This window comes from Sturnus vulgaris, chromosome 2, assembly GCF_052056855.1.
Source record: "Sturnus vulgaris isolate bStuVul1 chromosome 2, bStuVul1.hap1, whole genome shotgun sequence".
Classification (NCBI taxonomy): Eukaryota; Metazoa; Chordata; class Aves; order Passeriformes; family Sturnidae; genus Sturnus; species Sturnus vulgaris.
This window is the reverse complement of record NC_142244.1, coordinates 25,474,549-25,546,637: the sequence shown is the minus strand read 5'-3', so window position 1 is coordinate 25,546,637 and position 72,089 is coordinate 25,474,549. Positions and strand designations below refer to the sequence as shown.

General features: G+C 43.6%; 2 long non-coding RNA genes across 3 annotated transcripts in view; both read left to right on the top strand.

Moving 5' to 3' along the window:
- Window positions 1-6,816, top strand: part of LOC148224687 (uncharacterized) — a 10,584-nt gene extending 3,768 nt beyond the window's left edge. Inside the window, exons 3-4 of the long non-coding RNA XR_015801937.1 lie at window positions 5,589-6,387; window positions 6,668-6,816. This is a non-coding gene — a long non-coding RNA (uncharacterized LOC148224687). The remainder of the gene's footprint in view (window positions 1-5,588; window positions 6,388-6,667) is intronic.
- Window positions 6,817-29,306: 22,490 nt separating this feature from the next.
- LOC148224686 (uncharacterized) lies at window positions 29,307-41,226 on the top strand. Of its 2 annotated transcripts, none has more exons than XR_015801202.1 (6): window positions 29,307-32,223; window positions 32,439-32,559; window positions 36,151-38,563; window positions 38,936-39,025; window positions 39,135-39,375; window positions 40,067-41,226. It is a non-coding gene; the product is annotated as an uncharacterized LOC148224686 (long non-coding RNA). The 2 variants fall into 2 exon arrangements; XR_015801201.1 differs by having other exon boundaries at window positions 39,222-39,375; window positions 40,067-41,225.
- The last annotated feature ends 30,863 nt before the right edge of the window (window positions 41,227-72,089 follow it).

Below are 72,089 nucleotides of genomic sequence, written 5' to 3'. Positions count from 1 at the left end.
TGGTCTTCCCCTTCCATAGCCATGTTGAGCATGATGCATTCTCAAGAAAAATCAGAACATGCCAACCTGCTTGCAACTGCAGGAGTCTGAGTCCTTCCCAAAGCCTTTCATCCTTCCCATTGTCTTGGCTGGACATGTTATAATCACTTCAGAATTTTCTCTTTTGCATCAAGTGTTGTGAGGTTCCAGTGTTTTCTTACTTAGAATGGGAATGGGGATTGAAGCAGAGGTTATGGATGCTTTTCAATTAAAGTATCTTCTATTGTTGTCTGTAGTATTTGGAGGCTGGAACTGATAACCCATACAGTTGCCTTCTGTTCAATATCTGCTCAGTGAATATTTTCTCTCCTCCTTATTTTTGCAACTACCTTTGAATTATTTCAGTTATTTCCATGTGCTTTTATACTTGTTCCCCTTTCTTTTTCCTGCTTTGCTGACCTTCCACTTTTGATTTCTTTACCCATTCCCTCCTGGGTGATCTTGTCTTGTTCTACTGTTCCTACTTCCCTCCTTCTGCCTGTCAGCCCCTTTCTCTAGAGTATTTCTGTTGTAGCTAAACAGCTCCTTACATTCATTAGAAATAAAAAGGCATAAATTTAATTTCCCTTTTTTTTCTCATCCCTATGGAATAAGCCTTTTAATGCACACCAAGTAGGGGCATGCCACAGCACTGCCACATCATTCCTTTGGCCTTCACATCTGTCTGGGCAGTTCAGAAGTGGGGAAACAGGAATCTTTGTGCATGTGTCCTGGTGTCTTGGTTTGAAAGACAGGTATCTGCTAAGAAAAGGCAGGAGCCCCTTCCCTGAGATGGAGAGTGCAACCCTCTCCCTTACAACTATTATAATTTTGGAATCAGAGGCTTTCAGGCAAAAAGATATAGGGATAGGAAACAGTTCTTTACTAATATATCTAACAAGGCAAACAAAAGAAACAACAACAGCTATAAAAATTGCCAACAAAACAGAACAGTATAACTCAGTTCCAGTCCTTTTTGGCCGCAGGCTCCCTCTCCCTGTGCTCAGTTCCCCGTGCTGGGGGCAGGGCAGGTCCCGCTCAGCTAAAGGGGCTGGGTGATGGCGGCAGCGGCCCAGGGGTGAGAGGGATGGAGGAGCGACTCCCCCCTCACGGTGTCGGTCGTGGTGCTTGGCAGAGTGCCCGGAGGATGAAGCGGGAAGGCAGCAGTGCGATGTCTGACAGCAGGGAACGTGACTCCCCTCGTTGGCACGGTGGGGTGGATGCTAGGTAGGAGCATCGGCCATCTTCCTCCGACTCCAGGAGCGAGCGAGAGAGCGAGAGAGCGACAGAGCAGGCAGCTGCCCACACCTCCCTTCCCGGTGTTCCCCCTCTCCCTACCCCCTTGGAGAGAAACTGTTACTAGCTAGGGTGTAGCCACAAATACTTAGCATAACAATGGGAAAAATTCCACAGAAAGAAAAGGGAAAGAATCAACCCCCATTATCCAACACCTGGATAATGACAGGTATCAGACAGAGAAAGCTCTGGATCTTCCGCTTGATGTTCTTATGTCAAGAAGTTCTGCTGACTAAATCATATTTATTCCTCTCACATGCCTGCCAAGGTGGTGAAGCTATGGGCTTAGATATACAGAGCATCTGATGATGCCTGTGGACTCTGTTTTCTATGCTAGCCTTTTATTCCAGAGAATAAATCCTTCTTCTATAATGCTTTCTCTGCAAAGCAGCAGTGAAGACATATCCACAGGACCTGCTGGCTATCTTGGCTAAATACCTTATCAGTAGAAGTGGTTCTGAATGATTCCACAGAAATCTTTCTATTACATTCCATGAGAAGTTTTGAGTTATTAGAAACTAGCTATTTTATTTGTAATGAACAGGTTTCAATGAAACTTCTGTTTAGAAAATTTTCTCAGAAAAGGAAAGAGCTCTGATGCAGAATATGTATTAATCAACTGCTTATTTTATGAGAGAGAGAGACAACTTCAGGTCCCCATTCTTCACATTTGAGACCAAAAAGTCAAATGCTATATGAACTACATCTCACAGAATTTCCTCAGTTACAGCATTATATGTTAGGATCTAAGTTCTTATTCAGATCGACAAAATACATCATACAGCAAGAAATTAAAGATGTTGTACTGCACGGACATCCACTTTAGCTATAGATCTGTATATGTTGTGTCATAAACAGTACTGAGGTAAGAATGAGTGAGATACATACTACTTGGACAAGAGGGAAACAACTTAGGCCTGTTCTGAAGCAGATTGCTATAACTCCTTTCTGCCTGAAACTGAAACTCTCTTAAGTGATGAAGCAGCAGGAAAAATGTCAGGTGAACAGAAAATTCTGACATTCTCTCTCTGCCCAACGACAAAGGAACAAAAGCAATGACAAGAAAAAAAAAAGCCAGACATATAACCCATTCCACCATATTTCTGTCCCTTCATCAGGTCTTTTTCCTGTGTGATGTCATGAATGAGAAGAGAAAATATTCTGGAGGAGCTAGGGCAGAGAAAATCAGAGGAGGATAGGCATCATGACAGGTGAGAGTCAAGACAGATTTTCAGAGATCCTATTTTAGTATTTTTTAAAGACCCTAGCTTGGTTCACCTCTACTCTTTCTGACAATTTCATACCTGTTCTCTCTGTCCTCTAAATTCTGTTGATGACAGGACACCATATTGCATTTCCACTGCAAATCAAGAGCTGAAAGCCCTAGTGAATGAACTTGGGGATTGTTCTCTCAATATAACTTTTCTTCTCTTGCATGGCCTCAGGTGAATTAATTTTTTTTTTTTAAGTCCTAGAAATTGCCTGCTTAGAGACTTGTAGCTTCCAGCCTCCAAAGTCCTGTGTGGCTCTTCTTAATTGTCCATATAAATTGCTTTCTATTTTGGACACCATGAATATCTCAACATCATCTGCTTCTCCCTTCTGGGCACCACCAACTGTGCATAATATTTCCCCCAAAGAGGCCAGGTAGAACTCTTTCCCATTGTTGAAAAAATTAAGAAATAAACGAATTTACGCAAAGGACAAGCTGGTACCCCACCGCACTCAGCAGGTGAAAATGCAATAGGGTCTGGTATTATGCCAAAAGGAGGAAGATGCCAAACAGGACTAAGTCTGTTCATAGACACCTTCCGGACAGAGTGAGAGTCATCATGCTGTTGGAGGTTGAATTAAGCCCTTTTCTTTCAGTGGAATTTTCTCCCATTGTTATGCTAAGTAATTGTGGCTACACCTTAAAACGACAGATAATGTTCTCTCATACGGGGGTGGCTGGAGGGGGAGGGGGAGGGGAACCGGAAAAGGAAAGGTGGGACGGGGGGGGGTCTGGAGCTGGGCTCTCTCTCTCTCGCTTGGCTCGTGGAGTGGGAAGACAACCTGGGCTCTGCTCTGGCATCTTCCCCTGCCATCCCAGCACTGAGATCCACGCTCCCTGCCGTTGGACATTGCTCTGCTGCTCTCCCAGCTCACCCTACTACCTCCGGACACTCTGCTGAGCACCACGACCGACACCGTGAGGGGGGAGTCACTTTCCCCATCCCCTCTCTCCCCTGGGCCGCGGCCGCCATCACCCAGCCCTCTTCAACTGCACGGGACCTGCCCTGCCCCCACAGCACCGGTAACAGCACAGGGAGACGGCCTGCGGCCAGAAGGGACTGGAGCGGAGCTAGACTGTTTCTGTTGCCAATTTTTATAGCTGTTGTTGTTTTTCTGCTTTGTTAGATACCAGTAAAGAACTGTTATTCTTATCCCCATATCTCCTGCCTGAAGGTGTCTGAATTGGACCTAAAATAATTAAAAGGGAGGGGGGTTGCACTCTGCATCGCAGAAAAGGGGCTCCTGCCTTTCCTTAGACCATACCTGTCTTTCAAACCAAGACACATGCTCAACAGAATTTTTCACCAGGAGCTTTTTCAGTGCATTGCTTTCCAGCAGTGACTCTGTACCAGACATAGACAGAAAATAAATGTATGTATAGCTGAAACTGTGAGAGGATTCCGAAGGATGGGTATGGGACACTTATCTTCTTCAACTCTGTTCTAATAACTTCCACTCTGCAATGTCAAAAGCACATTTGCAACAGACATTGGCTAGTCTAGAGTTTGCTGAATGGGAGAATTGGTTATTTTTGACGTTTTTTTTAATGATGAAGAAAATGAAGCAGGGAGGAGATTAAGCAATGGCTTTGGTATCTCATGCAAGTCAACGGCAAAGCCAAGAACACTACTGACACTTGTTAACTTTCAAATTAAGCACAGTACCAACTTTCCTAAAGAAAACTCTGCCAGGCAGTCTTGAATAGAAAAGACTGATTCAAAAGTAGTTGAGAATGTCCTGAGCACACTTGGCACCATCAGAATGCACTATCAAATGCACCCTAGGACTAGATCTGCACTAGTAAAGAACTAACTTATAGTGGGCTCATGTGAACCAGAGTCTTCTGTGAATGATGACAGAACAATTTGGATTAGCAAACACAGAGTCAAAAACATTTATTCTTATTCTCTTTAACAAAGACAGCTCTGTGAGAAAATGCATCTCCTACATCTCATTCTGGGAATGCTGGGCACCTCAGGTGTCCTACTCCAACATCGCATAGCCCCCAGTCCTCCCCTTCTGTATGCCAGCCTGACCTTTTGTTAGGAAATATGGCAAAAGCTTTGCCCAACTGATACGGCTGCAGGCATGAAAAGGAAGAGTGAAAAGCTGCCAGACACAGTGCCAATCTTATTATTATGAGTCAAAGCTGCATTTTCTGCTTGGCATGTAATTGTGCTTTGGACTATATGGGTATAAATTGAAGATTGGCTACAGCATAAATGTTCATTAGCTTGAAACTAAAACAAAGCTAAATTATCAGAGTCAGAGAGGGACTGTTTTCCTAAGCACTGTGTTGGCAGTGCCGTCTGAGTGCCTCTACATTATGCTGTTTCCATGTCCCTCTTTGGAAAGAAAAGATAAAAAAAGATGTGGCATGGAGGAAAGAGATGCTTAGAAGAGTGTGATGATTTTCTTTTCATTGGTCACTCTGTTGTCTCCCTGCACTGTCTCTTGCTGTCTGTTCAGGCTCTGAGTGCTAAAGAAATTGCAGATGCTGAGTTTGGGAGAGGTGGACCACAAGTGCGAGAGAAGGCAAAATCAAGTGATTTGCTGAGAATAACAGACAGTAGTTGTGTTTGCTGTTTTTCTGCTGAGAGCTCTGCAAAATCACTTTTTTTTTCCCCAGTATAGATTGATATTGGCCAAGGAGGTCTTATTTTATTCCCTCACAGCTAGCAGCTACAGCATCGACAGCTTTTCTTTCTCTATTTCTGACCAGACAGCCTTCTCAAAAATACCCAACTTAACTCTCTACATGCAGCATAGATACTCCTGCTCCCTACTTTTGATATATTTCTGGGTTTTCACATGGCACAAGGTACAGTCCTTTGGATCCCTTAACCTTGCTATGTTTGATGTCTATCATGCTGAGAACCTTATTCCTGTTCCTTTTACCCATTCTATCACCCTTCCATTGTCTGGCTTGGATCAATCCAATGGCTGACAATAGGCCACATTTAAAAAAAGGATGTTTCTTTCCTCTATCTCCTTTACAGCTTGAAGGTCCACACCCTGGTGATCTAAGGCTCTTTTGGAGGCAGTGTTTTTGAAAGCATCATGTGCTACAGGTCCTGTGATCAGCCAGGCATGTGACTAAATATTACTTGGGATTGGAAAGAGGCTCTACTTTTTGTCTTTCTTTCTTTTCCTGGATGCTATGAATGAGAGTATCTTTTATGAAGGGTTGGTTATGGTGTGTCATTTCAACTCCTGTATCTGTAAGTATTATTTTATAGCATCTAGTTACTTTTGTTATAGGTATTATGACAAATAAATAAAATACTATGACTTAGTGACTGCAATGCTGATTCTGTTAACAGGATTATTCTCCCTCTGTTACCTGTATTTGTTTAAAGTGGCTTCATTTAACATTTATGTAGGCTTTGGTGCAGAGAAAATATATTGCAAGTGTTTGTCCTAAGGGATCCTTACAGAACTAACAGCTACACCGTCTATGGAAGCAGATAATGCTAAACACTGATATGAAAAAATATCATCTAGGTCACTTAAAATAATTTTTTACACACTTGTTTTGCAATAAAACTCCATGAAATCTAATCTCAGTTTAATAAACTTTTGCCTTTCTGTTGAAGGTGAAGAGGTAAAGGCATTACCTGTGCACAGGGTAGAAGATGAATGACATCACATTGATCTGATACAGCTCCAGCATAGTAAATTGCATTACTCCAGTTGTGGTACATGAAGAAAGTTCACTTTCTTTGCTCAGCTGACTTCTCTGCCCCACTCCATCAGTGGATTCCAGCCTGAACCTGGCCTTAGTCACCTTCTCTTAAGGTGAGAGAAAAAATCAGTGCCAGTCTGCAGAGGTGGGAGAAAATAAAATAAAAAAATCCCAACATAAATCAGGAAATCTTCTTTTCTGTTTATCTTTATGTTTATTTCTCATTATGCGGCTTTGGGCTTCATCTCATTATTTCTTTTTACTGTGCTTTTCCCATCTGATAAGTTGGATGCTAATAATTATCTGCTACATTCTGTGTAATGCTAAGAGTCTGCAACAGGTCCATGTGAAAATGGCAATTCTTATTACTATAAAATATTTATTTTCTTCTAGATGCCTCAGAACAGTTCCCCTTCATGGAAACATGCATTAGTTTGCTGTTACTACTTTCTGTTGGGATCAAACATTTTTTCAAAGATAAAAACATGTATATTCACCTCAAGTTTGGGTGCCAACAGGCTGTTGTGCTCTGGGGATAATAATTCAAGGTAAGGAAGGTCACTTGTTCCTGAAAGTGTGAGATCACTCTCAACTCACTCTGTTTTGGGATCATGCTTCATATTCCACACTAGTAAGTAAATAATGCTTTGGGATATCAAGAAAAATCCAGAAAAAACACAGGCAGCAATAGAAAGAATTAAATGAAAATTAAATGAAAAGAAAGAATAAAATTCATAGGCAGAAATAACCTAGAGAAAAAGACCAGTAAGACAATTGTGGGAGAAATGGTTTAGTTTTATTTTAAAAAGGCAAAACTAAAAAGCAAAAGTCTTCAAGAATATAAAAAGTTATGGAAAAGACAAAGAGTAGAAGAGATTCCCATAGCCATGACGGATAGGACAAAGAGCTAATGTGATTAAATTGCAGTAAGAAAGGTTCAGGTAACAGAAAGATTACTTCAGGAGGTTGTGCAGTCTCTGTCATTGGAGTCTTTTAGAACACATTAGAGAAATAAGTTTCAGTAATGACATAGTTGTATTTGATTCTGATCTGAAGTCAGGAAGGTTGACTAGATAACCTGTCATGGTTCCTTCCAGTCCTCCAAATAAGGCAAAAGAATTTGATACCTCGAGTGTAGTAAGAATGTTGTTGCATCTGTGATGGCCTAAGGATATCAGCAAGACAATGTTTTATCAGATAGACTGAAACAGGTCTTTTATTACACTAGGTTTAGATCTAGAAGAGACATTATAATTTGAAATTTTCTGCTTCCAATCTGAAAAAAACAGGACTATAATGTCTTTTTTTTCATACCATTTTTCTTTCTTAACCTATGAAGAGATGCTACCTTTCCCTGCAATCTTTGCCTTGTTCAGTCCATTCCTTCCAAAGACCTAAGGGTAACTGGGGAAAGATTTAGCATTTCTACTGTGTCTTCGTTCTTCAGAACTGATTGTAGGAATTACTTTTGTATGTGATTTTGAACAACAACTACTGGTCAAAATGGTCTATTCAGAATATTTGGGTTTCATTTCAGCTCTGACTATTTGCAGTTGTTTGAGTGAAGCATGTGATATTTCATCCATTTTCAGTTTGCACAAATCTACAGGTGTGTCTCTCATGATGTGAAAGACTTTGAAAGATATTGAAGTACGTTTGGCCTTTAAAGTGTTCAGAAGACAAAAAAAGAAAGAAAAAAAAATACCAGTGATCATACGAAAGTGTGTTTGAAAAGTACCTATGTTTGAAAACAGAGTTTGTAAGGATAAAGTCAGGTATCTATCAGTGACTATTTTTTTTCCTGCAGTATTATCCAGGTTTTAGGATCTGCTTAACTGTTTCATACCTGTTCTGGGGACATCACTTTGTGCTGAAAGAGGACCTCATTTGTCATTTTTATTTGAGGTCATTTTGTCAGGATATATTCCTTTCCTGCCATGCAAAGATCCATCTCTCTTAGAGTTTCTCAGTGCCCAGCATTGCTGTAAACACTTATTCCCACTCACAGAATATATATCTTTTAGCTCTGCAGAAAGACATTTCATAATACAGGAGTGGAAAGAGAGAATGAGTTGTCATGGGAAGGAGTGAAAGATGGTTTGTTGTTTACCAGTTCTCCAAACTCTAAGACTGGAACATCAGCAGCTTGGACTAAGTTGCATCTACCATAATTGCATAACTAGTTCCAAAAACACAGAGAATTTGTGGGTTTGAAACAACTTTATATGCCTGGAAACCTGGTACTAGGTTGACAAAATTCAGAAGAGTCAGAAAAAGTAGGTAGGACCAGTAAAAGAAGACTAAGACAAGAGACAATTCACACTGCTCAGAAAGACAAATTCCTTCAGCCAAGTTCATCTCATTCCCCTCACAATTAGAACTTCTTTCAATTTTAAGAGAAGGACAGGACATTTTACTGAAAAAGTGGGATAAAAGCATCCTTCATGTAGAATCCTAAAAATAACTTTGGGCCTGAGCAAACCCTAGGTGTTACGAGAAGGGGCTGTATGTGAAGCTGCAGTTGGGTGTGGACTTCCCTAGGAAATCTCAAGACATTGGCTTAACCAGTTGTGCTCATGAATTGAATCAAAATAACTATCTGTGTTTTCTGATGTACAGCACGTGCCAGGTAAGGCACAAGCCTATGGGTCTCTGTCAAAGTGGACTGAGAGAATGTGTTTTCATTGCAACAGTGAGCTTCCAGTCAAGAAGAGAAACTGTGGAAACACAGATGGGCATCTGAGCACTTACACAAATATCAGCCTAATATCCAAGCATCTGCTCCATACTGGTTGTCTGCTTTCATCCTTATTGCAGGATTTAGGCATTTTCCAGAAGAGTACACTCCGGCACTAGCAAGGTATTACTTATTCCCATGGGCAGAACAGCACATTCCATCTGATTTTAGGATTTTAATATTCTCTAACAAAATATTATTTTCACTTTGCTTTTTTTTCATCCTCTTTTTGAATACATGTAGACAGAAAATCCACATTTATACCCAAGATTAGCAGTGCTGAAGAAATAAACCTGGTACCAGGAATGAAATTCATAAGGCTTGGGACCATCTGTGGAAGAACCACCCCTAGAAGTAGCAATATTTTTCACATTATTATCCCTTGGCACCAAGAAAATTCTATCCCTTGACCAGTGAAATATTCCTGTATTGAAAGACCCTGAGCATGGCAAAGAACAGCATCTGCAACTGGGAGCCTTCTGCAGCGTTTATAGTATCTTGGGCTCAGTCTTTGAGGATAAAGAACAAGATCAAGAAAGTTGCTGTAAGCTCTGAGGCGAGTCAGTATAGGCAGCAGAGGACAAGAAAGACATGTTCAGAGTTGTTCATATTGCTGCAGGGAGCTGTATCAGCTGAACTCTCCAAAGGGTCATTACAGTCCTGTAATCCAAACAGAAGGTGACAAAACCCTGGCTACCCAAGGCCAGAACATGTTGTGCCAGGATGGAAAGGAGTCTTCTAGCCAAATGGAAATGGCATAGATCTCAGCCTCAGTGTGCTCTGTCCATGCACGATACTCTGGGACTTTTCTTAGAGCACTGCCTGAACAGACGGTTTGTGGCTGTTCACAGTATGCAAAGGCTGACACAGAGGATCTATAAACTATTCATAGTGCTTTCTCTTGCCTGCCAGCATAATCTCCATCTTCCTTGGGTTCAGCTTGCACAATCTCTTCTTCATCCACAAAGCCCATCATTTCCAAGAGGTGAGCCACCCTGATCTACTGGGCTCAGCATAAGCAAGGAATTAAAGAAGATTTACCTAGGTCTAAAACTGAGTCATCTGGGTTCACATTTTTCCACCAGATGTTTGACAGGAGTGCACTGAGAACTGCTCCAAGGGGTTTCTGTAGGTGGAGCCATGAAGGCTGGGAGCATGCCAAGAGTTTTGGTGTAGAGCTATACGCTACTTACCAAGGCTACACATTCTACAAATCAGAATAGGTTATTCCCAAGCTGGATCCTCATCTTTATTTTCTGATATTAGGCTGCATTCTGTCCTTATTAATGTTATTCCATTTTCATTAGCTGTGTGCTTCTTCTCCTACCTCTTCCACGGTAGGACCTTGAGTTATTGTGGTTGCATTTGTTGTGGTGGATGTTTTAAGAGAAAAAGGTGGGATTGAGATGCAGGTATAGGTCTGGCACAATGCTGCACTCACAAGCTGTAACCAACAGATTCCTCAGGGCTGAAATATATCACTTCACTGTCTTTGAGGTGCAGCAATCCACAGATTTCAAATCCAGATCTAAACTGTCAGTATAAACATAGCACAGCAAGTTCCTTATAAACTTGTAGTTTAAACTGCCTTAAAGAAAGAGATGATAAAAAGAGACTTATGATGAACTGGGGGGGGGCATGTCTGGACAACGTTTGAATGGTTAAAAAGAAGTTTAAAAGAAGAAGTCAACTGAGTGAAAAGAAAATTATTCCCTGGTTGAGACAAAAATGCAGGTGAAAAAGATCTTGTTTGGATGAAATCAGAAAACGTGGCATGGATCAGAAAATAAGCTGTTTATTTCACTGTAGCCTGAGAAATTTAATTTATGTGTCCAGTGTTTGCTTTGAATGTTAATGTCATGTTTTGTTTTACTTAATTCTATTTTAAAATATATACATATATTTTCTTGTTTTGTCTGCTGGGTAGATCAATTCTTTAAAGAGTATGAAAAGGTTAAAGTTTGTTTAGGAAATGTCAAAGTGAAATATTTCAGTGTATTCAAAACTTTTTAATGAAAATATCTCATTAGAACTCCTCTATTACTCAGGTTTTCTGTTTATTTATAGCAAGGATTTCCCCTAAGGACAGGGTAGAATACTAAGAAAGGTGGTTTAGTCAAACCTATTTGCTACATCAGGATGAAACAGGAAAGTCTTCTTCTCTCCCTAGTCTCTACATTTTAAAGCCATTTTACTGTTCTTCATGATGTTATTTTCGTTTTTTAGGGTGAACTATCAGTTTGCCATTTTGGTGTTCACTTTTAAAGCACTAGATCCTACTTACATTTCTGCCATGTAAGGCACAATTTAGCCCAGCCTAAGACATCTTCTGTGTAGATCATCTGTAGCTCTAGGCAACAAGGTGATATCTGACTGCAGGTTGTAATATCTCCAAAACCCAGCTACAGTACTTGTGAGCTTTGCTTTGGCCCAAAGTGTATTTCCTTCAGGAACAAAAAAATTGTAGAGACATAGTATTTTGAAGTTTTGCCAAAACCTCCTGGAGTGACCTTAGGGAGACCACTGGTAGGTTTTTTGCATTGGTTCCCCATCTGTAAAATGGAGACAAATGATATTTTGAGGCTAAATTGTTAAATGTTTCCAAGGCTCTCAAAGCATATAGTGGTGAGCTCAGTAGAAAAGATGACAGGTTACATAAGCCCCTTACACAGGCCTATGCAATTAGAAATGATAATAAACTTTTTCTATTCATGCGCAGGAGACAGTTTTTAAATATTAATAATGGGGGGCTGTTAATGTTGTTTTTCCAAATGCCAGATGTGCTTGCTGCCTCTGCCTCCAAAACGAAGAGGGCAATGGGAGCTCATCTGAAAAAGCAAAGCGACTCAAATATTTACATCTTACATCAGTACAGAGAGAACTCAGCTCACCAGAAATGGCACCATTAACCTCCATTAACGACTTTGTAGAGACAAAGCAGTCGTTGTTAATCTGTACTGCGTTTAGATGTCCCAGACAGTGTTGTTCACACCTGAGTTTCCTTGTTACCATCATGGCAAAACAAAATCCAAGAAAGAGTTTTTCTGAAGACAATGTCTCAATATAACACTAAGTGTCTCCAAGGTTCTTCTTTCTTCCAGGGATTTTATTTTCTTTAGCAGAGCACAAAGCTGTAGCCAGGAGTTCGGCTGCCAGCAGCACCCGTTCCTCCCCAGGATGCTGCTGTGTACTTCACAATTGAAAGCTGTAGCCAGAAGCTCAGATAGCTCAATTTGGGGTTACCCTCACTGCAGATTTCTGTTGTGTCCTCTTCCTGCATCCATGGCCAATCTTTTCATGCACTGTGGCCAAGTGCATTTTCACTCATGGGCTTTACAGGAATGTGTTGTCATACCAAGTGGGGATTGATGATGCTGATGGACACTCAGGGGGGAGGACGGATGGCAGAGAGACAGCAGAGGTGCAGAATACACATGCAACAAATCATTTGGATGCAGACTGGGGAACAGAAGCCAGAAATGAAGCTACACATTTCTTGTTAAGCTACCTCATGTGGGCACAGACCCATGAACGTGCTTCAATGGCCATGTTCTCTGTGTTGATCAGCCAGGAAAGGAGAGAAATAACCTCCAGGTGTGCTGAACTTTTGCCCAGAAGGTCTAAAGACTTCAGGATTGCAAAGTCTGTGCAGCGTTCAGTCTGTAATGAACCCATTGTCAATACTTAAAGGCAACGTGGACATGGCCAGGAATAAAACTCCAGCTGAGGAGTTGATCCAAAGTCTTCCAAAATCTGTGGCTGTTCTTCTAAGGACTAGAGCAAGATCCCTCTTAGGAAGGTAGGCAGGGGTGCACTATTCCCCTGGGCTATGGCATTTGCAAGAGAATTCAACCATCACAGCCAGCCAAATTATTACACATTTTCGAGGAGCTGGAGAACATGTCTGCTGTGCTTCAATGGAGCTGACTGCATACTAGTCTAATCCTCTTACAATTTCAGTTGGTGGAAGTGCTCACACTGATTTCAAAATAACCAGGGGTTTGGCTCAGAGTGACTACTGACCATCACAATGGCAGAGCTTTAGCTTACCTTACAGAGGGTGAAGAGAGCAGAAAAGAAAAGGGTGGTGATAGGGAACAAAAGGACAGAGCTTAAAGTTAGCTCCTGCCGAAAAGGACATGTAATAGCTGCGCTTGGATGAGATTTTTCAAAGTACAGAAAAAAGTCTACACACTTCGTAAACAACATGAGCTATGCTTGTCCTGTAAATAGGAAGACAGAACAAGCAGGCTCTAATTGTCTTGCAATGGCCCTCCCCGAAGCTGCAGCATTCTTTACCTGTAGTTAAGCAGCTCCCGGAAAAATCTCAGCTCTTTTTCCGCATTTGCACACATCAAAGAAATGACTCCCAGTGTGATCCTCACAAGCAAAGTATCCTAATGATCAATGCTGGAGAATGGCAAATATGCTTGGCATCCCTGTGTAAAGTCAGTTTTGATCCATGGAGCCATTCAAACCATCACGGATGATTAGTAAACCACATCCCGCAGTGCATGACATAAGATTTCTTCAGTTGAAGAAAGGACTAAGTCGTGTCTCTGGAACAAATGCTCCCATGAAATCTCTAGGCCATCCATAAACCAGATTCTGGGACGCAATTTCTGCCTTAATTCCAGCCTCCGTGGGAATTTGAAATGGGCATAGTGATATGTGTTTAATCTATGCATATTTTTCTTTGCTTCTGCATCCAAGGTTTTTATAAGATGTGCCATACAGTCTGTACCTTTTAAGACAGAAAGGCTGTCAATATATATTCTGGGAGAGGTGTCAGTAGCCCAGTTTTCATCTAATAAAATCGTATCTGCATTCTGCAAGGATCTGGAACATATTTTAAAGGCACTGAGAGAGGATGCACCTGGTCCCAGCCAAACTTTACAGAAGATAATTGCCAAATCACTATGATAATTAATTACTGTATATGAAAGATTAATAATCTATGGGCATATCAATAAACTGAAGGCATAATATGCTGTGTAATCTGAAATATCTACAAGGTTAATAATTGGGCATGAATTCTGCAATAAGACACTAGTTCAATCCTTTCCAGAAGGAAAGATTTTCCCAGCATAGCTATTCTGGGATGAAGATCTGCACTGTAGGTGTAACCTGTACTGCCTGAGCCCCCTATCCTTTTTTTTTGTTTGCTTGTTTTCCTCAAGAATAGCTTGGGCTTTTCAGCCTAGCTCATCACTGACTGGTTTGTGAATGGCCACCTGGAGACAGAGAACAGAACCCAAGCTGTCGGCTCCAATGGATCCTGAATTCAGCTACTGACAGCAGAGGAGAGGTAGTGTGGAAAGGTATGGGGTTCCTCTTTCTCTGAGGAATAGACTTGGGAGGGCTTTATAAGAAGGCAGGATGTGCAGAGCCTGCAAAATTATGGCTGGAAAAGAATAATGAGGCTGTGAGATTAATTTGGAACTGGCCTCTTCAGGAAACCTTCTGCTTGTGGGGGCAGAGGTAGGAAAGAACTTTCCATAAAAGAGTGAGAAATAGGCTTAGCAGATGTCTTTTCTCTCTAAACCAAATTTATATATTTATTCTAGCTTCATTCTTTTTTTTCCTGGTGGTCAAATAATCTTTCTGGTTTAGCAGAAAGAGTCACCAAGAATATAAGTGGGCTTCTGTCTGGAGTTGCTGTCCCAGTAGTGTTGTTTTCCATTACAGATTGACAAAAACAACTAACAGAGCAGAGGAGTGCTTTGGGCTCATTCTTCTTCAGCTTATATTTCCCTCCCAGGAGGTATTTGGCAGAGGTTCAAGGTTTGGGAAGGGGTTCTATCAGAAGTGCTCTACAAATGGTCTTTCACCTGCAAGGTATAAATGAGAAAGTGAAAGGCAAGAATTTCAGAAGTTATTTATGGAGAGTTTCAAAGGTTATTTATGATCAAGGCTGTGATTCTTTATTCTGTATTCTGGCATGTCTCCTGATGGGGATGTGATGAAGAAAAAAGGCAAGAGGGTTTTGAGGTTTGAGGGTGATCATCTCAAACATATTCTGTGGACACACACATTTAGAGAGCTAGGGAATTGCAGCTTGGAAATTCTTTTTCAGGCCTGGATTTCTCCTGACTCTCAGGTCTATTCCCAGACTGACAAGCTGACTACAGTTTCAGTTAGGGAGGAAGACTCCCAAGGTGATTATGGTGAAAAACAGAGTGGAATTCATAATAAAGATTAATACCTGGTATCTTTCCCGTGGGATACATCCTGAGGTACTGTCTTATGGATGTTTTTCCCAATTGTCCAGTGAGATACTGTCCTGACCTAGCTGCACGTAACACACTTTAAATACGGGCTGTCCATACAATAAAGTTGGCCTTTTTTCCCTAAAGAGGTCCATGTGTGTTGCTGTCTTTTCTCTTTTTAGCGCCATAACCACAATTTTCTATCCCTGTTGTATCTTCCTTCCAGATACTGGACTTCAATGACTTTCAGGCACTTCCATGCCAAATGTGGACTGACCCTGGCTCTGAAAGGCTCTACTATCCCATTAACAATCCCCTAAACTATAATTAAAAATAATAACGATAGTAGAGTTCAACATCTTCAGTTAAAGGCTATGCACAAGCAATGTATGTGAATTAGCACCAAATCAAGATGGAGCTGTAGTATTTGGGGTTTAATGCCTTACCTGCACTTTAGGTCTGTAGAGATCTAGTCTGAATATTTTGGTCTATCTTCAGGTATTGCCAATGCTTACAGAGGACAATAAAAAAAAAAAAGAACTCAAAACAAACAAACAAAAATAACCAAACAAAAAACAACTCTTTGGTATATCTTAGTGTTGGAGGTTGAATTATGCCCTTTTCTTTCAGTGGAATTTTCTCCCATTGTTATGCTAAGTAATTGTGGCTACACCTTAAAACGACAGATAATGCTCTCTCATAGGGGGGTGGCTGGAGGGGGAGGGGGGGGGAACCGGAAAAGGAAAGGTGGGACGGGGAGTCTGGAGCGGGGCTCTCTCTCTCTCGCTTGGCTCGTTGGAGTGGGAAGACAGCCTGGGCTCCGCTCTGGCATCTTCCCCTGCCATCCCAGCGCTGAGATCCACGCTCCCTGCCTTTGGACATTGCTCTGCTGCTCTCCCACCTCACCCTACTACCTCCGGACACTCTGCTGAGCACCACGACCGACACCGTGAGGGGGGAGTAACTTTCCCCATCCCTCTCACCCCTGGGCTGCTGCCGCCATCACTCCAGCCCTCTTCAACTGCGCGGGACCTGCCCTGCCCCCACAGCACCGGTAACAGCACAGGGAGACGGCCTGCGGCCAGAAGGGACTGGAGCAGAGCTAGACTGTTCTGTTGCCAATTTTTATAGCTGTTGTTGTTTTCTGCCTTGTTAGATACCAGTAAAGAACTGTTATTCTTATCCCCATATCTCCTGCCTGAAGGCGTCCGAATTGGACCTAAAATAATTAAAAGGGAGGGGGGTTGCACTCTGCATCGCAGAAAAGGGGCTCCTGCCTTTCCTTAGACCACACCTGTCTTTCAAACCAAGACACTTAGAAGGAATATTAAGATGATGTTTTAATTTTATTTTAAATTATGATTTTAAGTGGATAAGCAAACTAAAAGAGGACCAGAGTCCTTTTTGACGTCACCTGGTATGGCAAGGACAGCTTTCAGAAAGAGCAGAGTGGTGGCCTCCAACCTGCTGCTTACTGTTGGTTTGAGCACAATTTTAATAAAGCCGTCAGTAATTCAGGCACAGCAGCAATTCAGCACCATCAGCCACCAAACACTGTGGGCTGTAAACCTTGTAGTTCACTAGTGTAACTGTGTCTTCCTGGTCAGTGTGAAATGGACTTTTTGCTTCTGTGATCTAGCAAGCATTTGCAGAACCAAAGAATGTGCAAAGGTTCTTCTCAAGGTGACCTCTAATCTGCTTTCTAGTCACTGCAGCTGCACCAGGGTTTACTGGTATCGAATGATTTGTAATCAAGGTCCTGATTCTAACTTTTAGTCTGGATTTATTTGGAGTGACTTCTTGGGTCATTGCCATAAGTAAGACATGTTCTCAAGGGTTGGCTCAGGACTCTGGTTAGGTTTGTACTTGATGACAAGTCTGTCAAGGTAAACTGCTTTTATCTTTGAGTCTATTCCCAGAGCATCTTGTCTGTATTCAATGTGAAATTACAGAATCACATAATGGTTGAGGTTGGAACAGATTTCTAGTGATCATCTAGTCCGACACCCCTGATAGAACAAGTTCTCTGGAGCAGCTTGCACAGGACTGTGTCCAGGCTGGTTTTGAATATCTCCAGAGAAGGAGACTCCATGGCTGCTCTGTGCAGCCTGTTGCAGTACCCAGTCATCCTCACAGTGAGGAATTTTTTCCTCATATTTAGATGGAACTTCACGTGTTTCAGTTTGTGCCCTCTGTCCCTTGCTATGTCAGTGGGCAGCACCGAGAAGAACCAGTGCTCACCCTTTTGATCCCAGCCCTTACAATATTTCTATGCATTGATAAGATCTCCTCTGTGTCTTCTCTTCAGGCTAAACAGAGAGACTAGACAATTTTTCTTCATAATAGAGATGCTCCAATCCTCATTAAATATAGAATTATAGAATTTCCTGAGTTGGAAGGGAGGTGTTGTCCACCAGGATTCCCAGGTCTCTCTCTGCAGGACTGCTTTCCATCAAGCCAACCCCTACTGGTGCATGGGGTTATTCCTTCCAAGCTGTATCTCACCTGAGAACATAATAGCCCTTTGTGGACTGAAATCAGCTTTAGTTAACTCAGAGTCTTGTAAATGGTCCTTGTGATCAATGAACTGAACAGAAAAACCTCTAATCAACAGAGGAGATGTCTCTGAGGCTTGGACTTTTAAAATTAGAGGAGGAATGGAACCTTAGTTATTACTCTGTGGATTTTGACACATTCATGGAAATAATTGTGATAGCAGAGATGTAAACCTGGAATTAAAACTAGTGATGTGAAGACAGCAATGTCAGATATGGTAATTTCTAGAAGGGGTCTGAAGGAAGACTTTACTGAACTGTTCCTACTACATTTAATCTGTGTTTATTCTGAAAAAGAAAAGGCTGTGCCATTTTTTTTTTTCTTTCTTTCTCGTTGACTTTTGAGTTAGCTTTCAGACTTCATAACTTATGTGAAGTACAAGAATGTTCCTGGAAAAAAAAATCTTTTATTCCTGCAGTGTTGCTTCAGAGTAATAGTTAGAGAATGAAAGAAATATTTAATCCAACTCACTGACAGGGCCTATGAAGGCTTTTTTTTTTCACCGCATTTCTTTCTTCCATGTTGGGGGATATGAATTCTTAGAATTATGCCTTGGGGAGTTCTTGGGCTGAAAAATACCTACTTGTGGAGATCAGAGTACTATGTTTGAAACATTTGTGTAAAAATTACTGAGAAATGCAAACCTGTACTAAAAGACTTGCTACACAGGTGTCATTCATCTACTACAAATACTGAAAATATTTGTAGTAGACTTCCATACTTTATTTGTCTAGCTTTTAGGAAGGTTCAAGTTGCTGGTCCCCTTGGTTCCATGTTTTCTTTACCTACATTTGTGGGGAATGGGAGTTCTTCATGCTATTAGTTTATAGGGGAGTTTACTTGGAAATTACTAATTGTAATTGATGTTTCTGAGTTTAGTATCTGCTGCTTGTAGTCTTTGTATGCAGGGCTTGAAGGACTCAGAGTGCTTCTGCAGCGTACAATACCATAGTGTTCACTGTCTTGCACTGTCTCAAATATCATATATACACAAGATCCCTGATGTAGTAAAGGGGTAAGAAAAATATGGGCTTGAGACAGTCACCTACACTTAACAGCATCCCATTTCAACTGAGAATGAGCATGAATATAAGCATAATTCCTCACTGAATGTGACTGGGAGCTGTGCAGTCTGGCAAGATGGGCTCTGATGGCTAAAGAGTTAATGCTTTGCTAGTGGAAGGACGGATTACTTTTATTCATTTGCATGGCTGGGAGCAAGCCTGGACTATTGGTATGAAATTACTCCAGCTTTTGACTTCTTGCTCTTATCTGTTGCACCAGACTTTCTCTCATGACCCCATCTTTTCCTACTCATTCGAATTTCCCGCCAAAAGAAGAGTGTGCAAGGAAATGCTGTCTGGTGCTGCTTGTGCTCTTCCTCCTCGACTAAATAATGCCTTTGCCTCCAGGCTGAAGACTAGCAGTAAACTGACAGAGGAGTGGTATCGGGCTTTTTGTTCCTTGTGCTCTCTGTTGTCCATACTCATGATGTCCCATTGATGATAGCAACAGTGAAGACTCTAAAATAGACAAGAATCCTCAAGCTGGGGAGTGTGCTTTGAAGTGGCGGGTAGCCTTGGCTGAATTGTCTCCTGTTAAGCTCCTGATGTTGCCATGGATGCAGCAGTGGGAGCAATATGGGAGAGGGGAATGACTTTCTGGTCCAAAGTAGCTTAATACTGTAGGCAAAAGCCAGGAGCAGCAGTGGGAAGTTGATCCAATTTATACGAGCTGGGAAAGGAGCTGCTTAGTTCTGCTGGCTGTCCTTGATAGCTGAGAACAGTTGGTGTACTTGCTAGATGCATACAGGGTCGTGTCTGCCTCCTCTGCCTAAGGGCAGGTGAAGTGACAGTATACTTGACAACTCACAAGGTGTCATATCATTAGCCTGTAATCTGCAGTGACTTAATGTGTGCCTTCTGTGCTGTACTCCCTGAGTGGTCTAGGCAAAGTGAGAGTGCTTTCAGGTCACACAGGTCTCTCATCACTGTCTCCTGTTGATCTTAAATCAGCACAAATTTGTAGTATGTTGTAAATAGGGCATGTGCAGCAAGTTGGCCACTGCCTCCCTCCTCATTACCTTGAGCAACTCTGAATCACTGTCTTGCACAGCTCTCCCCTCTTGGAGGGTGCACTAGATGAAAAGAGTGCTGGCAGACTCGTTCCCCATTCGCCCTGACCAGCTTGTGTGTCCCATGGAGAGAGAGGGAGGGTGCAACTCTGACCTTCCGTGCCACGCCCTTCCTCTCATGTCAGACAAGTTCTGCAGAGCTCGGTGACTTCTCCTCATGTACTGCCAGAGCTTCATTTGCTCTCCCACAGCTCCCTGTGCCATGGATTAGGAGTTGCAAACACAAAGGAGAAGGTTTCTGCAGCACAGAGTCTGATCCACAAGAAAACTGCAGCTCTTTGGTAAGTACCCAGAGAGGACTGGTGCCTCTGAGTTTCCACAGCAAATAGAAGAAATCTACACAGACACATCCTCAGCTCTTTCTCATCTCTTTTGCAGTGTATGAACGTGGGTCTGCCTAGTGATATCCCAGCATGGGCCACCACCAAAGCTCCAACTCTCTGAATTAGCCAGTAAGCAGAGCTTTGCTGAAGTCCTCTAAATCTAGTGAGATGCTCCTCTAGTCCCACTGTTCCTTCCTCTCTCTCTGTCAGTGATTGTGAGGAGAGAGATTTTGTGTCTGACACAGGAAATATTATTATTTTCCAGGGATGTGGTGTGGGGCTATCCACTGGTATTCTGGTCCTTTGCCTTCTGTACTCAGGACACCTGTAGGAAAATGGGGATATACCCACTTCCCTGAAGGAATGGGGTCTCCAGCAAGATACCAAAGGAAGTATTTCCAGTTCTAGTTAGTGCTCATTGCTGTATGGGAAGAGGAGCAAATGGTAGGAGCAAGAATACTGAATTTCCATATGCCTTCACTAAGTTAATGGTTTCAGAATAAGTTGTTCCTGAGTTATCACATCAAAGGCTTCAAACTATGTGCAGCACAAACACACCCACTTTAGGCAAATGAGCTCTTTGTTCACTCAAAACTCAGCACTTCATTCAAGTATCAGCTTTTCCACATTCTACTGTCCCTGAAGCTATGGATGTATAGAATAATCCCGTAATGAATGCTGAAAAGCCTTAGTCAAGTGCTGAATTCCTCTCTTGAGCAATGTCTTAAAAGGGGCAGAATGGCTCATTTTGTTGCAAACTGAGATGCTCAGGTTTGTAATCTGGGCCTAGAAGAAACTGAGGTGCCCATGTTTCTTAGAGTGAGGGCTGGCTCCAAACCTGTTGGATGTGAAGGGAGCAGCTTTCTAGACTCGCTTGTACTACAAAGGCTTGAACAATAAAACTCTTGACAGCAGCCCAACAGCAGCTCACACAAATCCTGCCATGCTTAAAGGTAAGAGCATAGCTTATAAGGAAAGCCACTAGTCTTGAGAACTGGGATGAAATTTATCTGGACTTCTAAGATAACTGGATGTTATAGCGGAGGCTTTGTACACAACACACTGGATGGCTGCAACTGTCCCTTTGAGATCTTTATGGACTTGAAGTCTTTCACAGTGGGAAAGTGAGAGGCACGTGTTAATCAGAGACCTGTTCACAATCTTGTGGCTGAAGAGAGCTAACTGCTTTGCAGTGCCTCATTTCCATCTCCCTTCAAACTTAATCTGAAAACACCTGCTCAGGTAACCCTCTCTCCTTGCGTGGTCTTGTTTGCTTGATATATGAAGGCTTCAAGTAATTCTTGGTATGAGGATTCAGCAACACTGTCTAGCTGCATTCTGTCACTCGCTTAGCACTGGTTGTAGTACATCACCAGGCTATCTGCAGGAGACCCATTACTCAATGTAGTACCAAACCGAACTGTGCTGCAGTGTTTTGTTTCTGTGTATTGTGACTGAGTTGTGCCAGGGCAGGTACAGAGAGCTGAGTAAGAAAGGAAAACCCTTTTATTGCACTCTGAGGCAGCTCTGTCCTCTCGCACCTAGAGTTTACAGATGCTTCTTCTAGAAAACAAATCCGATGACAGGCAACTGTCCATGTGGTGGGCTTGGACCTTTCACAATGCACACACAAGGTTTCATGGCAGCAGGGCAGGTGCCAGTAGGACAAGCATGCCTGCTGAACCAGGTCTCCAAGGTCAGTCATCTCCAGGGAACTGCTGGCTCTGGGGCAAGTCAATCCCTCTGTTTTCCCATGCAGGCTTGTTTCTGGTGTTCTGTCTTCTTCTTTTTAGTGGTACTGAAAACTCTGGAATCAAAATTCCATCCCCTGATAGCAGGCCAATTCAGCTGCAGATTCCTTTGTGCCTCTGCCAGCAGTGCACACCAAATGCAGAACTTGAAAGAGTTGCAGCATCCAAGTCTCTGCTTCTATTTCCTCTGAACTCTCCAAGTGATTCCTCTTTCAGGATGAAATTGCTCACTCTTAGTCTAAGCTCAAAGGACTTGTTTAGGAGTTGTTAGGGGGTTTTTGACAAAATTGATCTGGCTATTTCTGAGTTACACAAGGGGAGAAATATTTTTTAAAAGGAGGCTGAATATATTGTTAAGAAATATTTGAAGATTAAGCTTGTCATGGATTAAAAAATTGATTTTATTTTCATATATGACTGACTCTAGTAGTAGCCATGTTTTTCAGAAGTTAGTGAACTAGTTAATCTCTTGGCTACTGAACTCAAAATGAACCACAAGCACCAACATATCTGTAAAACTGATTTTTCCTTCGCAAACACCATGGGAGTGAGGAATTGCAAATAAGAATGTAACCATACAGCCAGAAGCTGTATTTCAGAAGCATTTTCTACTAGCCTTAATTTACTCAACATAATTTAAACTTAGCTTCAGTCACCCTGTTTACCAGCCCACACGTGTGTGACCTACTCAACTGCATTTCTTCCTAGAACAAACATGCTCTGCCCTTTCCTGTCCCCACACCCCCCCATCAACATTCCCACTGACACCACATGGTTCAGCAGCAGAGAAAGATACAGGGACACCTTCTTTCAGTGTACAGCCATAGGCTGGAAGAACACCATTTCACATCAGGTCTGGATAAATGATTCCTGAAGCAAGTTATTCACTCACAACTTAGATAAGACTGTTCAGTCAGGCTAGAAATTTTATTAATGAAAGGCTAAAATAGGAATATTTTTCCACTAGAAAATACTGACTTGGAAAAAAACGCCTGAGGGCATTCATTTGGTATGTTTAAAAATTTCAAGGAAAAGCATTTTCAAAAAGTCTTTTAGAAGCTTTTCGTCAGAGTGAAAATACTTGCCAAGTTCAGCAAAGGGACTAGGTTTTTCTTTCACAGAGGTTTTAAAAGTGATTAAAATAAAATGTGTTCAGTAAAACATATTTTGGATTTTCAAATTCCTCAATTTAATTTGAGAATTAAATTCCTATTCATTTTGGGCCGAGGAAAATAAATATTAATCAGCATGACATTTATCTTGCATGCTTAGGATAAAAGACAAAAGGACCATGCTCTGTCTGCAGAACCTTCTCCTTCCTCTCATTCACTGAGAGCTTTTTAACTTGTCCAATTCTTTTGCAAAGGAGTATGGAGAGAAAAGAAAGTTCAACTTTCTTTTGATACAAAAATTGCAATATGAAGCACCTGTTACTAAAGTACAGAGAAGCTTCTTGCAGCTGAACATTGCCCAGAGGAAAGCAGACTTTGCGAATCATGTGTGAATGTGGTGTTCTGGAGCTGCAAGAAAGTCTTCATGCCCAGCTCTGATTCGATGTGTTTGAATTAGGATGGATTCCAGTAGTTACAGGTAAGGATGATACTGCTGAAGAGATCCACTAGGAATAATGAACTAATCAGGAAATATGTCTTTGGTTGACAGTAGCATCAGCAGTGTGCCTTTGTAAAGAACTTATAACCTCAGTGAATACATAACTTCCACAAAGTAGTACATGTAACTAAGCAGTCTGTGATGCTTTCTGTGTCTGCTTTGCTTCGTGGTGTTAGACAAGCTGTTTCACTTCTTTCCTTTTGGATACCTTTGTTAGGTGGCATGGACTTCTTGCCTCCATGTTTATTCAGCATCTATCGCAGTAGGAGGCTGTGGATGTGACTGTAATACAAACAACATTGACAAATCCATGTTTCCATGGCAGGCTAAAAATCTTTTCCTTCTGTACCAAATAATGGCAAGGGTAAAAAGTACTTACTTTACATCCATAGATCAAAAACCTTCCTGAGCACTTCCTGTAAAAGATTTCCTGTAAAGTGGCACTGACTTAAATTGTGCTATGTGAATTGGCACCCGGTTGTGGTCTGAACTTTTATATCCTGGATGCTAATTTTGGGAACACTGTCAGCTTCTGTGGGAAGAATGATGGTAAATCTTCTGTACACTTTCCCAAAAAAAATAAGGGCACATCTGTTGGTTGCTATGTCCAAAGATAAAGAGAGGCAGTGATTTTTACCCACTCCAGCTTACCAAAATCCAGCTTCTGCATTCCAAAACTCAAGAGAGCTGTTCCATGGTGGAAGAACAATCCTTTGTAGAACATACATAATTCATCCTTTACTGAGAGAGGGTATCTTCCTCCTTACAAATAGAAAATTACTTTCCCTTCACTCTATTTTAGAAAAGTGCACGTACATACTACATGCCCAAACCTTTTGTGGTCAGCTGGAGAAACACAGGTACAGCTCATGTCATGCCTTTAAACCTGGTTCCCTGGTGTTTTCTGAAGAGACTCCATGGTGTGGGTTTGCTTCCACTCACCACATTGGGATGGCTTCCAGAAAGAGTGCCCCTCAGAGCTGGACTCCACACACATATGCGCTGGGCTTCACACAGTACCTGTCTTCCTCTGGATTAAATTGCTCTCCGTGAAAAATAGTCAGCAGTTTTTCCTCATCAAAGTCCAGGTTTTTTGATTCCCAAATAGAAAGCAAGAATTCCCAAGAGAATCCTTAGTCATGAATACCAGTATGATAGGTAGAAGAGCTTTGCAAGACAAGTGAAAAAGCTGTTAAGTCTCACCTTTCCTTGGCTTGGTTAAGAGCAATTTATTCCTCTGCTGTGACGCTTGTTTGGGGCACATAGTGCTTTTTAAGTACTGCCATCAAGTTTTCTTAGTTTGAAGCACCTGAGTCTTGAGGGAAACATCAGTCTTCCAGGACTACTACTGTCTCTCTTCCAAACACAGTTCAGAAAATGGATTTTTTTCATCTACAATCTTCAGTAGTGTTGGAATGAAAATACTGCAGCATCCTTTAAGCATAAACTTCAGCCTCATCTTCTTTTCAGCAAATTGAAACTCTCTTCTCAGGCGCTATAACCTGTATATTACTTCTTATCTTGATGCTGTTGCCTGTAGGCTGATTTTTTTTAGACACAGCCAAATGTCCTGGACAATTGACTTCCTCCTTCCTCAACAGCAGGGCTTCCTTTGTTTCCAAATAAATATAAGACAATACTGCCTTTTTACTTCAGCCTGACTACCACCATTCCACCATCAGAGAGTATAATATTTTTCCAAAGGTATGATTGTCTCCATTCCCCAACTCCATATTTGAAAACTTCTCACAGGACTACGCTGTTCTATGTGTCATTCCAGACTTTTAGATATGGGATAGCTGTATTTAAAATTCTGAGCATCTTTAAAAGCAGGGGTGCTCCCTCTGGACTGAGGAAGAACAGTGTCACTCTCCATGCATCCTCTCCTGAAATGTCACCAGCCAAGCACATCTCTAATCTTCACAGGGAGCATGAGATGACCTCTCCTACAAACTTTGCTTTCTGTCTTAGGATGGGACTCTGGCTGTAGATGTCCCAATATCTCCATGCAATGCTGCTGAGAAAGGAACCACATGCTATTTTGATGATTAGATTCTAACCCAGAGATACAGGAAAGGGCTGAAAGATCCATCTCCCTCTTGAAGCCAGATGGATGAACTGAAGCAGCAGACAGAGCCCAGTGGGAGAAAAGAAAGAACTGGTATGAATATTGATACATATAAAATATATACTATGTGATGCATCTCTCTTCTCACACATCCAGTGATCATCTATCCTCCCTCACTGCCCTCCCCTCCACCTCACTATGCCTATGGAGTAAATGTTGGATTTACATTTTCAGTCTATTTAAATCTCTCATTTTTGCTGCAGTGTAGCAGGGGAAAAGCCTTAACTCTCTGTTTTCTGTGCTGTATCTGTCAAGCAGTGGAAGAAAGCAAAGCTTTTCTCCATGGTCTTCAAATGTTTCTACAAACTTTTGGTCTTTATTCCCTATAGTCCCAAATGGGCAGAGTCCACTGAATCTACCTGCATATGTGCTGCAATTTTATTAATCCAATGCCTTTATTTCCACCCATGCATGTCTTTAAAATCAAATGTTTACAATCTGCATGATTACCAGTTAGGAGTCCTTGGAAACTTCACAACAGAAGTCCTTCTGTGTCTCTTGGCCTTCTGCAACGCTGAGGAGAGTTAACATACTCGAGTACATATTTAAAGGAAAGAGGTTCAGTGCTGTAGCTGAATTTGACACCTACTGGTCTGGGAGATCCCAGGTGAAAACAATGTGAATTTATTTCACATTGAGCTTCCTTCCATGGGATGTCAGGGCATGAACTGTAGACTTGAGCCTGCTTTATAGCTGTCCTGCACTTGTAAATTCTGGGATAAATGCAAAAGCCTTCACATTCTGCCTGATTGGAAGTTTTGGGGCAAAAATACTTCTTTGTCTGAATAGAGTGATGCATCATTAATCTAACAGCTATTTTCTTCTGTGTTTGTATTCAGGAGACCTCTTCTTGGTCATGCAATAGGACAGTTGTACGTTTTCAGGAATGGCTAGAGGAACCAGGAAGAAAAAATAAGACTGGAGTTAAAATTATTCATAATATTCAGGTTATCCTGGATTCAGGCTCCCTTTCAAACTCGACTAAGCAAAAGATTAATCTAGTGAGAACTTCAGCATTGGCCTCTGTCCTTCCTCTTCCAATCTTCCTTAGGAGCAATTGCATGCAAGAAGGGAGAGGACATGGATGGTTCTAAGCAGACATGTCTCTGAGGCCACTCTGTAAGCTTTTACTGGGATTGGAGGAACGTTCAAGAAATCAGTAAGAGATGTTACTGCTTAAATTATCAAGAATGTGTAGTAATTATGTCAAGACAGACTGGACTGATACCATCATCACTCCCTTATTAAAGACTTTTCATGCCTTCTTTCAGGCAACTCTGACTCCTTTCCTCGTTAGCTGCTTCACACAGCACTGACTCCTCTCCTCTCTGCAAGCTTCCTTCTGCATGACTTGCTAAGCCCCAACCTGTTCCTTACCCAGCTGCCTAACTCGGACTGTCCCTTGCATGGCCACATGTCCCTTATCGCCTCACAGCACAGCTAGAAGACTCCATCCCAAACTGCAACTTAACCTGTAGCCAGTTAGCCCTCATTGGGCAGGCACATAGCCCATCCTCATTGGGCAAGCGCAGATGTTTCCACTCCTTGGTAATCAGTACAGCTGTAATTCATTGGGAAAGATTGCCTTCTGCACTATCCTTACAAACTATTCTCCTACAAGAATGCAATAGAAAGTGTTCAATAGAGGACAGGTTTTGCAAGACTGGAAAGCATCTCATGGGCTGAAGGATGTAGTCAGGCAGTGACATTGATCATCATCCCAACAGTTAACAGGGGTGCTTCAGGCACAGGCAATCAGCCATTTGTCTCTCCCACTTAGTATGGAAATGGGGACAACTAAAGAAAACCCTGTTCCCAATCTGGTGGACAGGCTGAAGAGTGACTAATACTCTGACAACTACACCATAGTACTGTGTGACATGGTCACAATTGTACGGCTCGGTGGGAGTGGGTGGCAGGGGCAGGAGAGGAAAACAGAGACCTTGTGTGGTGACTGAGCAAATCCTGCAGACTCCCTAAACTCCAGTCTTGCATTTCCCCATATATAGAGACAAAAGCAAGCCAACTACCTCGTCTCTCACCTTAGAGAAGCTTGGGCTCTGAAAGGCTGCATCTCTCCCCATGGGACAGGGTGAGAGGAGGAGCAAGGCACTGCTGCTTCCCCTGCCAGCCAAAGTGCAGACAAAGCAGCCCTTCCTGAACAACTGTCTCAGAAATCTACTTTCCATACTGGCCTGAAAGAAGAAGAAGATGGATTCCAAATATAAGGGCTGCTATATTATCACTTGGGAGGGAGGATCTTTGGCCTGTAGTGAAATGGGAGTAAGTCCTAAATTTTTTGCTGATCTCGATCTCCCCTTCTGCCAGAGTTTGTAGTGAACACTTCCAGAAGGTGCTGGGTTTTAAAGATGTACTTTTGGCATGCTGGATTACATTTCACAATGATTCTTATATCATGGCTGTAATCAGCCTTTGCATGCCACATTGCAACAATCTTCTTTGCAGACATGCAAGAACAGGTGGGTGGCAAGTCATGAGGCAGTCACTCACAATTAAAATACCTCAGAAATATAATATCCCTTAGCTTGTCATTCCTCACAGATCACTGCCCAATATGTGTGGTGAGTGTGGAATGGGCTATCCATGCACCACTGTAGGATAGGGTTATTAAAAGCCTTGATAAAATACACATGAAAGGTGAATTGTAGAGTGGGAGGAGGAAGAGGGTGAATTAAGGTTCCCCAAGCAGGCTTAGGCCTAAGTGTTTGCCAACAAGTGAGTGCTTAACTTGGCAACATTAATAACACTCTTTTATGGTAGGTTTATATATGAGCAAGAGGGAAGATGAATCACATTGCAGAAATAAAGTCAAGCACTCAACGATGTTGAGAATTGGTTTGGCTGGTTAAGGAAATAAAGGGCCCTTCAATCAGGGAGCAGAGAGCTAATTGTCTCATTAGCTTATCTGCCTGGGTTGTATTCCCCTGAGGACAGGGTGGAAGATGGAAAGGAGACAAATGAAATAAATGAAGCAGTCCTTTGGGAGGAGGATTTTCCTTAAGAGCAAGGACTAGTGGCTGTACTGCAGTATGCCTGGCTGCAATGGCTTCAGGGCTTGTCTGCTTTAAAAGGTGAACCTTGGAAGGTGGTGGAAAATACCCTGGAACAAAAAAATTTGGGGAGGGGTGAAGGAGCATGACTGGGGAGAACCCTCTCTCTGCTTCAAGCATCCCTGCCCTACTCTTTCCTCATGTGGTTTTAGCACCTTAACGTCATGGTACTATGGTTTTCATATTGAGAAGTATTTAGCAGACTTGAGACACCAAGCTAATAGTAATACCAGAGCCTCTTGGCAAAGCCACTGGGGATCAACTTGCACTGGCATATAGCATCCTCAGAACAATAGTATCCATGAGATATTTCCATAATTCAGTATATAGCTTTGGGAATTACCATTCATATTGTGCTCAATCCTGCAAGGTGTTCTAACACTACTTTAATACCAGGGAGCAATGTAACACAAGGGGCCTTTCCATCAATTTTAAAATAAGATCTTTGCACCAGCAAGTTTATATTCAACAAAACATATCTTCTGTGTTTTTTCATGTCTGCAAATCTACTTGCATGCTTCAAATGACTTCTTGCGTTTTTTTTTTCTTTTCCTTTTTTTTCCTCTTGGAAAGGGAGTATTTCTAGGGTTGCTTCAGAGCTTCCAGAGAAGGTGTTGGATGCTGAATCACAAGATTTATTCTGCCACTACAACTAGCAGCAGTGTCTTTTGGAATAGCTGCTCTGGTGAAACTTCGTTGCAAATGCTCTTGTTAAAACTGGAAGGAAGTGAATTTCAAGTGCTGTGCTGTTCTGCCTACAAGCCCTGAGGCTTTGGGAAGAGGAGTTATCAGGAGATGCATTCCAATACAGACCTTCACCCATCTTGGGAGGTTTGCTGAATACCCGCCTGCTGAATTTAAGCTTACTCCTGAGATAATATGGCATTAGTCCTGGTAGGCATAATCTTATAAACTTATAGGGAAATACAGAAATAAAAGGAACTCTTGTAGATACCAATAGCTGTGAGTCAGGCTTTCTATGAGTCAATGGATGCTGACTGCTGAGATAATTCTTTGACCTACATGTTGCTGTGGAACCTGGAACTGCATCCAAGCTTCCTGGTATTGTCCATCACAATCATTAGACAGCCCAAGATCATCTGCTTCTTTGATGTGAAATTTAGTGTTCTGTTATGGGGTAGGAAGTATAAAGTGGGGATCCATTCAAATCTGAGGCTGCTCACAGCAGGAGCTGTCTAATTCCACTGATTTCATCAAGTCTGTTAAAAGCTCTCAGCCTTTTAAGAGCTGGTTGTAAAAATCCATCCGGAGATGGGACAGTGCTTAAAATTGTGACCATGGTCTCAAAGAAAAATCCTTTAGGACAAGGGATTCTTGGGAGGTTTTCTCAGAGATGTCATCCTCATCCATATTGCTTATGAAAGTTATGTTTTGAAAACTGGAGTGCCCATGCTGTGGATGTCCGTGGAATGGAAGAGATGTCCACAAGGGAAGCTGGTGAGGAATAGCTGCTTTGCCCTCTCTTCCCATGCTGAGAGCCTCTCAGAAGAATACATACCTGTTTCTATGCCATATTCACTGTTTTCTTCCTACTCATGTAGGTGTCTGTTTCTATCTCTCTAAATCCCTTTGCCTTTTCCAAAGAGGAAAATGTCATGATAACAGGGTGTGTGGGGGTAATACAGGCTTTTGAAGTCTGCAACCATATTGGGCTGTCATCCAGCCCACCACCGATCTCAGAGGGAATGAATTCACCATCTGTAGGAAGTCTGTGTCTCACTGCAGCCATCTGTTAAGCTCCTCAGCCCACTTGCACTCTGAACAATGGCAGTGCCTTTCAGAAAACCTGTAGGAGAGCATCTCTCCCTCCTTTGGGTGACAGTGTACTCCTCTTAAGACGAGTATCTGTGGTTCTGCAAGAGACACAGCTTTTTGTGGCAGAAAAAGTGTTTGTGCTCCCAATCTGAGCATCATAAAACACGTGAAGAGCTGAGCATGGATACCTTGAGGTTATTGTGTTTCTGGGACTACTAACTTTCTCATCATCTATGGAATGAGGAAGATCTTGTAACCTGCTCAACTTACTATGCGTGGATGGTTCTTCTCAACCTTCTGTTTCAGCAGGACAAAACAACATGAATACCACCAACATCAGCAAAGGTCCTGCTCTCCTTCACTTAGAGAAGACACTACAGATGAAATCTTGGCAGCACCATGCTGCTGGCTTCAAAGTGAAATTTATGCACAGGCCCTGCCTACTCTCTTATTCTGATCCATGCTTCAATGGGAATCATTTATCAACCAATCTCTTAATTCCTGCAAGCACTCCTATTTGCCTCTTGTGCTGTAAACTTCCAGACAACGGGGTATAAGTACTCACTGATCTCCAATGTCACAGAGGCAATCTAGATACTGCCCTTATTAAAAGGCTTAGTCTGCCACAAGCTTATGAAACCAGGCTATTTTTTCAGAGGCTTTTCATTAAGGGATGACTTAATTCAGGCATGTCTTTTCAAATTAATTACTGCACTGACCAGTCATCTGCTTCATCTTCATGGAGCTAAATCAGAAAGTTCCTCTGTCTGGTGGTGGCTTCTCTCCAAAGGCAAGGACTTCATCTGGACCCGACACCAAAAGCTGAAACAGCTTCAGAGATAGGGCTACCTAATTCCCCTACTCCCATGTGTCTTCCTGGCATCAGCTGCCTCCTAAGAGCTGCTTAAAAAAACACGTGATCCCTGGATTTGCAGCGTGTTCCCAGATTTGCTAGGTAATTCCTGTCTTCTTCTACCCACACACACTACTTGCCAGACTCTGAAAGAAAGAAGGAAAGCTTCTCAATTAACATTTAAGAGAGAAACTTGCCTTTATTTCTGGAACAGGAATTTGCTCTTTTTGCCATTGTTTCACCACCTCTGTCCTGTGGTGGAGTCCATGTGGGAAGAATCTCTCTTTTTTATCATCTCACCTGCTGCTACCTAAACTTTGCAATCTTAATTCCAGGCCCAGGGCAGCTGTCTTTTCAAATTCTAGTTGTGGAAATGAAGTCCTCACAAAAGACAACAGAGGGGAAAAGACTCGGATATAAACTGTACAGGGAAGGAAAATCTGTTGCCAGCCAGGAATAGGCTGGCAGGAATAGGGCTTTCCTTGCAAAGGGGAGAATGCCCTGATAGAGATGTCTTCTGCCACTAAATACTACTGTAAACAGGGAAGTTTTACAGTCAAAGTGTTCTGTCAAAGAACTGTCAAGGAGTCAGACAAATATTTAAAGAAGCAGATTTCCTCCTGAGTGTGAAGAAACACTTGACAGTGCAGCTTGGTAGCTTCCAGCCCTAGGGACAAATATGCTTGTCAACCCTGTATCCAAAGGCCATTGAGAGACAGAAAAGAAGTGAAAACAAGGAAAACAGCCAAAAAATTCCTGCATCCAAGTAATCACGCATGGACAAGAGTCGTATAGCTATGGTAAGTCTTTGTAGAAATAGGTCCTTCTCTCTACAGTCTTCCTGGGGAGCTGTGGGTATGCATGTAGAAGATCAGCTCCTCTACTAGCCACACTCTGCAGGGAGGCAAAGCTACATACAAAGTTGAACCCAGAGGGCTCTAGCACATGCACCATTACCTTGGGAAATACTCAAAGATATTCCTATGGATTTACATGCAGATTTTTTCCATTCCAGACACTGAAACTAGTGAACATGCACTCTGAAGGGGTCTCCTGCTGTAGAGGAAGGAACTTTGTAGAAACAAATGGGCCACATCAAATATCTCCAAATGAAATGAATTTCTAAACTTACCTGGGTGAGTAGGACAAAAACATTTGTCTCAACAGACCTGTCAGGTAAGTAAATTGTCCTGTATTTGATAAAGAGCTCATGCATCCTAAGGAGCTGAAATCCAGGTCAAAGCTACACCTATGCCCCTGGCTCAGAGATGCTTGTCTAACTCTTGTCCACTTTTGACACTGTGGTGTGACCCAACCAACCAGCCATCCAAGGATGCGAAGAAAAGATGCTTACATTCTTCCTTTCTGTATGAGATTTCCCTTTCCCTAGACATTTATTTGAACCTCACACTTTCCCCAGACCTTGCAAGAGAAACACAGTTGTGAGTCTGGGCTCTCTCCTCTGTAAACATCAGCTGTGGGAATTTTAAATATTGTCCCCTTTGGCTATGCTGTCTGTGGAGATTAGTAATCTTCTCCTTTCCCTGTCTCCCCCCATGCGAGAGCCGGGTGCTCCAGCTCCTTCCAAGCCACTGACCTAGTTCTCCCTGTCCCCAGGGATGGGCTATGAATCCAGGTCCATCCCATGCCAAAGACTGTGCCAGTACAAGGGCAGGATGGATGCTGCCTGTGGATTGATAACACAAGCAGCAGCAGCAGCAACAGCAGCAGCACAGTGCACACAGATTTAAAGTGGATTTGAATATGGGCTCTTGAAAAATATGAGATAGCGCACAATATGTTTTCCTTGGTGCTGTAATGTATTTCAAATGCTCACTTCCATCTCCTGCACTTTAATTAGCATGAAAATTGGCCAGTTCTACAATCTCTTCAAATACATTTGGTTTGTTACCGGATATATTGCAAAAATAGTTACATGCAGGGAGGCCAGGGCCTGGGGGTGGGATACCAAACACTCCCCATTTTGGTCTAACTCATTACTAACCTGTTTTGTGAGAAAGCAGGCTGGTGGATTCAAGTTCAGTTTTTGGTGAGAAAATCACCAGAGAAAACCTAAGTACATCAAACAGTATCTTTGGCTGCTGGGCTGAGGGGCTGCAGTAAGAAGGCAGGAAGGCAGGAAAAAATTGAAACTGTTCACATCCTGCTTTCTCCCTAACCCGAGGGAAGACGATCGAAGAAGATGTCAGGATGCTCTCTGGTCCTGGGGACAGGTTCCTCCATGATCCCCCAGCTATCACTCCAGCCAGCAGGACTATCTCTATAGCTGTCTGCTGTCTATATTTAGCTGTCTGCTGGAATTATGATGAGACACTGCTGCAGGAAGGAATTGCTCATCAAATGTATTCCTGGGTTTTGTAAGGTAGTGAAAAACAGCCTACCTTGTCTAACCCCAGGCTCAGACTGTTTCCAGGATTATAATTTCCAGTGTCTCTAAAATGGCTGGTAGGTGGCTCACATACATTTTTCCCCCCATATATTGTACCCACAATGTTGCTGGCTTCCCCAGTATGGGGGCTACAATGTGAACTGGGGTTCCTGAGTTCGCCCCACAAATGTAGCTGTGTTGACACAAATGAGAGGAGCAGCATAGGGCTGGGAGGGCAGGAAGGTACGGCAGCCATCACAGCAGCTGGGAGATGCTGTGCCTAAATATTTTGTGATGGCAGTCATTCAGTCAGATGATTTGTAGCTGGGCTCCCCTTTCTTTATGGTACTCTAGAGACATTACTTCTGCCTGTGGATAAAAGCCAGTATTGCCCATGTCTTTTCAAACGTGCTCTTGGCTGTAGTTTGCAGTTACTCTCCATCTCTGGGCCAGCCTTCTCCCCTTCCATGCACTCCAGAAACCCCTAGGCTAGTACCACCAGACCCTATTTCCCTCCTTCCCAAGCCCATGGTGTTGCATGGGATGCCAGGGTTGCCTTGCCCCAGCTCATGAGAGGCTGAGACGGATCCCTGAACCCCACAAGGACTGGAGAGAACACCTGGCTGGGCATGCTGTGGGCACTGTCCCCTCAATTGCACATGGTGAGGAACACGGACAGTAAGGAGGAGGATGGGCTTTATTCTTCCTGCTAGAAATTGTTCTTCCCAGCCTCCTCCTGACACTGCCAAGGAGGAGAGAAAGAGATGGCAAAGGGGAAAGGAAGAAAGGTCTCAGGAGACTTCTTGAAGCTGCTGGCCCATGTCCCTGGTCAGACACGAATTTCCAGTGGGCTATGGAGGTGCCCCAGGAATTCCCTCGTGTATTTTCCCAGTGCTTTCAGAGGTTAAGGATGGTAGAATTTATGTTTTGTTAGGATGGTGGAGAAGAGAGAATTTTGGGAGTCTTGAGGAGGAGCTGCAACTCCCTTGTAGCATCACTATATGCAAATGCAGGTAATTTAATGGAAATATATGTAATTTTATGCAGATTTAAAAGCTATTGACTTTCTGTCACAAGATGTTGGCAGCTATGGTATTTGTTTGAGTCTCTTTTTTTCCCTTTTGAGTTTTTTTTTTTTTTTCTTTTGGAACTTAAAAGAATTAAATATTCATAGAAACATTTCTATGAGTCACAGGGAGATAGTACATCAAGCTGAAAAATTCAGATGTGTATCCAAACTTTCTCAAAGTGCTTTGGGATAGGACGTGGGAGCAGCCAGTTTTCAGATGCAGTCTGTAGAAAAGCCTTTTCCACCAGAACTTAAATTTGGGCTTATGGTGACCCAGCAACTTTTCTAAGAATAAATATGGCTTATTCTTGTTTAGCCAGAAAGAAGCAGAGAAAAATTAAGTGGAAAGCAAAGGAGAGGTTGGTCCAGCTTTTAGCACAGAAGCAAGTCACGGGCATTGAGTGCTTTGCCGTTGCTTTTTGCAGCTTTCTTTGTATTGTCTGGAGCTGGAGCTTGCTTTCAAGACTCAGGACAGTGCATAAAAGATCAGAAAGGATTTGATCACTTAGGAACAAAACAGGTGTCAAAGTAGAGCTGCATTCCATTTTTATTTTATCCCTGATGCATTTGCAGGGTAAGTTCCCTTCTCTGGAAGCTGTTGGATAAAAACCTGAACTTCTAAATAAGTATTTTAGGATAGGTGGCTTTGTGCAGTTTTAGGTGACTTAAAAACCATGTCAGTTTCTTGTTGGATCACTGCTCACCTGTGGCAGAGAGCTGGACTAGATGGTTCCCCACTTGCAGGACATTCTCCAAGAAGTCACAGGGATCTTTGGGAGTCACTCCCTTACTTGGGTGGAAAGCCCTGAACTTTATAGTCTTACAGGCTTGATGCAAAAGTCATGTATTTTTAAGAGGTGGTTTGAGAATGGCTAACATAAATTTTCTGAGATAGCACTAATAGAAAGGAGGCCTTTACAGCTGGCTGAACTGACATGAGTTAATTTTTTCCCATTTGAATGTTTGTTTTTAACGGTGCTGAAGATAGTATTCTGTTTTAAGACTGAAGTATTAAACATGCTTAGAACTCTTGCCTGAATTAGTGTTTATCTGCTAACTAAACCTAATGAAAAGTAAATAATGTACAGCAAGCCTTAATAAAGCCCAGACTCACTATATCCTTCTCCCCTTGATTAGAGTATCATGTATTGTCTGGAATAAACTTTGGGATTAAATAACGGGAAATATGTTGTTTCTTTTTTTAACATCTTGATTCAAGATGTGTCTAACCACACACTCTGTAACATTTGTCCTCTTTTGACTTCCTAGCTGGTGAGACTTTTTAACAAGTTAAGGAATTTGCATCTTGTAATGGATTGACCCTGACTGGATGCCAGGAACCCACCAAAGCTACTCCATTACTCTCCTGCACAACTGGAAAAGAACAGGGGAAAGAAAGTATAGAAAAAGATCCATGAATTGAGATAAGGACCAGGAGAAATCACTCACCAACTACCATCATGGGCAAAACAGACTAAGGCTGATATTAATTGAATTTACTGCTAACAAAATCAGAGCAGCATAATGAGAAGTAAAATAAACCATTAAAAACACCTTGCCCTCCATCCTTCCCAGGCTCCATCTCCTCCCCCTCAGTGGCACAGAAACACAGGGAATGGGGGTTATGGACAGTTCACCATATCACAGAATCACAGAACCACTAGGTTGGTTCTAAAGAAGAGACCTTTAAGACCATTGAGTCCAGCCCATGCCCTAACACCTCAACTAAACCATGCTCAGAGAGAGGGGTCCTTGCCTTGCTCCAGCATGGAGACACCTCCATGACCTTCCTCAATGTGAGTTCCTCCTAAAGGCAACAGTTCTTCATGAACTGCTCCAACCTGGGTCACTTTTCCAAGGGATGAGTCCTTCAAGATATAGCCTGCTTCAGTGTGGGTTCCCCACATGGTCACAAGTCTTGCCAGCAAACCTGCTCCACCATGGGCTTCTCTCTTCATGGATCCACAGGCCCCTGATAGGGGCCTGCTCCAGCATGGGCATCCCACAGGGTCACATCTCTGTCTCAGGTATCCACCTGTTCCAGCATCCATAGGCTGCAGGTGGATCTTTGAACTTCAATGATCTCCATGGGCTGCAGGGGCACAGCTGCTTCACCATGGTCTGCACCACAGGATGGAGGGAAATCTCAGCTCCAGCACTTGGAAGACCTCCTCTCCTTCCACACTGACCTTTGTGTCTGCAGAGCTGATTCTCTCCCATACCCTCACTCTGCTCTGCTCTCCTCTGACTGCAATTACAACTCCACAAAACTTTTGTATTTCTTCTTAAATATGTTATCACAGAGGCATTACCAGCATCTCTGATGGGCTCAGTGGTGGGTCTATCTTGGAGCCAGCTGGCAGTGGCTCTGCTAGATATGAGTGAAGCTTCTGGCAGCTTCTCTCAAAAGCCATCCCTGTAGCCCCCCTGGTACCAAATACTGGCCACACAAACCCAATACACATCTGGATCTGAACTTGAGACCCTCTGATACTTGAGGTAGAGAAGTCTGTGATGATTGGTGTCATGGATGGTGTAAACTGCTAAGTTTGGACTGAGATTTTTGCCTAATATTTCAAACATGCCAAGCCTTAAGTGGCTCAGCCTCTGCTTTTGGATCAAGGAAATTCTTTATTGTTTAACTTTACAATAGAGAGAAAATGTTCTAGCCATGAATAACCTACCTTTCCTAGCTTTTATAAAAGCTGCAGTGTTTTATTTTTATGTCTCCATTGCCATGGAAGTTGGCACAGAACTGACCTCCTGAACTGTTCTTTGTTTCAGTTCCATTTTTAAAGATATGTTTTCTGCCATCAAAAAAAACCCAAACAAACAAAAAAACCCCAAACAAACAAACAAAAAAACCCCAGAAACAAACAAACAAAAAAAAACAACCCCAAAAGAAACCCCAAAAGTAAAAAGTATCAGAACATCAGTTGAAAATAACTCTCTGCTCTAGTATTTTCCGGAATACAGCTTCAGAAACAGTAGCTCTGAATGACATGGGTCTCATCACCTACCCTAATAAATTGCTAATTCTGAAATATGCATCTTCAACAGCTACTTCACTTCTGATACTTTTTTCGGTGTAAATGTCATCAAATGATTTATTTTCTGCTTGAGCCTACCTGCAGCTGCCCATTTCTGTCTGTGGAAACTCCTCACTTCCTACCATCCTGTCAAACAATTCAAGAAACGAAATAAATCTTGTGCCATATTGAAAATGTAAGGGTTGTGTATATGTATTATCTAGTCAGGCTATAGTATTGCACCTTATATGTCCCAATGGTTTTGTGAGGTGTTTTCATACATGTGATTAACAATCAGAACCTCTCACATACTAAATTTATCTGAATGCAATTGTCATCCCCTTGAAAAAACCTTTTTTTTCCCCTCAAAACATTTATCGTAGTCATAGTTCTATATATGCAGCAGCAGCAGAGTAGTCCTGTCTTCCTCATACAAGTCAAATTCCAGACCTCTTTCCAGAGCTCCACTTTGGACACAGAATATCTTTCAGGAGCAGAAAAGATTTTACACCTGTATGGCTGGTCATTGCTTGGCTAGGCAAACACAGAATACATCTGCAAGAGACAGGATCTCCCACACTGCAGAGTACATGTGGAGAAATGGAGAAATGTCTGCATGAGAAGTCACCGAGAAGACACCATCTAAAGGAGAGGTAACAGCCAAAATAAAACTTATACACTCTGTGATAAAGGCTGCTTGAAGCAGAAATGTCAGGGGTTTTGGTTGGGTTTTTGTTATTGCTGTTCCTCTTGTCTATATTTGAATACATGCTAGTGAATGTGGGTTATTTGTTTTAAAGTCTCTTTCTTCCTTATCAAGGGCTGTCTTCTGACTTCACTCTGTGTTTTGCTGGAAAGATGCATTTAGTAATGTAAATGTGATTTTTCCCTGTGGCAGCTGCAAAGAATGGCACAATTCTGTCTGTGCTTGCATTTGTAGCACATATTTGCACAGAAAGACAGCAATTGATGGATGGGAGGGATGGCTCAGGGATTTTTACTATGTTGTGCTGCCATCCTTTCAGCTCTAGGACATCCATCTGCACACAACCCTGGATGAGTTTCAGTGTCCAACTAGAGGAGCAGCAAAGCTGGCAGGAGCAAGTAGGCAAAACGTAAGAATTTTATTTGATACTGAGCCTTCACAAGCTTGCAAACGTTTCTCTTTCCTAAATGTTGGTATGAAAAGTTAAATGCAATGCGAAATTCCTCCCTTGCATGTAGTTCCTTGGCATGCAATGAGCTAATGGAATTTAAATGATGGACCCTGCCTATCAATCAATTTTTGAAGCCTTATCTGTGATTTTGAAGCCTTCTGCAGTGATTCTTCAAAAAAACAGACCTGTTTCACAGATCTGGAGAAGACTCGGTTCATGCTCATCCCTTGGCACCCTCCAGTTTGTCCCAGAGCTTAGGTGCTTCCAGCACAGCATCCTGCAATCTCATCATGGGTTTTCTTGCTGGGGTAAGCTGACTTCACTTCAATGAACTGGGAAGCAGGATGGGGTGTTCCTTTTGTTGTGCCATTAGGATGCACAATTCCAAATATGCGGTCCTGCTGTACCGTTGTGAGACCTTCTATGGAGCCACATTAAGTGGGGACTGTAGGCACTATGAAAGATATAGGAAATCCTGTGAGAACCAGAGATTAAAGTGGTTAAAATTCCCTAGTACAATTTCTCTGCTTCTTTTTCCCAAGAGAAATCAAAGCCCATGGGGTCTTTTCAAGGCCTATACCTGACTATAAGAATTACAGGGGTTTTGTTTTCCCTCCAGTGGAGGAATGGAAACCATAGTATGAACCTAAGATTAATCACAACAAACCAGCCACTCATGGCTAGAATACTAACTATGGAATACACAAACACGGCTTTTGTGATCAATTTGCAAGGGTGGTTTTTTAAAGGGGGGGGGGGGAAGCCCTGCCAAAAATGCATTGAGTATTTTCAAATAATGAGTACATTTGAGGAAATTTTGATTTTGCTCAGGGACCATCTGTGAGCAGAGAAAGGGACTAAATTCTTTTGGCAAATTACTGGCTGCAAATTATTTTCTCAGCACTACTTATGAACGTTGTAACTGCACAGCTGAAAATGTATTATTAAGCTGAGAACTGGGGGTTTAGGGACCACAGGCTGTGAATTCTTTTCTTTTAGGTGTTTTTTCAAGTGTTCCATGGCACAGGAGACACCTTCAACTGGAAACATCATGAGGTTCAAAAGGAGAACCACATGCTAAAGTACTACAATATGATGGACAAAGATAAGTTTTAGTGCATATTCATATGGAAGCATCTGCAGACGTTTAAGTGTTGGGGTTTGGATACAAAAATGAACTATCTGAGCTGCTGATGTAGAAAGACATTGTAAATAATATATGCTTAATGTATTTGAAGCAGGAGAATTTGATATTTGGGAGCTCAATTGGTTGCTCAGTGCTGGGAATGCCATGGCGAGCAAAGTCCTCAGACAGGCGCTTCAGCAAGGGCTGATCTGAAGTTATGGAGTGAAGTGGAAGTTTCCTTGCTGGCCCCTTCGTTTCACCAGGGTGGAGAAGTGAGATGGATGGTGGAATTTCAAAATGGTCCACGGCCCATCAGTGTGCTGGATACCACTTCCAGCTTGAACACAGTTGCATCTCACAGTGGGTGGCTGCTGCCAACCCTGTGCCTGGCCTTGTACCAACCATTGTTCCCAGAGCCATGATTTAGTGAAATAAAACCTGAGACTATCCACTCTCAGGATTCAGTTTTTTGAAATATGGTCTTGACATGGAACTGAAATTAAAACCCTAATTCTTGAAAAATGTTTTCTATTAAAGAATATTGTGGGGAAATGATTTTGTGTGTGTATTTAACACTTGCTTCAATACGTATTTTATTTTGATGAAAATGAAGTGTCTTTCATTTAACATGTTTCTTCTTCTGTTATATAATGTGCCAGAGAATACATTTTCTAGAATTATCTAAAGAAAAATAATCTTGGAGATATTTCCCCTACTCCTCGCTTCCCCCAAGAAATTCTGGCTACACTGACCTAATTTCATGTCACTTTTTTATTTCAGAGAAACAGCAAGGCCTGCTGTATAAAGCCCTATAATCACCACTTGCTCACTTTACTGTAACCAAAAAAAAAAACCAAAACCAAAAATCAGATTGCATGATGTAAAAGAATCCCATTATATTTTAGTTAATGGAATCCAGGAATACTTTAATTAAGATGGATGTAGACCAAAATGTCTGCTTGAAGACCTCAGAGATGTTCAGATCGCAATACAAATTTTGCAGATTAGTTTGAGCTTTGGAACACCATTTCCAGCTCTTGAAGCTTTGGCTGAGGCCTGATGGGTAGGGGAGTGAAGGCAAAATTATCTCACCTGTCTCTCATATGTGACTCCTATGCCTTCCTCTGTTGTAAGATGGTCTTTCTACCATTAGGGACAAGAGCCTGGGCTTGCCATACAGGATCAGAATCATCACTCATTTCCTAACCTAAACAGGTCTGAACTGGTCTTTGTCCTCATTTGGCATTTTAGTTGATTGCAGACTGAAATATTGAAACATAATCTAAAATTAAGACTAGTTTGTAGTCCTGTGTAGATGATTCGGAGAATTACCAGAGACATTCCAAAGACTGCTAGTTTAGCCTGAGTTGCAAGAGTTGAAGATTATGTTAAAATGGAATGCAGCAAGGCTGTACAAAAAGTTTTCTGTTTTAACTCCTTGAATTTACTGACTATCATCCACACCCTTCCCCAAAGACCAAAATATCTTTCTTTTCTCTTTTGTCTTTCTTTTCTTTTCTCTTTGACTCCTCTCTTTCATGCTCCCTCTCTTTCTTCCTTTCTTCTTGTTCTTCCTTGATTTCTTGCAGAAATGGACTACTTAATTTCTTTCTTCCCCACACAGGATTTCAAGTCCTGAGAGGCTTCTGATCCATGAAAGACTTCATAGGAGGAGGTCATTTACTGATTCAAGGGGCATATATAAAGATAATTTTGATACTAATAATAGTCTATCCACAGCTTTGAGGGGATGAATATCCCTTCTGGGACCTTACTTCCACTCTGCAAAAAATGACTTCACTCCTGTGAAACAATGTAGATCCTCCAAAAAGAGTGAGGAAGAAGAAGAGACAGAACCTGAAGCAATCAAGTGAAAAAATGTGAAAATTCTGGGAAGAGTAGGGAGAGAGAGGACAAAGAAATGAGAACAATTAGGGAGACATAGGGACTTGGGAAGCAAGGGGGAAAGGGAGAAAAAGTGACAGGAAAGATCATAAAAGAAAGGGGAAATAGTGACAGCATGTGGGCACAGGAAATTAATGTAGTGGATGAAGAGAAAGCAAAGGGGTATGTGTATGCGTGGAGGGAGAGATTAAAAGAGGCAGTAAGGGAAAGAAGTGAAGTTGTCTAACACGCAGAGATGGGAAGTGACATGTTTGTGTGAATTCAGAGGCTGCTCAGCCCGGCTGCACTCTGGTTTCTACCCTTTGATCAGCTGCATGGCAGGCTGGTGTCAGATCAGAAAGCAAATGAGATGATAAAGCGGCTGAAGCTGCAGTGAGTTTAACAGCTGCAGATTGGCAGGAGGTGGGAGGTAGGAACTGTTGAACGAGGTAAATGCTCCCTGTGCTTTAATTCACGGAGTCCTGGCAGGGAATGCAGCTGCATCCTCTGCCGAGAGGTTGCAAATGGCTAGAGCAAGAAGCTGCACTGCTCTGGTCACATAAAACTCCTGCCTCGATGTGCTGGTACCGCTGTCAGCCTCACTCTTGACAATTGCAAGCCTGGTTGAAGCATCAAAGAGGGTTAGTGGGCTGACAGCATGATTAAAAATATCGATGCCTGCTTTAGCTCTGCTTGCCTTCCAGCTTTTGGGTTTGCTGTGGCTAGCAGAAATGCAAGAAACTGTGAGGAGCTTTTCTGCGGCTGGCATTTCTGTATTAGGGATAAAGGGGCAGAAAAGAGACGCTTTTCTCAGGGGAGAAACAGTGACTATCTTATTTACCACCTCGAGCTGTCACTGGGGTTGGCACTGTATTGGGAAACTCCTGCTGCCTTGGAGGAGGGAGGAGTGGGAATGATTGGTCTGTGAGTGGAAACTCAGGACTGAAGAGGAAAGAACAAGGATCACCAGCAGGCACTTCGATTCAGGCACACACTGATTGCATTGCAATTTTCTGTGACTGCCAGTGTAATGTCCAAGCAGAAGGCTTGGAGGCAGGGCCCAGGTCTGGGATGGAGTCAGTACAGCTAACAGGAATTGCATAGAGATGGAGCTGATGTTTTCTGCAAGGTGTAGCAGGGGGGTTTATTGATCCTGATCACTCACACGTGTGTAAGGTGCCTGGAGGCATTACCATCATGATCCATACAAACCCCTTCCCTCCAGTGTTCAGTGACTCTGCCTTGTCTTCCCAGTGCCCCTGGATGGTCTACATTAAGGCAATCCATGAGAATGTAAGCCCTGTTGCAATGGCACTCACAAGGATCTACTCACAACTGGTTTGGGGATGCATGGCTGTGAAAAGAAGATGCTAGGAATGAGGACTACTTCTTCCAACAGATTCCTCCTCACCTTGGAAAATCCTTGTCTTCTCCCATCAAGGAGGGGCAGGCACCTGTCCTGACATTGTTATTGATAGGGCAGACAAATGTTCTGAGAGTCGGTAGTTTCATATCTCTGCCTCATATTTTCTAGCTTATAAAATGGAGTTTAAATTTCCCATCTTTGTTGCTCTGCAGACCCTTACATTGCTTTATCTTCCTGGTAGCAGATTATATTCTAGGCAAGCCGTTCCTGACTCAGAAATCCAAGTATTCTAAACACTTACCAGCACAGATGTTGGGCTTTTGACAGCTCCATCATGCCATTTCCAGAATCAGGATTTCTACAGTGATGTTCTGGGGGTGGAGGTTGAAAGAAGTTTAGGATATCACAGAACTAATTAAATGCAAACTAGGCTGCCTGCAGAAAGCTGTGTGTGCTGGTTGCTATGTTTCTGGCAGGAACAGGCTGAGAGAAGGGGGGTTGAAGAAGGGCTGTTTGTTTTTTTTCTGTTTAAAATGAAGATGCCGACAAAGTTCTGGTTACTCATCAGCCTTTGAAAGGTAGATGAGATGTGAAATTCTTGCAGCCATAGAAATAAGAAAAGTGAGAAGATAGAGTTAAAATAGATCAACGTACAGATACATTAAATCAGAAAGGGGAGAGAGGTTTGCTTATTTTCATACGTATCTCTGCATTTACATATGCTTTGACTTCCAGATTGTGCCCAAATAATATGGAGGTTTTGTGGTCTCCTTTCCAATGACATCCTTGTAAACCACCTTGAAATAGAAATCTTCAGAGCATGTGAGTCGTGACAGAAACCTACACTGTGCCCATGTCAGCACCCCAAAAGCAGTGAAGTTCACAAAGACCAGCAGAACTGGGTTTCTTTTTTGAAGGGGGAAACTAAAAGAATTAAATGAGCATGCAAACACACATGCATCCAGGCTCATTAAACTTGTCTGTTTTTCATTAGTTCTTGCTGTGGGTAATCAGAGGACATGTTAAGTACAGTTTTCAGCTGCTTCACCTGAGCAACACTTGGGGGGATAATTAAGGACTTGCCTGAGAGAGTAAAGAGAGAGGCAGAAGAAAGAAGGAAGGGAATAAATAAGCTAATTGGGATCACTTCAAGAGTGAAGTTGGCTTTGAAGAACACCCACTGAAGGTATTCAGCTTGCTGGAGTGAATGCATTACTCTAACACCCATGTGGAAATCAATATTGAAGTACCTTGGGCTGCTTTCATATAAACCCTTAGGAAAACATGACAGATTACTTCAGAGAATGGGGCTCCAGTGATACCATGCCGGATCTTGGCACAACCTGGCCAGTGACAGAGGCCAGACAGAACAACAGCCATCAGAGGCAACACGGGGAGCAGAAGGAGTTGTGGGCACCTCGGTCAAGTATTACATTCAGGAAATCCAATCAAACGCAGGACAAGTTAGAGCTGGACTAGATGGTTTGAGATCGATGAGAGTGGCAGTTCTAAATGTGGGCGACAGGGTGCCAGGTGTACTGAATAAGGATGGCCAGGATGATTCAATGTGCCACCTGTCAAAAGCAAGGGCTGTCCAGCCAGCTGGCAACCTCTTCCATGCCATCCCAATGCATATGGGGGTGAGCACTTTATCCTGGTTGTGAGGCAGGATGGCTTGCCAGAAGGCAAGGCTGCCCAAAAGTTGGTCCAAGTGCAAGTAGGGTGTGCTGGCACACTGCAACTGACCTCACAGTGCCGGGGAGATGTGAGTACTGACATATGGCAAGGGTAGGTTGACAGTCCAGAACTTTATCCGCGATGAGTTTTTCTGCATCCCCTTGCTCTTTCTGCCACATAGCTGGCACCACCTGAGTTCCCAGAACACAGTAGCAGGTCCTCTCTTCCCCCTCCATCCCTAACTACAGCTCTATGCCGACAATGTGAGCAATGGCAGTGCCTCAGCAGAGAACTAGGAGCCCAGAAGACAGAAATAATAGGGTGGTTTAAACTCACACTTGGCATGTGCAAATGGTTGAGGGCAGAGACACAGCTACAAAAGGCTTCTGGACATGAGGAGAAAATGTTGCACTGGCACAAGGCATTACAGCGGGTGTGAGAATTTCAGTAGAACACAGTGTCTCCTGCCCTCCCCAAAGTCCCCAGCACAGAAGAAAAGTAGTAAAACTCTGTCTCTCACTCCCTTGTGAAGGCTGCACCCACTGCACAGCCTGAAGCCAGCCTCTTCCTCCTGGAAACCTCTTCCCCTTAATGATAGCACAGCGCTCTAATGAACGACAGTTTCAGTGACAGCACAAAATAAATGGGGAACATTCTCAATCTGAAGTTTGTATTGAATTAAATATTACAGCATTGATTGGGTTATTCATTTAGCATCTCACTCAATAAACATCTCTTGCAGCACATGTTTCTCCATTTATCTTACCTTGTCATGGAACCTGCGCTTACACACCGCGCTTGGCACGGCTGCCTGGCTGAGGAAGGGAGGAGGGAGGATACACAGCCCAGGAAAGCTTAGTTCAGCATTTCTTCCAACGGGAGAGAACTTTGCTTGCGAGTCACAAAATAGACAAGAGCTCTGGTCTGTGGAGGAGAGGTGCTTGCTTCTCTCAGGCCTGGCTAAAGCCAGAACAGGTTTCCAGGGTCTCTGCTGAGCTGTGACTCCAGCTCAAAACTCAGGACAACAGAGACATGGGGAGAGCAAATAACAAGGAGAGCTAATGCAGTGCTGAGGGCTTATCTGTAACCTGTGCACGTTTCTCTAGGGGCTCTTATTTTAATACCCCTGGGAAGTCATTTTTGTGGCTAAAAGAATGCAAAACCTAGTCTGATCCTGTTACTTAATCAGCAAGATTACAAGAGGACCAGAGCTATTTTAAACTTCACTCCTCAGAAAACACTTGCGAAGCTAGAAAGCCCCATAAAAATGTCAATGCAAATGCAAACGCTCAGTGATTTGGGTGTAGGCAGTGAATCCATTCTCCTAGGCACAGAATGGACACAGCCTGTAAAATGCTTGGCAGGCTTTTGGGCTCCATAAGTAATCCAGGAGCCATTCTGGGAGATGGAATGCAATTACTAGGACTAGTTGATACCAATTTATTTAGTAAATGTGCTCTATTCTGCTCAAGATCTGATCATAGCTGCCCAAATTTGTTTGTTGTTTGTATTTGTTCATTGAATTATTTGTGCAGGTAAATTATAGCCTATTAATCATGTTTATTATGACAATGCCTAGGAATTGACCAAGAATGCACCCCCTCTGCCTGCTTTCTGGGTAGTGTGCAAAGACAAAATAATAGGCAATCCCTGGCCTCATTTATGTTTGAATTGAGTGCTTTCATTATTTGCTATTTGTCAGCTGTTGGCTGTTCAAGTCGTTTAGCATCCTTTATTTTCTTTAAAACTGATAGCATAAGCTCTTCAAGTAAGAATTAAATGTTACAAACAAATCACTGGAGCTTTGTTTTTCTTGGAAGGTAGGTGGTGGGTTGGGGCAGTGGAGGTGAGAACATTTACTAGGAAGAGAGAAAGAACAGTTGGACCCCAATTTTTCCTAGTCACTGCTTCCCTTGCTGACTGGGGGAGTGGGAGAGCGGCATGCAGTAATGACCTTGTGTTCCTTCTTCTCCCATTAGGCTATTTTGTTGTATTTACCTTTATAGGAATAATCTAGTGCATTGTAGCTTTAGCTGAGTTCTTATTTGTTTATTTAAATAAAGGAACTCAAAGCTGGTGTCACAGATTTCCCCTTTAAGCTGGGACACTCCACTCTCTAGTCACTGATGTCACTCCTTGGCAGTCCAGATCTTCTGGAACGCTCTTTTTTGCAAAATCCAGGGCTGCTCCATAGGTCTGAAGATGTGCCTTTCCCAGCCGTAAGATGTGTTCCTATAGCATCTGAAGTCTGATAAAGCCACCTTTTTGCTGTCATATTCCCTGCTTCCTACACAGGTTGCAACTGAGTATTTTCCTGAAATCTGTTCTCTGAAGTGACCCTCCAACTTTCCATCATGTTAGACCCTTTGTTTTCTCTGTTATCCATCTCTCCTCCTTGCTTTCATCCTTTTCCATGCCTAGTCTATTCAATTCTCAGCACCTATTAAACATGGATATACAAATCTGTGCCCTGAACTTGATTAAAAGTTTGGGGGTTTTGTGTGTTTGTTTGTTTGTTTGTTTGTTTGTTTAGTGGGTAATTTAGTCTCTAATTTCATCTTGTTCAGATGAAAATACTTGAATTGGAATTCTCATGACTGTCACAGAAGACCAAAAACTTTAAACCAAACTCCTGTGAGGTCCTGCTCACCATAGTTTTCACTTAAAGCTGACCTGAAACAAGATTTTGTGCCAATAAACAACAAAAATGAGAAACTTCTCTGTATAAAATTTTAAACTGGATTTCTACTTTCCACTTGAAACACCACGCTTGAAAGATTTTTCTTCCACCTTGACAACCTAGAACTTAATATAATGGCAAGTGCTATAGTGGCAAGTGCAGTCCTTCAGATCTTCATATTGGGACTGACTTCTAAACAAAACCCTCTCCCAGAGGAGAATGGAGTAAAGCTCAACCCCCACATGGCCCTGCAGCAGCTCTCAAGGCATAAAACTGATTTTTTTTACTTCATTTCCTCCTTAAGTTTTAGTTAGTGAAAATCCCAGGTTCAATTAAGGGAAAGCAATCTCAGTGGGTGTTTTTTGACCCAGCTGTTATTAAGACCTTTGACAACCTCTTGTATTCAACACTATAATTCTACTGGGTATAGAGGCCAGATCCCTAAAGCTTGTATTGTTCTTAGGATTTATGCTTCTTTTTCTCTCTTTTCCTCTGACATACAGCTGACCACAGTGAAGCTTTCTTTGACAGTTTGCTCATGTTCATTATTTATCTTTCCTCCTGTACCTTTGAGCATTCCAGTTTTCTTTCCAGATAAACAGTGATCCTTGGGGAAAGCAGAGTTGAAGCTGAGAAGAGCAGAGGGAGAATTAGTCCCAGAAGATGGTCGTGATCATCTGAGTTCTCAGTTTGAAGATCCGGGCTGTATTCCCTGGTGGATTTGAAATAACTGTAGGTGTGAAAGCTTGACTATAATGCATTGTGGCTTAAATCCTTTTGTATTCACAAACCAGGAGTCACTGTAGCTACAGGCACAATGAAATGTGCACATTGAAATAGTAAGTGCTCTTTGTCTGGGGAGGGAATGGAAGCATTTCAAATCATCCCTTTGAAGAATGGTTCCTCCTGTTCTTATTTGATTTTTTAATACACATACAAAGTGTTCAAGTTAAATGCCTTTGCTAGCTCAATTACTACAGTTTACTTACCAAGGCTCTGTTAAATGCTTTGAATCACAAGTCCCTTCTGTACCATTAAAGACACTTTCCATTTCTATGGTACACAGACTTTAGCTTCACACTTACACTCCCTAGTGGACTTTGGCATGTAACTAGATCCTAGTACATCCTATTACACAAATCAAAGTGATCAGGCAGGGCTGTGCTGCAGAAGGACTTTTAGAATCCACTGTTCAAAACTTCTTGAAGCAGTCCATTTGGTGCCACTCCTCATTTCCCAATTTTTCCACAAAGTCAGACGTAAGCCTGGTTACTTTAGTTACTTTACCTGACGCCACATTTTTCACTTGTTTGCTGCATCTCAGTTAACATGGTGGCTGGGATGGGGAGAAAAGCAGCACAATCTCTTCTTAGGAGACTCTCTGACCCAGTTACTGTGCAAGCTTTTGATCCTGCAGTCCTAGATAATACCACAGTCAGTGGATGATGAACTGTAGTTGTGAGGGAATATTAATAACAGGAGAAAAGGGGAACTCCAAATTCTTCTGCTAAGTCTGTGACAGAGCCCTCCCAATTACATCTGTGGCCAGTTGTCTCCTGTGTGAAGAAGAATGAAACTGTATCTCTTGCTGTCCAGCAAATCCCTGTTGTAATTTCCCTGGTGCTTCAGGACCAACTTTTCATTGGTTGATCTCCCAGAGAGTTAGCTATTTGCAAATACATTGCTACTCACGTTTACTCACAATCCTCCCCAAGGCACATCTACACGTCCCACAGGTGCTCCTCGGTTTAGGTTAAAAAAAAATCAGGAAGAAATTTATGCAGGTGAAGTCACTAGTCACCGTACAGTGTCTAATAAAAATCTGTTGACAAGAACTGGGCTGCGATATGACTTTAATGACTAACCACAGTGGAGGGAAAACAATAGACATAGTACAGGCAAATTGTGTAATCTGCACCTCCTAAAATACAGTTTTCCTGTGTGGGGGCACTCCACATTTTCTAAAGCATGGGCCACCTCCTATTTGAGAAGCTGCCTTACAGATGACTCCCTTCCATTCAGAACCACAGGGGATGTGTTTCTTCTCATTGGCAATGTAATAATACCCCTGTGACAGCTCCAGTGATCACTTCCAGAAGGAAGTCATATGCTGAGGGTATTTTGTGTATTGTTAACATCTTTAAATGTGATTTAGCAGCTGGAAACAAGGAAGAGAAGCTGGAACCACAAGACCATCAGATCTGCATCACCTGTGTTTAACATCTGTGAGCTCAGAAATGGAGGGGAAAAAGAGATTCTCCCTGTTAAGCTCTGCCACAAGACAAATGAGGGGCTCTGGTAGAACTGCTTGGGTGAAGTTTCTCTTTCTACATGCAACTGAATACTACCTGTCTGTGCAGAGGTATCCTCATGGTACCAAATAAATAAAATAATAAAAAAAAGTAAACAAGATAATGTCTACTTGGAAAGAGAAATATGTCCTGTTTATAATGCAGACTAAATGCAATTGCCATGTAAGTTCCTCTGAAACAATCCCTGAGGCACAGAGACTCTAACCAAACAAAAACTCCAGACTACACCTTAGACAATATAAGGCAGATCATGGTCTCCTTTTAAAGGAGATCCAGGAACAAAATAGAAGTCTTCTCTGAAAAGTCCTGGCAAAAAAAGTCCAGTTTGACCAGAAAATCATCCACCCTGTCTGCAGGCAAGCAGAAAAGGTTAACTCCTTGATGTGGAAATTTCATCACCTTTATAATTCCCTCTGTTGTCTGTGTCATCCTGTAAAATTGGGGTAACCCAGTGGATGGAGAATGTTTTTAGGCAGCCTCCACTTGAAATTTCTGGCAACAGTCCCATGACCTCTGAGATCCCCCTGCACTACCTGTGCCCAACCACAGAGTTATCCAATGCCTTCAGGAGGGAGGCAGACACCACACATGGCACAGAAGGGCTGGGAACCCTGCAACACAACAGGCTGAACCAGCATTTGGGATCTTTGTACCTGAATGGCAAACATGCCAGTCTCACAGTGGTAAACTGCTGATACAGTGCAAACTCACACTGATAATCAGGACATGTTGATAATCAGGGGAAAATGTTTCTGCAGGCTTTGCACAGAAACAGAGATTGCCTACGCATGTTATTTTAAAATTAAACCAGATCATTTGGTGTCCTGTTTTCTCGTAAGTGACATGAGGCAGGATGCACCCCTTACTGCAACCATGAGAAATGTGCCTTCATGTCCCACTGGCTGGTTCAGCTCACATTTACACAACTGTGTTCATTGGTGCTGTATAGATATGGTACTGAAAGGATGCAGGTGCACAACTTGAAACACTGCAGTATTATCCCCTATCTCTACTAACAACATTCTGGAAAACCCAAATCCAAGTGACAGGCAAGCAGCTTATATTTTTTACTAGTACAGCAGCATGAAGCCATTTGTGATGGTGGGGAATCCCTGCCTCGGGTTTCACTGAGGTTTTCTGGCATTACATTGGTAGAAAGCCTACACAGGTGGGTACTGATCTCTAGTAGTTATACTGGTATAAATTACCCAGGCAGAGGCAAAATCTCACTTATTCATGCTTCTTTCAAATTACACTTCCAACTTTCAACCCCAATCTTCGTGTTGGCTATTTTATATGCCTAAAGTTCTTGATCTTTGAGCCCATTGTCAAGCATAAACAGACAGAAAGCCATAAATTCATCTCCAACCACAGGGTTTACTCCCTGCAGTGGGAAGGCAGGTGGCAATGAAAAGGAGCTGAATTCCTAGGCAGGAGATGAGCAAGGCAAGGAGACAGCAGGTTCACATGAGGTCCTGTGCGGAAGCCCTTCCTTCCATCCTGGGGACGATCAGTAAAGAGGCTGTTTAGCCAATGCATATTTTCCTCTTTAGCACATAACAGTAACCTGAATAAAAGGTTTGAATTACAAAGCAGGCTCACCCAGCACATTCTCTGAGCAATGACTGCCATTTGTGTCAAGAAAATAAAGAAGGAGAGAGCGTGCTGGCGCACATGGGCAGGAGTAACCGAGAGTAAGGCAGAACGTCAATTGAGGCAGCAAGCTGGAAGGGAGAGGCTTACCCTGCTGAAGCAAAATTAAGAAAAGCTCAACGACAAAGGAAATTTGATTAAAAGAAAAAAAAAAAGTAGATTGTTATTACTGGAAAGTTGAGTTCTTTGTTCAAGCAGCAAAGCCATATCGTTCACCAAAGCCTAATAGCAATTGCTTCTCTTCCCTGTTCCTGCGGCTTCTCGCCTGCCTTGCCATTTCCCACAACCAGAGAACCAGGGCTAGCGGAGGTGTAGGGTGCATGGGAGCTGGCTGTGGGGTAGCATTGCTGTGGGGCTGAGACAGTGAGCTTCCCTCTGTAACTCTACGAGGACCACATCCTTCTTCTCCTGCCACCCCTCTTCTTGCATTTCTCACTCAGCCTCTTTCCTTGCTCCTCTGGTGCTCTTTTCTGTCCCGCTCTCCATCTTTCCCTCCCTCCTTCCCTATTTTCTCCTGCCTCACCCTATTTTTCCCTTTCTCTGCCCCCTCCATCTCCTCTCCCTTTTCTTCTTTCCTGTCACTTAGCTGTGCCTCTCCTTTCCCCACTTCACTCTCCCCCTCTCTCTCCTGGCTGCGCTGGGTTACTAATGTGCAGTAATGGTATGGCTGGAAAGTCATTTGTGCTCCCCTTCTCTTTATTTTTTTCCTGCAGTATTATTAAAACTGTTCCATCACTGGCTGTAATGGGAGCGTCTGTATTTTCTCCCTCTCCTGTATCCCTGACATGACATAATGCCTGCCCTCACCAAGACGCTATAACACCGAGGTAATTGAAACATAACTCACCGTAAATTACAGGCCGTTGTTCCAGGCAGGGGCCCAGCCATGCTTCCTGGAGCTCATTCCAACTGGAAGCTAAACATTACTTGAAAGGGGATGCTTAAGCAAAACAAAGCCATTTAAAGAGCAACACAAACACAGAGAGGGAGGGGAGTACAGGACTTGGGAGACCTCCTGGAGAGGTGAGGTCCCACCTGTGGGGCAACTGGTGGGACTGAGCAGCCAGCAAGGGATTGTGGTAACTTCCCTGTGGTCTGTGTGTTCCAAACAAGGCAGAGATGTCCCTGCAGACACAAGATTGGGCATCAAATAAGTATCTCTGTTAGCAGAGAGAGGTTGAGGAAAGTGCATGCCATGTAAATGACTTCTTAGCTAAAAAGCACATCAGGTAGGTCACAGGTGCAAAACTTTGCTGGGATTCCTGCAGAATCGATGTGCTCTAATGCCCATTGCAGGTGTAGTAATCTGAAGGTCTCTCCATCCCTGTGGGATCTGAGTTCTTCTTGAGAGTGATGAAGGTGCAACCTCTGAAAGGTCCAAACCAGTGTGGGCTGTAGGATCCAAAATACTGCAGAGGAACAGATAGCAACAGATGTCTCTATTCAGAATGGAGTGTTTGCTGACCCTGAGACTTGAAAGACCTTGAGCTCTTGCAAGTTCATGGTTTTAGATTCAAATCTCCCACTGGTCTCCTGAATAATCTCAGGTAAGTCGCTTCATTTTCCTCTGTGCCTCAGTTTCCCACTCTGAAACGGGACAAAACACTAACTTCCTTTGTCAAGCAAACAGTGAACCTGTGATAGGATAAGGGGGAATGCCTTTGCATGGAAAACAGTAAATTTAGATTAGATATTGGGAAGCAATTCTTTACTGTGAGGGTGGTGAGGCACTGGCACAGGTTGCCCAGAGAAATTGTGGATGCCCCATTCTTGGAAGTGTTCAAGGCCAGGTTGGCTGAAGCTTTGAGCAACCTGATCTAGTGGAAGGTATCCTTGCCCATGGCACTGGGGTGTAACCAGATGATCTTTAAGGTCCCCTCCAAACCCTTCTTATGATTCTATGTTCTGCGATGTACCAAAAGCATACAACAGTGAGGAAGGGGTGATTACCCCACTGCTGCCAGGAGCATGAACCTCTAGGAAACATAATTTTGCATCAGAAGACAGCCCCAAAAATCAGGAGTCCTGTGTTTTGGGTTTAGCTCTTGCTTTGGCTGGTTCTGCACCCACTAGCAAGTTTCTCTGGCACCCCCTAACTCACTGCCCCCTACCCTGTAGTATCACCCAGACGACTAGCTGGTTTTGGGTTTGAATTCTGGGAAATTTTCAAAAAAAAGACACAAAACCTAGAATGTGTGGTGATTTTTCTGTAGTAATGGAAGTGAGTATTTGGAAACTTTTAAAAGGTCAAGATTAGAGAGAACAGCCTATCTCTCACAGGCACAAATTTGGGTCTGCCCAGGGCCTTTCCATCTATTGTCAGTGGACATTGTGGCCCACATTTGTGCCTTGGTGTCACGTGGCTGGTGTCATAGGAATAACAGGGTCTTGTGAGAAACAGCCCTCAGTGCACTGCTTCACAATATACAAAGGATTTTATTTTAGGGAATAAGATTTACTATTTGTCCAAGATGAAATAGCAAAAACTCAGGGAACTATGACCCTATGACTGCTCTGGTTTTCCCTGGAGACCTTCACAGTCAAAACTATTACAGTCAGCAACCTACCAACTGCTTCCACTGCCCTGGAAGAGCCCTTTTAAGGGCTGTCAGGGAGAGGTGCTCCTAGTGTGATGTCATGTGGTAGGGAGGTCCACCATCTCTGTATGCTCTGAGTGGGTCCTAGGCTTGCAAAGGATAGCTGAAGAGCCACAGGGGAAAGGAAACACAACTGCAGAAATAACGTTGTGGCAGAGGCCTCTTTGCAGTGTTAAATGACATGTGTCTCAGGCAATTCTGGTAGCAGAGTGAACTTGCTCCTGAGGTCACAGGCTGCTTCATGGGTGCCCCTTGCTCCAGCCCAATAGTGCCTGCACTTCTGGGCTTCACACCTCTAAGGGAGCGGGAGAAGCCAGGTCGGAGTGCAGGACAAGAAAGTGTTGTGTGGAGAGTCCTGCAGGAGCTTATTCACATGCCATGGCTACAGCCCCTGAAGCAGGTCCATGCATCACCCAGTGCCATCTTCTGCAGCAGCTGCAGCAGCCAGGGTGTGGAGGTGGCAGAGGTGTGTGGTCTCTCAGCCCTTGCTTTTCCTGGTGTCTGGTTGGAGTTGATTGCTTTTTGTGCAGCCTGCCACATGCCCCTTGAAAGTGTTTCCATCAACCCTGTCACCATAGCTAAGGTTTCAGCAATCTCACCCCTCCTCTCTTTAACATTATTGGTTTATCTTTGTCCACTGGCAAAGTTCCCAAACAATTCAACAGTAACAATTTTTTCTCTGTGACTGAAGAAGTCATCTCTAGGACTGTCTGTCATTGATCATCTTACAGGAACTGGATATTTTCTTTTCCTTTCCCATTTTTTAAAATACACATTTTGAGTTTCAGTCCATTTTAGTGCTCGTGAAAGACTGATGGTGTTGACTAGAGCTAAACTTAGCTCTTCATAGCTTCCTCTATGCACACATCTCTATTAATGCAACACATTACTCACTTGCATTAACTTCTGGCCATCCCAGCCTGGGGCTTCCCTCATCATCTTGCTATTGGCCCCTCCTGCCCTGCAGCCCACCTGTCTCCTCCATCTCAGGCTTCTGACACCAGCCCCTCACTACTCTCCTGTGCAGTGCTGATCTGCCAGCTCCTTCTTAGGTGGAGATATGGGGCTGGACTGGTTGCTGTGCCCCAGCTGATGATGGTGAGAGATACTGTCAGGCTTGCCACAGCATGGTGAAAGCAGGGGCATTTCAAGCAGAGTGACAGCACATCAGCTGGTCCTCCTCTAAAGCAGTCAGTCAGACTTTTCCAGCCTCTCTTCCCTGCAGCCCTGGGGCTCTGTGGGGACAAATAGAAGAACACACTCTGGCACTCTGCTTTTATTTCAGGCTGAGGTGTGCTGTGTGTGGATAAACCCGACAGAACTGGCATGGGACAATGGGGCAAGGTAGGACGGGTAAGAGGGATATGCTTTTCCCACTGCACTCTTCTTCCAGTAGCTCCAGAATTTATAATACCAATATCAGACTGCGCCCTTACTCATCTCATGATGCTGTTTCCTGCTCTCTCAGCTTATGCAGTTCTACTGTACTCTGAGGGAAGCCAATGCAAGAATACTGTGTCTGGGATGGCTCCCGTCCTTTTGCCCCATCATGGGGATAAATGGCCCATCAAACCTCTAGAAATCAGGTGCTCACTCCCTCCAGAAAAGTACTAGATTGTAACTAGCATTTCAAATCACCATTTCTAAATGAAATACAAAAAAGACATAACATGTAATTTCATTTTCAGGCTATTGTTTGTTTTTTACAAAAGAAAAAAGGTAAAATGTCCAGATTTATATTTAGTGTGTTTCGTGTAGGGGGGAAAAAAGGCATAAGAGGCTAAAGCAAAAATTGTGACTTTGATCTTGAATTGTTGATTCAAAATAGAGAGGAGGAATTAATTTCGAATCAATTCAGAATTTCTGGTGAGAATATACGCATTATTTCCTTATCTTTCTTCTCTTTTCCTTTCCCCTCCTACTGTAGTCTATCAGGTAAATTAGGTAAGAAAAAATAACAGCAAGCAAGGGCACACATAAGTGATGCCAGAGTTTTCATTAGAATGTTTTAAGTTGGGACAGTGGCTCTATTAATCTTCCACCCTCTGTGGGAATGTGTAGCACACAAGCCTCTGCTGTAGTGAGCCCGAGAACAAAATGGCTGTTGTCTCAGCAAACCAGCCAAGACCCTACACTTTCAGTGCATAAAAAGTCTCTGTTTGGTATCTGCACAAACTGATGGATGTGTGCAGTAGTACCAGTACCACCTTGCCCCCTCTCTGCTGTGCAGAGAGTTTTGCCACCTGTATCCCACCTGATGGCTTAGTAGGGACTGAGCTCCTGGCTACAGACTCCCACAGGGTCCCTGTTCCCAGAAGCTCTGCTCCAGGATTCAGAAGCCAAGACACCTTGCATTTAATTGTTTTGCCATCCTGAACTTGTGTTCAGTCTGGATCCTGTTTGTCCTGGATCCCTGAGGACATCTCTGAGCTTCTTGGTTAACTGGAAGTGGCTAATGCCAAGGAAGACTGCTATGGAGGTAGAGGCTGCATTGTTGGGTTCAATTTGCAGAGAGTGTTGGAAATCTCTTGCATAGTTTAACAGTCATTCACTATTAGGGTGAGATGCTTCCCTGGGTATCTGTGGGTGATTTCTGAGATGTCCCAAGGGACTGTGGAAGTGATGGCAATTATCTTAATCTGTGCTATGTTTTATTAAATAATGGTGAGAACTGTGAGAGCTGAAAATGAGGAGAGGAAGTAAAGCTGAGTGTGAGGACAGGGGGAAAAGTGCATGTTAGAAAATAAAGGGATAAGGAGCATGCTCACATGGTCAGGCATATATTAGAATGAATGATTAAAGGGAATGGAGAGGGAAGAATAGTAAGTGTGCTGGCTTAGTCTGTGATAGAGAGAGGGTAACAATCAGGGAGGCTGGAGTTGAAAAAGAAGGTGGTATATAAGTGGGATGGTGCTCATGTCCCTTTCGTGACACAGAGAGGAAAAATGCACCATGGAAAAGAGTGTGTGTATGCATGTGATGCATGTGTGTGTAACACAAGGGAGGAAGAGAAAAGGGGGTGTGTGATGCCAAGCCTATGGTAATGGACTCTGCCAGGGGGATGGAAGGGGCTGGAGCTGACAGAATGCACGTGTGCCTTTGAGGCATTTCCCAGCCCTAGAGTCCAGGAAGGCAGCCGCATGCAGGTTTATGCTGATGACACATCTTTCCACTTGGGCAAATGGACGGATTCCCTCTCTAAATCACTCCAACGTGATTTTAATAGCAGGCAGAGGTGGCTTTTGGATAATAAATGGGTACTAAACCCGAAAGAGACACAAGCTGTGTCATACAGAACAGATGGTAAATTAAAAAGAATGGAAGCCCATGACTTCGCTTCTCTATGCTCCAAGCCAGGAAGCTCTCACTCTTGTTATACCAAGTATTTAGTATTTACACTGCAAGGTTGCTTCTCTCCCTACCCTGACTTGGAAGATTGCAATTACGTATAGTAACAGTGAGATCACACTGATTAGAGAGGTGGCAGGAATGGCAAGGATGATGGTGATGATAATCATCATTCTTATTAGCGATCATCAATAATTAATAATTGCATTGTTTATCCTTCATCAGTGGCAGAAAAGACACCCAGACATGCTAAAAGGTCTAAAAATCATCTTGCTTTGTCTTGTTTACTGACAGAGGAAGTGTTCCTTTGCATTTGCTTTTTACTTGGCCTTGCCAGGGCTGTAGGTCCCTGTTCACCTTCCAGAGGGTATTTCAGCCACTGCTCAGTGCCCTTTGGCTTCAACGGGATGAAATAATGTGTTAAGGGCTAAGGACATACTTAAACATGATGCAAAGCAGTGACTGAAGGGAGCTTGCCTTTGGAGTGGTGGGACCAGCAGGGCCAGAAAATGTATTAATAGGCAGTGACAGACCAGAAGTGAAGCTGCAGTAGGAATCCTCTGTAGGAATGCCACCAGGTGTGACACAGTCCTTTGAAGCTGCTCTGGTGATTAAGATCCAGCTGTTACTGCCAGCCTTCCCCTGCCTTTTCCCTGCTCACAGAGCAAGGCTGACCTCTCAGGAGTACCAAGCTGAGGTGCTGCAGAAGAGTAAGTGGAGACCTCTGAAGACGGGAGATGCATCCTGGTGGCAGCCAGCCCTCTGGAGGGGTACAGCACACGAGCTACTTGGCATGCTCTAGCTTTGACAGTAGTACTGCAGGGAATGTAATGTGATTGTCATAGTAGCAGTGAGAATGAGTGCCTATTCATGAGTCCAATGTGTGTCATAGTACTTTTTGGGCTATTTTACAGCCCTGTGAACTGGGATAACAGGGATGGTGTGGTAAAATTTGGCAAAGGATCCCAGCAAGAAAACATAGCAGTGCATGAGCACAAGAAATCATTGCTTGAAACACAAAAGCAGCCAGTTAAAGCAACACTGTTATTGCTTCTCTGTCTGATATACATGAAAGGGAGCAAATCCTAAAAGCAACTGAAGCCATAAAGGCAATAACTTACCAAAGCTGTAAGATATTGACCTTCCCCCATCTGAACTCTCTCAGGCCAGCATACTGGATGACGTTTGCTCCTTTTAAACAGGTATATGATGAGGAAAGAGTGAAGGCAGCGCTATTAACCTAGAATGTTGCTTGGGAGATCTAAGAAAAAAAATCCTTCATCTTCTGGGACCTCAGTTCTGTTACAACCTTGCTGGAAAGCTTTAAAAAGTACTTCTAGCTCTGCTGAGGAGCAGAGGGGAATGAAAAGGAAGAAGATGAGTGCATTTATGTTTTGATTGCAGTTCCATGTAAAAGGCATATTACGCCCTAACTTTACTATTGTGAAGGCTCCTAATCCCCACTAATTTAGGGCAGTAGTCTCAAATTTGCAGTTAGATCCCCCCATACAGTTAAACTATCAGATAAACTTTTGACTAGTAAGAGGAGGAACTGTAAAACAAAAAACTTATGTTGAATGTCTTTTTTCAAAGAATTATTTTTTAATTCTCATCTCCCTCAATCTATGCACTTCATTTAAACTTTGCTGACTGTACATTTTGTATATGTTTGTAAAATAAAATAATCTTCATAGATAAAAAAATGCCTTTAATAATTTGAGAGGAAAAAAATTACAGCAGTTGAAGAAATCTCTGAAGCTTAAAACAAGTTATTTTCTATTAGTAATCATTAAGATTATAGCCACTGGTAGTGGCCAGCTAAGAAGAGATCCTCAGTGTATGCAGCTCCATGCAAATGTGGAGAGCAGGTGTCCACTTCCCCCATAAGCTTATAATCCAAACAGACAAGGCATTCAGAGTGTGAAATGTATCAGTTACACACACTACACTGAAGTGGGAGATCCAGGCATACTTGCAGGAAACTGAGCATCCAACTAACCTCTAATGGAATAGTACAGTCTTGGAGGATGATTGATGAAATTGTAATATAAGTATATGTTTGTTTATAATGTCAGTGAAACTGCCATAATAAAAAGACCAGGCTTTTAAACAGCAAAAATCCCCCAAAACCTCTAAGTGCTTTAATGAGTGGAGAAGAAAATATGGCAACAAACAGAAAAAAAACCCTAAGCAAACAAAAACTAAACACCTTGAAAGTAAGAACATTTGGGGATTTTGTGAGCTACAGTGCGAGGAGATGAACAGAGGCTCACCTATACAAAATTAATTTGGTTTGCTGGTGTTTGATGTAATAAAATTCCTCAATTTAGATTTACCAGTTTGCATGAATATGGTAAAAACAAAATGGTACTTTCACACCAAGAAACCATTCCAGCAGATTTACTACTAGTAGGAAACAATAGGTTCAGCAGTGAAAACAGATTCAATGAATAGGTGAGAGGGCTCCAAAGAAAACAGATGTCACAAATATAAGAAAGTGGAATAAAGACCAAAATGAGAAAAGAAAAAACTAATAGTCTTCAACATTACATTTTCCACAACTCCTGGGTAAATTGGTAAGATGTTTCTCCCTTTGGTTATACTGAACTAGCCAGCAGCTAGAGAAGGGCAGAATAATACATATGCCTCAGTGCACACTGAAGCACTTCACTATGGCTTTCAATCCTATTTGTGTACCTCTAAAAATGGTCTTGTAGTGGTACAGATCCCTTTATCATCAACTTACTTTCGGAGATTTTAGATTGACTTTTTTTTACCTTTTGTGTTTCCCTTTGACATAGTCCTTAGCCATTAGCAGAGCTGAGAAAGTTGAAAACCACTACATTAGATAAGTGTGCTTGAATAGAGCCTTTCAAGGCTGGTTCTGCAAGGGAGTGACAAGTTCCAGCTTTAGCCATGCACACGTTGCCCGTGAGGTGACATCCCAGGGTCCGTGTGTACAGACAGATTGCTGTGCTGGGAGAACTGAGGTAAATCCCTTTTTCCTCTCCGGTCGCTCGACTAGCTCTGGACCAGAGAGGAGTGGGAAGTCCTCATAGACAAAGGTAAAAACCAAAGAAGGCTCTTTTCTTCCATGGGAAAGTGATCCACAGTTTATTCTGTCACGCACATGGCAAAAGGAGAGAGAGAGAGAGGGAAGATGGCGGGCAGTTTTAAACTAAGGGAAAAGGGTGGGGAAGAACAGACCAATGGGACACCACCAATGGGGAGGGGCTAAGGGAGGGCTGAATCAACTTCACAAGCTCTGGGGGATATAGAGCAAACCATTTTCTCAGTGCAATATATAACAGTGCAATATAAAACCATGAACCATGCAACTTAGGAAAAAAAACAGTGCAATACAACATCTCCCCCTTTTTTGTTAAATAAAGTTAAAAGAAAGGTGTTGGACTTATTCTGATTCAGAATATGGATCTGCCCACCACTTATGATTTGTGGGCAAGCTAGACTGTTTATGGTTTGTTAACTCCATGTGGTTGACTTCTGAGGTAGCAGAAATTAAGCGATTGATTGCTTTGAAAATTAAGCAACGTAGAATTCCAAACACCAACACTATAAGGAAAAGAACAACAAAAAATGACAAAATTGTTTTAACTGTTGAAGTCCACCACCCCGTGAGTCCCCAGCCTTTTAACAGTTCACTGAACCAGATTCTTGCTTCCCTTGTCTGATCAAGCTTTTCATGTCTTGGAAGGCTGGGTGGATGTTGGGAGCTTTTGAGGTCAGGTTCATGCAACAAAGTCCTTCAAATTCCTGACATTGAAGTGTCTATGCCAGGATCACCCAGATGTTTTAGTGTGGCTGAGGGACCATCCACACAGCTGTCAGACTGCTCAGTGAGAACAGGATGACAACTTGGATGGGGCTTGTCGTGAGGTTGGCTGGAGATAGGTTTTTTCTAAAAAGCAAAACCAAACATTTTAAAGCATATTAAAAGTCAGGGTGTCTACCAGAATGGAACCAGATCTCAGGAAGGTTTTCTCCTTCCAGTGGTGTCTTCTTTTTGAAGCAACTGCTACTTGCTTCTCATCCCCTTCTGCTGGAACTGGGTTTTTGGGGACAAAAGGTTTTACCCACTTTTGGGGTATCCAATGCGGGCCTGTGGGGGTGGATATGCATGCATAGCCACGCCCCCAGGTAACAAGTTCGCAAGGGCCCTTGGTCTCCCAAATTTCTGGGTCCTTAATTAAGACAGGTCGACACTGGGACAACTTAAACTGATCACTGCTGTTAAAGTGACATACCACCGGATGACTCATCTTTTCAAACGAACAATTTAGAAAATTGATGGTAAACATGGCTTTGCAGAGCTTTTGTTATGGTGACATCCACACTGTTGAACTGCTCTGTCTAGCCAGGACTTACTTGAGCATCTGATGGGCATGCTCACCCACACCTTGGCCTATGGGGGATGCCATTTTATGTTCCACTCCCCACTGCTGGACAAACTCAAGGAATTCCTTGGATGTATACGTTGGGCCATTATTTGCCTTGATTTCTCTAGGGATCCCCAGTACTGAAAAGGCTTGCACTAGGTGTTGTTTGGCACGCACAGCCCTTTCTCCTGCCTGGACAGAGGCATAAACCATACCTGAATCTCTGTCAATGCTTGTATGTACATATTTGAGGCGAGTAAAACTGGGAATGTGTGTTACGTCTGTCTGCCACACTTTGCAGCTCCCAAGGCCTTAGGGGTTAACCCCAATACGCAGCAGTGGCATGGCCTGGAACTGGCAACTGGGACAGGTAGCCACAATGGGCCGGGCCTGACTCTGTGTTAGTTGGAACTGACGGATCAGACCTGGCACATTCTGATGGCATTGCTGGTGACTCAGCTTTGCCTGTTGGAAGATGTCTAGGAGGCGTGCCTAGGCAGCAAGGGAGTCTGCTTAATGATTCCTTTCTGCAATTTCACCTGGCAAATCGGTATGTGACCTCACATGCTTCACATAGAACAGATGCTTTCTATGTGAAACTAAATAAATTAGTTTCGAGAGCAACCTGAAGAGATGCTCGTTCTCAATGCTTTTGAGAACTGCCTGCTCTGCCCTGGACACTAACCTCGCCACGTAGGCTGAGGCAGTTACCAAATTAATTGGCTCTGAGAACCTCTCAAAGGCTCTCATGACTGCAGCCAGTTTGGCGACCTGGGGTGACCCCTCCACAAACTCAACATCAGCTTCCCAATGCTGAGTCTGGGGATTTCTTCAAGTCATCACCTACTTATGGGATGCCCCGGATGTGTCAGTGAACACTGTGAGAGCTTTGAGCAGCCTACGGCTCCTTTTCTCATGAGGAATGAAGTGGAATTCCTCATTAAACAGCTTGTGTGATGGGGTGTGGACTGACACTTGTCCACTGTAGCTGCCCAGAGATAACTGGAGGTTGGTGTTGCTCTGGACCAAGTGCTCAAACATCTCCTTGGTCAACTTCTTGGGAGAGTTCTTTCCCTCCTTAGAAAATTTGACCAGGAGGTAAATATACACAAAGTCACAACCAGCCAGCTCACACAGTTTTATCATGGCTTTCTGGATCAGCTGAGCCATCAGCTCTTGTGGCTTGGTGATGGTCTTGGATCATTGATAGGAGAGGAAAACCCACTCTATGATTAAGAGTGGATCTTTCTGCCCTTTGACCCATTGGAATATTAAACCATGCAAGTGTGGCAGCTTTCCCAGGACAATGAATTTGAAAGGCAGCCCTGGCTGATAACGGTGAGCCTGCCTCTCGGCCAAAGCCTTCTGCACCTTTTGGATTGTGGCTTTTGCCTCTGGGGTCAGTTCCCTGGGAGATACCAGCTCTGTCTCTCTCCCTTCAATAAACTGAGGAGAGGACTTAGATCCTCATTGGTGAGGCCTAACCAGGGCCTGACCCAGTTCAAAGACCCACACAGGGAATGGAGATCTGCTAGGATTTTGGGATCATTAACCATTTCCAATTTCTGTGGAACAACGGTCCACACAGTGGACCCAAGCCCAGGTACTTCCATAGTGGCATCCTTTGGATCTTGTCTTCCTGCAGTTAGAATCCAGCAGAGGTTAAAATTTTAACCACTAGTTCAAGTGTGTGTTGGAGTATAGAATCATTAGGGGCACACACAAGCACATCATCCATGCAGTGGAGGATGATGGCCTCCCTTTTTTAGGCGCACACAGGGGACAGCAATGAAGCCACAGACCACTGGCAGATGGAAGGACTACACTTCATGCCTTGCAGCAATACTCTCCAGTGGTAGTGCTTCATTAGGGTTTCTCGATTGATGGTAGGAACAGAGAAGACAAACTGTGGGGCATCTTCTGGGTGTAGGGGAATTTGGAAGAAAACGTCCTTATGTCCAGGACAGCCAATTGCCAATTTTAGGGAAGCACAGCTGGGGAAGGCATCCCAGGTTGGAGGGATGCCATGTCCTCAATTAGTTTGTTTATTTCCTGGAGGTCATGGAGGAGCCACCACTTATCCTTTCCTGGCTTCTTAATCACAAGGACCAGGAAATTCCAAGGGCTAGTTGTCTCTTCTATGTGGCCTTTGACTAATTGCTCCTCCACGAGCTCCTTGAGCACCTTAAGCTTTTCCTTACTTAATGGCAACTGACCTACCCATCTTGGAGTGTCGTCTAGCCATTTTAACTTGTAGGTAGGGCGCTCCACAGTGGCCACCTCTAAAAAACCCTGGAGAGTCTTAGGGATAACTAATTTGACCTCCCACTGGGACATGGTGTCTCTGCCTCACAGGGGGCACTTGTAATCAGTGACAAATGGACAGACACTGACCAATTTTCCATCCGGTCCTTCAATTTGCACGATGCTTTGTGAGATTTTTGCCAATTTGCCCCCTCCTACACCTTGGATTTTGTCAGCCACAGGTTGCAATTCCCAATGTGACGGTCATATTCTTTCAGGTATGATCGTCACATCTGCCCCCGTGTCAAGCAACCCTTCCACGTGGAGATGGTCTGATTCTATGGGTTAGCTTGCATGCCATAGAGGGTTTGTCCTCACCAACCACTTCTGCCCAGTAGACTTCAGGTGCTTTTTCATCTACTGGGACTTCCTCTGGAATGGGAATGGCCTGGGTAAGGATTTGTCCTTTGGCCAAATAGAAGGGTGGCGGAGGGCAGCGCGCCAGGAGAATGAGGTGAGTTATGCCTCCCTTGATGGTCATGGGAGCCACCTCAATCTCCAGTGGTGTGTGTGCTGTGTCCCTCACAACAAAATAATCATTCCAGTCCCATGTGGTTTATCATCACGTCCTGTGAGTTGTCTGGCAGGTCCACTGCAATGGCCGTCCAATCAGTAGATCTGAAAAGAAAAGCTTTGGAAGTCACAAGCCTGAAATGCCTGTGAGGCTGCCAAACTTTGTTAAGTAAACGTTTCTCATTTTTATTTTCCAGCTGTCCTGTATCCTGCTTCCCTTCCTCCCCCTCTTTTTTTAAGAGAGAGACTTTCCCCCGCATGGAGCCCTCCCCCTTTCTTGTTAAGAGAGAGGCATTCCCCACTGAGGAGCCCGTTGTATTTATATCCTGGCGCTGGGCGGGTCCATGCTCAGGTCTTAGGTTTTTTGTTTGTTAGTGTCTCCTTCTCTTTGATTTTTCTTGTGTTGCTGGCTTTCAGGACAATCTGTGACAAAGTATCTTGGCTCCTTGCACTGGAAGCAGATGACATGTTGGAGCTGCTCTGGTGACATTGGTTGCTTCTTCACTCCTGATGTTACAGCTGCTGCAGTCTTTGGGTTTGCCAGTCCCAGCTTCCTCTCTGGTGCACAGAAGAGTTCTGCTTTCTTAGAACAGGCTTCGATCATCTGTGCTAGTGTGGGTGAAGGATCGATAGGCAGACTTAGGATTACCCTACAACAGGCTTTGCTGCCATTTCTCTGAGGCATCTCTTTAATTAGTTCTGCCTGTGCCATAGGATCTTTAACTTGTCTTTCCACCTGTGCACGAAGGCAGTCCAAAAACTGCAGAAAGGGCTCAGAGGTAAACTGTTTAATATTAACATAACTACCCATAATTTTAACTGTTGGTAATTGGTTAAAAACCTTTTCTGCCACCCCACAGATTTTATCTAGAATGAATTTGGGTAACACCTGAGCTTGGTCCTCGGAGTTAGCCCACTCCCCTTCACTGCACAGATGTTCATAGGTGATGTTATTCTCATCAGCATCTGTTGTACCCTGGGCGTTTTGCTTAAGTTCCCCCAGGAGTCCCTTCAGAGATCGCTTCCAAGTGTTTTCCCAGAGGTCAAACTCTGAGGGCGTTAGGAGACACTGGAAGAGATCTTGGAGGTCGGCAGGGACTAATTCATGGGATGTTAGGGTAGCTTTCAACCTTCCCTTAAAGATCCTACTACCTCGGCCAAACTTTCTTTGGGTCTTACAAATTTCCTTTTTGTTTTGGTAGGAAAAAGGCTGATAGGTTCTAATTCCATTTCTCCTACAGTATGTATGACAGGGGCAGCTGAGGGTATGGCTTCTTCTACCTGGCTTTGATCCCCAGGATACCTCCCCCCGGGGTCCACCCCCCTGCCCCCACCACCATGGGGACCGGAAAGGGGCCTACGCACTGCCCCGTGGGAATGGGGACGCGGCTCCATCCCCACTCCGTGGGAAAAGGGGGGCACCCCGCCCCTCCACCCCCGTGGGAACCGGCAAGCAGGGCACTGCATTCTCCACCCCCACCCCTGTGGCAACTGGGAGGCAGGTCACCTCCCCCTGCACTGGGATCGGGAAAGGGTCCACCCTACCCTCCACTGGGAATGGGCCACACACCACCCTCCTCTGCACAGGAGACAGGAGGCAGGTCCCCCACCCCCTCACCGTGGGGATGGAGAGGCAGGGCATCGCCCCCCCTGCCCCTGTGGAGGAACCAGGAGGGGTCCTGCCCCCCCAATCCACATGGCAATCGGGAGGGAGACCACGCCCCCCACATGGGAATCAGGATTACAACACATGGGGGCGGGGTTTCAGGATGACATCATGCAGGGCAGGAACACGGAGGAGGGAGGGGGCGTGTCTGAAGGGAGGAAGGGGTTACGGGAGGGGAAAGGGCTGGGGGCAGGGATGAGCAGATAAAAGGGATTGTGGGAAGAAGAAAGGTAGGATGGACCACATGGTTGGCGCCATTTTGGACGCCTGCCACATGGTCGCTGGCATGTGGGTAGGGGGATTCATCTTTACACTGAAGGCGGGGTGTGGGAACAGGGGTAGAGGGAAGGTATTCTGTTAGTCTGCAGATAACTGCCAGAGTTAGGGTGCTGGGTGGGAGGCGGGGGGCCACGGAAGTTGCTAGGTTCGCTGTGTTTCTCGGTATGCCCCACACGTCTTGTCCAGCTCAGGGGCTAAGGCTTTGGGAGGAGGGTTAGGGAAAATTGGGGTTGTTTGCTGTGGTTGTCTCTTTATTTCCCTTTTTATCAATTCTTTTCAGATTAAAATGAACAGAGGAAAAATTTTGATACTGTTTTGTTTCCCTGTTCTACTTTGAGACTTAAGAAGTTTCCAATTTTATCCCATGAAGAATCTATATTTTGCGGAGTATATTGAGGAGAATGAAGGGACAACCAGAACACAAATAGCTTCAACTGTTTCTTAGATATGGTAACATTCCCACTTTTTAAGATATCCAGAGCTTGGGAATATATACTTCTTTGCTGCGTAGAAAGTTTACAGTCCATTTTGATGTTAAAAGCAATCTAGGCAAATGGTTTACCTTTCTTTGCAATACAACCAGGGCAGGGACAGGTCTGCCGCCCTCCTCTCCCCGCGTGACGCTGGGGTAGGAGGAGAAACCGCAGTGACACGCCTTGTGCTTTAAACTGGCACCGGCAGAGCTGTGCCGCCGCAGCTCGCGGTGGTGGTGCTGCTGCCGACCCTCTCGCGACTGCCGTGCCGCGTGCCACCCGCTCTGATCTGTGCCGCTCCAGCCACATGGCGCGGCGCCTTTCTCCCCCGCAGCTGCTCCGGCCACATGTGTGGCACGCTGAACTCACAGTGCTGCACTGGGATCCCTGCGAACTTCAAGGGCTACTTACCCTTCTCCTAGGGTGCCTGGTGCTGCAGAGTTGTTGCAAAGAAAGTCCCTGTCCAGACCAATCCACCTCTGGGCTAAAGGCAGGCTGTCGGTCTCGTTCCTGTCAGTAATCGCTGCAGAAAAAACAGCTCTTTGCTGCCAGGGTAGTTGTAGCATCCAAAGGCTTATGATTCACGAGTGGAATTCCTGTGGGCCTCTAACCATATGGGAAACCCAATGTTTGGAGCCCCACATGAGGTGAATCCCTTTTTTCTCTCCAGTCCTTTGGCTAGCTCTGGACCAGAGAGGAGTGGGAAGTCTTCATAAACAAAGACAAAAAACCAAAGAAGGCTCTTTTCTCCCATGGGAAAGTGATCCACAGTTTATTCTGTCATGCACATGGCAAAAGGAGAAAAGGAGAGAGAGAGGGAAGGTGGCGGGCAGTTTTAAACTAAGGGAAAAGGGCGGGAAGGAACAGACCCATGACCAATGGGACACCACCAATGGGGAGGGGCTAAGGGAGGGCTGAACCAACTTCACAATCTCCGGGGGATATAGAGCAAACCATTTTCTCAGTACAATATATAACAGTGCAATATAAAACCATGAACAGTGCAACTTATGAAACAAACAGTGTAATAGAACAGAGAACAAGATGTTACCCAGAGCTGGGGAACATGTCAGAGGCAGCTGAGAAGGTTAAAGAGGCATGCCTTAAATGATTAAAAGTATTTTTGTGTTATAACAGCACTTGAACTTTTCTGAACTTTGCAAACATGTTTTTCATCCTGAGGCTGTTAAAAATATCTGTCCTTTTAGGATTGTGACAGAGGTGTACAAATAACTCTGTGAAGAATTTTTTTCAAATCTTTAACATTCAGTGTCATTTCAAATTTCAGAAAATAAGAGTGGAAAACAGCCTGATGACAGTTTTGTGACATCCACCTCTCTACCTCTATGTGCCTTTTATCCAACAGGAAAATAAAGCATTCAGTTAAGGAAAACTGAAAAAACGTGTGATTGCCATTTCCCCCCTGCCATCCGTTTCTCAACCACCCACATTTGTGTACTACCTGGAATATTGCCACCTTCTGCTCACTTCACATAGGTCTTAATCCCAGATTGTTTTCTCCTCCCTTGCTGCATGTGTGACCCTGTCAGTCAGGATGCCAGGTGGAGGAAATGGGAGTGCTGGTGGCACAGGACATAAGAAGGAAAAGGCCATTGCATGAAGCTGCAGGAGGATATGGCTGGGGGTTCTTCAAAGGGATGCCCACTTCCCTGTGCCCACTTAAGACCTTAGATGGCCCTATTGTTTTGAGGTGGAGAAGAGGTAGTGGTCCTGCATGCAAAGAAATCTTTTTACATTGCTTTGAGGAAAACAGGAGGTAGAAGTCAGTTGAATGAGGTTTGGATGTTATACATAAAACTTATCTCACAAGCTCCATCTCCACTCCTGCCTGTTTCCTATAAAGGACTGAACCTCGAACTCCAGCCTTATTTAAATAAAGGTGAGTGACTGTTAGGTTAAAAACAGCCTTGATTAGTGATAAAGGCATTTTCACATCAGCTACAGCAAGTTCACGTTAAAGTGAACAGAGGTGTGCAGTGCTGTTCACAAGCACAGAAAGCATGCTGCCATCTGTGCTTAATTACATTTGTATGGGGTCTTGCTCTTCAAGTAATTTTGCAGAGTCCAGTACTATTGATTTCATAAAAGTTACATAAATCTGACTGTCATTGGTGTTATTAGATTTCACTACTTGTTTCAATGGGGAACCTTGAGATTCTCTCTCTTCCTGGGTACTGATGCTGGAATTCACAAGGACACTTCTGTGGGGTTTTTTTGAGGTATACCTCATCGGGCCATTTGTAGGCTCAAGTTAGAGTGAATAACAATTAGGATAGAACAAACATAGATCCTATCAGCATATGCAGAAGAAAGGACCTAATCTCAGCCACAATAAAGTGGAATTTTGCCATCTGAGAGACAGAAGAGGTGCCCTGGCTTTCCTGAATTGCACTGCATGTCCCGGTTGTATTGATCTGGACAGATGCTTGCCTTATACTTGGAACAGAAATCTAGTGCATTTCTGTAGCAGTGTTGGCTGTGACTGTGATACAGAATTGTTGTAGATGTTGTGATGTGTGCAGGTTGGTCCACATCTGCACAGGAGAACCAGTGTGTAGTGAATGGGACGTACAGCTTTTGCATCTGCCAGTGTTTCTTCCGCCAGCATGCCTGGTCATTGGCTGCCCTGGTGGGTTAGTGATGTGGTTCTGCAGAGGAAATGAGAACAGGAGAGTATGTAGTAGTATTTTGCTTCTTTTTGGCTGGTTTGTGAAGACTGGAAACCTGGCTGTCTTAAAACACTCAGTGTTCCTTTGGTCACACCAGATATGTTCAGCAGTTGTGACCTAGATGTCCAGTTTTGACTCCTGTGCCATTAATACTGTGCCATTCCATTGTCATCTGCTGGTGTTGTTCCTGCACAAGCAGTGGCCATGTACTGATTAATAACAAGATAAATACTGGGGCCTTTTTCACTCTAGTTCTGCTTTGAGGGCTTTGTCAATAATCCTGAATTGCCTTCTGAAGCTTTTCCTTATAGCTTTGTCAGCTAAAAACCTCCAATTTTTTCATGTGTCTGTTGCAGGCAAAACAGTCTCAGTTCAGAGAATTTTACTGAATTTGATTTATTTCCAATTAACATAAACTTTTAGTTACTGATCTGGCTGATGGAAAACAAAGAAGACTTAGATAATTAAACACCAAGGGGAGCTTCTTTCTTTCCTGTTCCCCAGGCTCAACTTCAGCCCAACATCTCTCTCCCACCAGCCCCTTTCCCTCCATTTTCACTGTGCTTTACACCCAGTCCCTGCCAGTATCATTGATGAGGAGATGGACAATGTAGAGAGGCCCTTCTCTTGCTGCTGCTCCTGGTTTTTGCTCTTTTCTTCCCCTGCTCTTTCCTCTCACTAATACTCTTCTCCGTCCTTGATCAGCCACAGCCTGCTGTCCATTCAGGAGTGCCCCTGCTCCAGTGTGGGTCCCCCACAGGCACAGTGTCCCCAAGGTTATCCTAGCAAGGAGCCCTTGTCTTCAAAAGCTGTTCTAAGCCCTGTCCTGTTCCACTTACCTCCTCCTGTATCTGCTGCTGTGTCCCTTCCTGTGTCTCCTTTTGTGCATCATCATGTCTCCTCCTCTTTCTCCACTTTTTAATTCTCTCATGTCTCCATGTGTTCCCTCCAGAGCTGCCTGCCCCAGAAGTACTGCCCTCCCTTGGCACTACAGAATGGGGTAACTTTTGAAAGTAGCTTTGGTAGTTGGTGCAGCAGGGCTGGGATCCCTCTGACTGGCAATGGCTTTGTGGTCCCACCCATTATGGAGAGAGATGGGACTAACTGGGATCAGTACAGGACAGACCCTGAACCCTCCTGCACTGGACAGCCTTTGACCCCTCCACTGCTACCAAAACCTAAGAGACTCCCCTTTTACATTGGTCAGAGAAGAACCCCCTCTGCTTGGGTGCAGCCAGGGCTTTGGGAAGAGAAGAAATCTCCCATTAGACTGTGTGAGGCTTAGGGTATGCTCCCGACAGTGCCCATGGACTGGGCTGTGGGGTGCCATGTCTGTGGCTACAGAGGGGTCACTGCTGTTTTCTGCATAGCGATGCCACTGAGATGCAGTTGCTGTCGGATGGACATGACCCCTCCCTCCCCAAGGCACCTTTTCTTCCTCCATGTGCACCCTGGCCTTCCTGCATATGGGGGTTTTCAAAGAAAGGGTTCAAAGGGAATTTCCACCTTGTAAAGCGTCTCATCCGTTTTTTTCTCCAAAAGAAGCCAAAGCTGCCAAGATTTTGGTACCAAAGTGGAAAGATTGTTGGATAGGAGGTCAGCACAAGCTCAGGTCTGCTCACAGCTCTGCCACTGGTGAGCTGGATCCAGCACTTCAAAATGCTTTTCTCTACTTATGGACCCCAGACTGTTCCTGTTACGGTATATTTAGTCTGGAAGCTGTATAGAAGACAGTCTGCCTCTCACCATGTGTGTGAGACACTGAGCACAACAGGAACCTGGTCCCTGCTGGAGCCTTGAGGCGTGACAGTAACACAAATAATAAATAATAATACTGTTAGCAAAAGGACATACATATTTATATGAAAATTTACCGATGCAAAGCACCTTTGATTGACAGCAATGCTCAGTACACTCACAGTGGCAGGATTACATTATATATGTAGCCATGGCTTTATACACAAAATACAACCCATAAATTAAACTGGTGATGATCTCTGCCTATGGCAACCAGCAACCTCACTCATAGCTCTCCTAGGGTGTCACACCAACAGCTT